This window comes from Uranotaenia lowii, chromosome 1, assembly GCF_029784155.1.
Source record: "Uranotaenia lowii strain MFRU-FL chromosome 1, ASM2978415v1, whole genome shotgun sequence".
NCBI classification, from domain to species: domain Eukaryota; kingdom Metazoa; phylum Arthropoda; class Insecta; order Diptera; family Culicidae; genus Uranotaenia; species Uranotaenia lowii.
In genome coordinates, this window is record NC_073691.1 from 114,392,395 (window position 1) to 114,458,793 (window position 66,399).

At 36.7% G+C, this 66,399-nt stretch overlaps 1 protein-coding gene and 1 pseudogene across 1 annotated transcript; both read left to right on the forward strand.

Moving 5' to 3' along the window:
• Positions 1–44,020: 44,020 nt before the first annotated feature.
• On the forward strand, positions 44,021–60,271 carry LOC129739402 (uncharacterized). Its single transcript, XM_055730839.1, has 5 exons — positions 44,021–44,844; positions 57,095–57,379; positions 57,459–57,650; positions 59,769–59,953; positions 60,184–60,271. Exons 1-5 carry the CDS (start codon positions 44,679–44,681, stop codon positions 60,238–60,240), a joined length of 885 nt encoding a protein of 294 aa, XP_055586814.1. The 5' UTR covers positions 44,021–44,678; the 3' UTR covers positions 60,241–60,271.
• Positions 60,272–63,823: 3,552 nt separating this feature from the next.
• Positions 63,824–64,895, forward strand: LOC129739910 (probable serine hydrolase; annotated as a pseudogene).
• The last annotated feature ends 1,504 nt before the right edge of the window (positions 64,896–66,399 follow it).

Genomic DNA, 66,399 nt, shown 5'->3' on the forward strand with positions numbered 1-66,399 from the left:
ACATCAAAATTTCTAAAAAAAATTGCAAAAGAGTTATTAACATGAAAATGAAACAAATTAAAAAAAAATACATAAGAAATGAAAGGGAAAATATTGGAAGTGAATAGATTAGTAATTAGCATGAAATACAAGAAGATAATGATAGCATGATAGCAAAAATAGTTTATATAAAGATTCCCAACTCTTATGAAAACCGGGAGACAAAAAAAATAAGCGCCACCGTCAAATATTACGGCAGAAATGCAACTAAAACACAGTGAACACTGTTAGCAGAAAAAACTCATGTAAAGCATTTTTTATCACACTGTGGGACACATGTACCCAATTGAGAGTTTTAAAGCACAGCAATCAAAAGTCCCATTAACAATAACTTATTTTATTATTTTAAGAGGAGAAATCACCGTGAATTTGTTTTATGAAATGAATTTGCGGCTTTATCGGTGAGGGTTAAAGAGTTGAAATGAAAGACGGATAGAATATCAGAAGAAAATTCTAAGGTGGTGAAAAGAGCGAAGAGCATTTGAAATAGAAGCTTGACCACATACTAAATTCTTTGTCCCACACCAATTAATAATAATAATTCGGCTATAAAAATCAATTACAAAACATCGTTCCGATAATCGAAAATAGTTAGGCCAAGATTTCTGACCGTTGACCGTATGCGACAACTCAATCCAGTTGGAACATCCGCACAAAACGAAAATAAGAAATCTACCTAGCCATCGATGGAACGATATCGCACAATAGAAGACTTAACAGAGCAACCACATGCTAAATTTTTTGTCCGTTCGGCACATGTGCACACTCACATGGCAATCGAACCATCCATAATTAACTGTATCGAAAAATGTAGTGCCTTCTCTATTGGGTACTACTTCTTCAATACAGTTAATTGGTGTGGGACAAAGAATTTAGTATGTGGTCAAGCTTCTATTTCAAATGCTCTTCGCTCTTTTCACCACCTTAGAATTTTCTTCTGATATTCTATCCGTCTTTCATTTCAACTCTTTAACCCTCACCGATAAAGCCGCAAATTCATTTCATAACTTATTTTTTGCACTCAAAAATCTTTAGTGTCAGAAATGAGGGTGTGGATTATTTTATGCGCAGCGCACAAAATGGGACTTTAGATCTGTGGATTGTGACATTTGTGCCATATTTTAAATCAGTACCTATTTAAATCATTTTTTTTAATTTTTCTACTCGTTAACCACTTTTTGTGACAGCAAAAGATTGCACAATATCCAAATTTTTCAAAAAAAAAAAATGTATCAGCCTGATTGTTTCACTTTTAAGGAGACTCAAAATTTGCAAAACTAATAATAAAATAATATTCTTCAAAATTTAACACGACACTTCAGGTAAAGTAAAAATCCACAGTTTTATAAGTTGATCCAGCTGTTTTTATCATACAGCACTTTGAGTATTGGATTTTTTCTAACTGATTTCCTTGCAGGCCATTTAGCTAAATTTAGTTCTACACGCAGAGAAAACTAGTGACATTGAAACAAAAGAAATACGTTTTTGAATCAAGGTTCTAGTGTTATTTGAATCTAAACCTTATTTTTTTTATTTAAATTTTTTTTCTATCAAAAGGAAAGAAAATTATTTTGAGTTAATGTACAGGAATTTTGACTTGACGTACTGTACTTAAAATCAAAAGACAATAAATTCGTGCTACAGTCAATGAAAAAATTCTTTGATTTTGTTTAAATTTTCTTCGAAACCAACAGCGATGGAAAACATTGTGGCGGAAAGTTCTCAATACCGTGGAAGATTTTTGGTGAGTTTTCTTTAAATTTATCTGAAGTGAATTATTAAATTTTTAAATTAGTTTTAGGTATTCAGCCGACGACGATTAGTTCTAAAGAAAGAGCGAATTGAAAGCTGTGAAATTTCAAGTTGCCCAATTTATAATATGATCCGCTTGTTGGCCAAAAATTCGTCTGCAGATCAATGTAAGCATGTTGAAAAGTGAGTACCTTCAATATTATATACTGTTGAACTACGATCTTTAAATTGCTAGTGCTTAACTACCTTCCCCACATTTCATTCAATGTTTTATTGAACGTATTTTTGTCATTAATTTGTTTTTTATTAATTTGATTTTTTTTTTCTATTTTCCTCTCTTCTTTACAGGTAGACTTCCAGAAATTTGGTCCAAAATGAAAACGAAGTAGCAAAACTTTAAATAAATAAATTATTTGAAAAATAAAATGTATTATTATTTTTCGAAATGAAACATTTGTGGTACCTACTTTTTTGGTAGAAACGAAAGAAAATAATGAGACCAAAGAAAAAATGTTTTCGAATTAAAATCAAAATAACTTGGAAATAAAGAAAAATTTTATGGCATCAAACGAAAATGCTATGGATTCAAGGGATTTGAGATTTTGAATCAAAGTATTTCGGATTTTGAATCAAAAAACATTCTTTGATTCAAAGGAAAACATTTCTTCGAAACAAAGGAAAATGTTTTTGAATCTAAGTAATTTTTATTTGTCCCAAAATCAAAGGAAAAAATCCTTTGTTTTTGCGGCACTTTCCTTTGAAACTAATTTCTATTTTTCTGCGTGTATCTAAAAATTTAACAGAGTAAATGAAGGTAGCGGTACATCTCAGGTGCAAATGAAAAATCTTCTCTAGCCAGTAACTAAAAATAGTTGAAAGATGAATTTTGAACTGGTCTCAGAGTTTAAAACCTCCTAAGATGTTTTAATTTCGATTCCTCTGATTTAACCGTAGGAATGTTATCACATTCAGTGAATCAAAAATTAAAATCTTAAGAAGTTTTAAACACTGGCTTGAAATTCAACATTTCACTATGTTCTTAAATTATAAATTGTTAAATATTCCTCAAATATTATTTTCTTTATTCACTTTTTTTTATTCATTGTTGATTTAAATAATCAAAATAAAAACATTGTGAACGTTAATGTTTTCATTCTTAAGCCTAGTCCACACTAGGCAACATGAACTGCGATTTTTGTTATGAGACGAACTTTGTTGCCTGTTGTTGTTGTTGGAAACCTGAGACGGTCTCAGTGTGTCCCGAAGAAAATGGGAGACGCTGAGACCGTCTCGAGACGAACCGTCTCCTAGTGTGGACTAGGCTTTATTTTAACTGTTTAAGTTTAAGTTTTTCAATTCAATCGATGAATCTGAATGCGGTTATCTCAATTTTACTGAGTCAGTAGCATTTGTTTCTGCAAAATTTAATCAAATTACTTCAGAGTGCATTTTGAATAATTTTAAATTGATTGAAAACATATCAGAGTGCATCATGATCTGCACACTAACTTTTGGCTACCCCTTAAAGGCGTAAAATTGACCCGTTGTTGAGAACCTTCACGATCTGTCAAATAACGGGTCATTTTATCGGATCAATATTACCCTTTATTTCGAAAAGCTCGATTCCCTTCAAAAGGGGTAGTTTTAGATGCGTTACATCTAAAGTGATTGCTTTGGCATAATCAGAGAGGTTGTGGTAAGTGTTTTGTTGATCATTTAGATTTAATTCTTACAGAATTTATATAAATTCATTTTATTTCAGCAGCTCAGCAAAGTTCCGGACAAAAAGGATTAAACTTGAAAACAGGAACCGCGGTGGACTAACATTGGTGGTAAGTTTAGTGGTTTTGTTTTCTATATTTTAAATCTAACCTTTTATTTTGTTTCAGGATTCACCTATTCAAGCGGGGAGACGGAGGAGAAGAGAAAAATAATAATTTTAGAAATGTATCGAAACATTGAAATAATTGTAATTTAAATAAACAAAATAAACCACATCATTGCACAGTGGTCCAAAATGCGAAAAACGTGATCGTTGCTTATATCTTTTTTAGGTCACATTTTAGCATATCGGTGTCTTCGGAGAAGTTTGTCAGTAAAATCAGATCTATAATAAAAAACTATTATTTTTCTGATTAATCTCCCTACAAGTGAGATAAAATTTCTAACTTCTCTGTTATAGGTTTTAACTCTTTGCTGTCTTCGACAAACTTGTTGAAAATCAAATTTTCTACAACTTTGTCTCAGATGTCAAGTTTATAAAATAATTATTATCCGAGATATCGGCCAAATAAGAAACTTAACCTCTAAAAATCAGTTTTTTAACAATAACTTTTTTCAGTAAATTTTAAGATTAATAAAATGTTCCACAAAGTTGTTTGTCTTACTAAAATACACCACTTTGTTGAAGTTGTTTGTCTTACTAAAATACACCACTTTGTTGAACATTTCAAGTTTGTAAAATGTGATACTGCAGAGCTATGTTAAAAAGGTTACCGAAAATAGGGCTTTTTCACGCCTTATTTTACAAACACCGGGCAACATCGGGCAGCCCGCTTTAGCTGCAAAATAAAGTCGAAGATTTCGTCTACAAGATGCAGGTACAACCGTCAGTATCCACTTGTATCCAAGCAAGATACATCAATTTTACTTTTCCATGTTTGCATTAAAAACAACGATTTCTATGAAAGCATACAGCGCATTCTACTAGGTACGTATGTTTTCTTCTAGCTTTTCCCTGCGCGATGTCAGAAGCAAAGGTTTGGAAGCACATTTGTATTATTAGCATCTCCAGCTTGTAGAGGATATCTATATCAATTGAACACACAATAACCTCTACTAATAATACAAATGCGCTTCCAAACCTTTGCTTCTGACATCGCGCAGGGAAAAGCTAGAAGAAAACATACGTACCTAGTAGAATGAGCTGTATGTGCGTTCATAGAAATCGTTGTTTTTAATGCAAACATGGAAAAGTAAAATTGATATATCTCGCTTGGATACAAGTGGATACTGACGGTTGTACCTGCATCTTGTAGACGAAATCTTCGACTTTATTTTGCATCTAAAGCGGGCTGCCCGATGTTGCCCGGTGTTTTTAAAATAAGGCGTGAAAAAGCCCTATTTTCGGTAACCTTTTTAACATAGCTCTGCAGTATCACATTTTACAAACTTGAAATGTTCAACAAAGTGGTGTATTTTAGTAAGACAAACAACTTTGTGGAACATTTTATTAAACTTAAAATTTACTGAAAAAAGTTATTATTAAAAAACTGATTTTTAGAGGTTAAGTTTCTTATTTGGCCGATATCTCGGATAATAATCTATTATATAAAATTCTCTTGTAACGGTGTTTGTAGTACTACTCCTCCGAAACGGCCCAAACGATTCAAATGAAATTATTTTTAGAATATTCTGTGGGCATGCGAATCGGTTTATATCGAATAAAAACAACAAAAAGTCGCATAAATCGTCCGTCATCATTAAATTTGTAATAAATTGAATCAAATTAAAGTCATGGCCTTCAATTTTTCGAGATTTTCTTTCTTTTGGGCGCCGGTCAGTTTGTTTTTCGTCTCTATGGTCGAGACGTCGCGAACCAACGTCGGAAGAGGATAGTAACCATCGCATAGCATACTGATCAGTGGGAATATTTAAGCGCGCATTTCTCAACCAAGCAAATTTTCAATGCACGTGGTGGCGCTATGAAGCCTAGATGTGATATTTTTTCTTCTTGATTTATAGCTCATTTGTACAGCACATGTTAACGAATGATGCCTAGATGTGACCCGGATTGATATTTTGCCCATCGAATCAAAACCATATGAACGATTTTAAGAAATTAAAACATTTTAAATTCGTGTTTATTGAATCAGCAATGGTTGTCTAATAAACATGAATTTAATACTGATGCATATGAAAAAAGGTATGACTTTTTGCGGACGTTTGAAAAAAAAGAAAGTGGGAAGATTTACGTACGATTGTATAATCCAATACCTACGACTAGAAAAAATTTTCGAACATGTATAAATGTGCTTAACTGAAGATAAATCAAGCGCCTTTAAATTTACAGAACAACAAAAAAATCCGTTGAAAATGAACAGACACATGAACTGAACAAGGCCGAATGCAAAGCATTTTTTTATTTTTTGCAACCGTATGTGAAAGTTATCAATAAAATAAGAAGAATTTAAAGCTAATAGGATTGTATCACAGCTCCCGGTAAACCATTTCGCGGTATTCGTTTTGGCGGTATGACATTTCGCGTATGAACCTATTTGGCGGTTTACGATTTGGCGGTTTGTAACACTTGGCGGTTTCTCATTTGGCATATGGCCCTTTTGGCGGTTTGCCTTTCAGCGGTTTGTAACATTACGCGGTCTCCCAATTTGCAAATAAGACTATTTGGCGGTATGGATAGTTGGCAACTGAGTCACTTCGCGGTCTGTTTCAAATGTTCAAAAGTCCGGCCTAGAAACATGGATAATAATTACGAGGATGTCCTAACGAGAATCCCTAGCTTTGGGTAAACCTAGAAACACGGGGTCTTCCTAGGTTTTCAGTAGACCTAGAAAAAATGAGGCCGTCTTAGAAACATAGATTAGAGCTAAGAGGCCGCTTCCTCATGCTGCGCGCTCGAAATACAATGATGTAGGTACCTATGTACGCTTTACGTCTCGAAACCAGAAAAAAGATACCTATGGGTTTGCTCAGTATATTTCTGAGCAAATATCTTGCCGCGAAATGTTGCATATCGCCAAAAAGGCAAACCGCGGAAAGACTCATACCGCAAAATATAATACCGCCAAACAAGACCATTTGCCAAATGGTAAACCGCCAAATCGACCAAACCGCCAATTGCCATGCCGCGTTTTAGGACATTTTGCCAAATGGTAAACCGCCAAAATAGCGTACCGCCAAACACTATACCGCTGATGTGAAAACCGCGGACAGAGGTACAACCCCATTTAAACATATATTTTCCTTCTTTCTAAAACAATCGTTTTCTTGATGAATTGGGTTATTGTTCAAAGGAATTTAATTTGCATTTTTTGCTCTAACAAATATAAAAAACGGCGAACTTTTTATTTTGGACATGATTTTGATAAAAATATGGATATTATTTAATTACCACTGCTTCCACGGATGAGGATAGTGAACAAAAAGCTGCTTTAAAATGGTTAGTAAAAAACCTTCTCTTATGTTTTTTCATTTCTTCAGTTCTAAAAAGTATACCAACCTAAGCTACTCGGGAGTTGAAAGTGCTGCGTTAGACAGAATATTGGGCAAATACTTCAAACATTGTCTCAATATTCTAAATACTTTTTCCATAAAGTTTCATATTCAATAAATTCTAATTGATGAGAATCTTTTGATTTCGATTTCAACCTTAAAGTGAACTCAAGCAAAGCGGAGTAAATCAACTAAATGGTGTTCAATAAATGAAACATATATATTATAGATATTAACGAGTGGATATTTTTAGAATTTTTTGATACATTATGTAAAGACCCGTAGAATTGAGTCAAAATTCTAAGGTTTGATTCCGATAGAATTAAGCGGGACAATTCGAGTAAACGGAAAGGAAGGATATGTAAAAAAACTAAGACATGTTTACGAAAGCGAGACGATTTACAACTCAAGACTTGATGCTTTTTTAAAGTCAAACAGCGAAGAAAAAATGGATAATGGACGCCAAGTTTAACATGGTAAGACGCAGTTTACCGGGTCTGCTAGTTATTTTATAAACTTGACATCTGAGACAAAGTTGTAGAAAATTTGATTTTCAACAAGTTTGTCGAAGACAGCAAAGAGTTAAAACCTTTAACAGAGAAGTTAGAAATTTTGTCTCACTTGTAGGGAGATTAATCAGAAAAATAATAGTTTTTTATTATAGAGCTGATTTTACTGACAAACTTCTCCGAAGACACCAATATGCTAAAATGTGACCTAAAAAAGTTATAAGCAACGATCACGTTTTTCGCATTTTGGACCACTGTGCATTGTGTTGAAATTTATTTTCCAGGAAACAATTTTTCTATAACTAGAATTTTAAATTTCCACCATCTGGAAGGTTTAGTAATAAGGGGTAATTTTGATCCGCTGCGTTTGAAATAAGGGGCAATTTTCATCCGCTCCAAGCGTTATCAAGCTGAGTACCCCTTTAAGGGTAAAGCGGCTTTATCCTTGAAAAGGAGTTCTCCCAGTCTTATTGAATAACGGGTCAAAAGTATTCGTTAAGGGGTAGCCAAAAGTTAGCGTGTGCACACTAACTTTTGGCTACCCCTTAACGAATACTTTTGACCCGTTATTGGATAAGACTGGGAGAACTCCTTTTTTCGGATAAAACCCTTTTACCCTTTAAGGGGTACTCAGCATGATAACGCCTTAGCGGGTCAAAATTACCCCTTATTTGAAACGCTTGCGCTGGATAGAGATGTGAGCAGTGGCTTGTTGAATGGAAAAAATATGCAATGAAATGTCTAATCAAAATCAAACTGAATTACTATTTTTAAAAACATCATGTATTGTTTGGAATAAAATTGTTCATTAATAATTTTAGGAAGTTTTTGAAAATCGGTCCTCCGTTGCGATATTTTTCCGGAATTCCCATCGTTTGCCCTGAACGTATCCCTAGCGGTAGCGGTATCGAGATGACGAAAACTGAAAGGAAATTCAACTTTTTGTAATATGAAATTGCTTAATAAATTTGAAGAAAAAAGCTTACGTTAGAATACGACAACATCGGCTGGGTTGAAGTGCCGATACGGAGCCGCCTTCGTGCTGCAAATTAGGTTCATTTCCTGTTTCAAGATCATCTGTAGCGGGAATTATTCAAATTAATAAATTTTAAGAGCTGGGTATTTTTATATCTACTATCTTTGATGATAGGCTGAAAAAAGGTTTGAAAAAAGTAATAGAAAACAACAAGCCAAAATTTGTAAAGAGGAAGAGAGGTGTATAGAATGAATGGTAAAGAGATAGAAAACACACGAAAATAAACATATTGAAAAAGTTAAGAAATAGAAAAAAAAAAGCTGAACTAAAGGTTAGATACAAATGATCGATTTTTGTGCAAAGGGAGGATGCCCAAGTAACCATAAGCACTAAAAACTAGCACCAATTCTGCTCTAGAGCTTGATTCTGTGCATCATATAAGCCCTGTGAGCCAAGTTTGGCGAAATTAACTTCTGCTTTAGTGCAGAAACTGGTATAACCCTATAAAAGCACTATGCTATGCTAAGTTGATGCTATAGCGTTGGCGGGCAAAATGCTGGGAAAATGCAAATGGCGTTCAAATGAGGTACAACCATGCGGGTAAAAAAAATCGATTTTTTTTTTGGCTCCATTTTTCTGCCATGATAATTAATTTGGCTTATGTTGGATATTCGCTTATTTATGTTATGGGGATCTCACGGGTTGAATTTTCTACATGATTTTTTTTTTCATTTATCGGGTGAAGATGACCTGGAATCGAACTAGTGACATCCATGGATCGGACATTTTTCAGTAACTCTGCTTGTGGACCTTTCAGGTCCGCGTTAAATCTTTAAAAAAAAGCCCTATTTGAATCAAATTATTGGCAACCGGTGCCCTAAATTTACATTATTTCTGCATCAATCAATGTTAATGTGCTTTAGCCTAATGCCACTGTAGTGCTTACATAGTGCTAAAAAGCATTAAAGCAAGCATAAGTGATGCAAATTTAATGCTTAGAAATTATAGCATTTTTTATCCTGACTTAGAGCTATGTTGCATTTCAATAGCATCGTGAAAAGCTGATAAAATGCTGGTTGCATTTTAAAATAGTGGTACAATTCTAATATGATGCAGAATTAGCACTCGAAGGGCTGTTATGATGCAAAATTGCACCCGATGTTCTGATATCGTGTAATTTAGCACTTGCATGCTGGTATATAGCTATAAAAAGGCAAAGCTTTAGTGCTTATGGTTACTTGGGTAGTCTAGTGTGCATCTTATTAAAGTAAATTATTTATTTTTTTTGGAAATTTAACAGTCGTTATCTCTTATTTCCATTTTGAAAAAGAATGTAAAGAAAACTGCATCAAAAATTATCTTCTGCAAATATTTTAATCTTTATATCTTTGATCAACTGAAAAGTTTACCTTTTCGAAAAATGTTTTGAAATTTGCTCAACTCAGACTTTTAAAGTTTGTTTCTCGAATTTTGCTTTATAGGCAGATAATCCTATGTTTTTCATATGTAGAAAATCAGAAATCTTAATCGTTAATATATTTTAAGGCAAAGCTAGCAGAATTTCATTTTGATAATCTAAAATTATACATTCAGACAATACTGAAGGCTGCCCAAACGAGATTGCGAACGCAACCCTTTCAAATAAACAAATTAAAACCCTTAAAAGATCCTTCCTATTATCACGGTTCATCACAGCTATTTCGGAGCATCCGAAAAGTGCGAAGTATGTTGTAATTTAAGAAATAAATTAAAACCCAATTTGATTTTAAATCTTTTGATCTTCGGTCTACGACATGTACAGACATATTTCTTCCAAATTTCTTCGATTTTGTATCTCAAACGCCTGACATCCCTGGACCCCTTTCTTCGTAAACACTTCAGCCAGCTGTCAAAACTTTTTTCAATATGGCTCGTGTGATTTGGCATGTAAGATCTGGTTTGCCAGGTGCCCAGATTTTTCTGTAAAACACAAACTTTTGACCCTTCTTCCAGATATTGGTCAGACACAGATTTTACCCAGATTTTCGCTCAGAGTGCCCAGATTTTACAGACTTTCAAAATAGAGTGACTAGAAATCTCGTTTGTATGCAATGGTATTTCACCCATCATTCATTAAAACTTGATTTTATGATTAGCTCGTCATGGTACGTTATAGGAAACTGCGTTTTTTGTATAGTTCTAAACTCGAAAATAACCCAAATACAAAGCAACGTTCCCCCCCCCCCCTCACACGCATCTTCAAAATGTAAATTTTTGTTTGGTTACAAATTTGTGATCTTTCTTGTGTTCCGACTTTTTTTACAAATTGCCCAGATTTTTTAATCGCAATACCCTGGCATACTAGATTCATCATGCGATTGTCCGTCCCTGCAAACTTATTTTATTTTTTTTACATAGTATTCCGTCTCACGACATAACTTGACGAACACAATTCCTAAAATTCACTCGGTCCATGGCAACCGTTCTCCAATTTCTCGGGCACCCCACGTTCGCCAGATCACGCTCCATTTGGTCTAACCACCTCGCTCGTTGCGCCCCCGCTCGTCTTGTTCCTACCGGATTCGTAGCGAACACCTGTTTTGCAGGACAGTCGTCCGGCATTCTCGCAACATGTCCCGCCCAGCGTATCCGGCCAGCCTTCACCACCTTCTGGATACTGGGTTCGCCGTAGAGTCGCGCGAGCTCGTGATTCATCCTTCGCCTCCACACTCCGTTCTCCTGTACGCCGTCAAAGATGGTTCTTAACACTCGTCGCTCGAATACTCCGAGTGTACGCAGGTTCTCCTCGAGCAATATCCATGTCTCGTGCCCGTAGAGAACAACCGGTCTAATGAGCGTCATATACAGGTTACACTTCGTGCGAGGGCTAAGTCTTCTCGACCGCAGTTGCTTGTGGAGTCCATAGTAGGCACGACTTCCGCTGATAATTCGCCTCCGGATCTCACGGCTGGTGTCATTGTCTGCGGTCACCAGTGAGCCGAGATAGACAATGTCTTCGACTATCTCCAGCTCGTCGCCGTCGATCGTGACCTTGTTATTACTGGACAAGCGGGTACGGTCGGTCTCGGATCCGCAGGCCAGCATGTACTTCGTCTTGGACGTATTAATCATCAATCCAATCCTTCCTGCTTCGCGTTTCAGTTTGCGGTAGGTCTCCTCCACCGCCGCAGATGATCTGCCGACTATATCAATGTCATCGGCAAAGCAGATAAGTTGACTGGATCTGTTGAAAATCGTGCCCCGCATTTCGCCCACCGCTCGTCGAATAACACCTTCTAGCGCCACGTTGAACATCATGCAGGATAGACCATCACCTTTTCGAAGCCGCCTGCGCGATTCAAATGAACTCGACAATTCACCCGAAATCCGCACACAGCACTGGGTTCCATCCATCGTCGCCTTGATCAGTCTGATCAGCTTCCCGGAAAAGCCGTTCTCGTCCATGATTTTCCATAGCTCGTTACGGTCGATCGTGTCATATACGGCTTTGAAGGTGTTACCGGCATTTTTGGAGGATTTGCCGTAATGTGAATATCTGGTCCGTCGTTGACCGTCCCTCCATGAAGCCGACCTGATGACTTCCCACGAATCTGTTTGCTTGTGGCGTTAGGCGGCGGAGTAGGATTCAGGACAACACTTTGTAGGCGGCATTGAGGACAGTGATCGCTCGGTAGTTCTCACAGTCCAATTTGTCGCCCTTCTTGTAGATGGGGCATATTACCCCCTCCTTCCACTCCTCCGGTAGCTGTTCTATGTCCCAGATCCGGACTATCAACCGGTGTAGGCAATCGGCCAACTTGTCCGGGCCCATTTTGATGAGTTCAGCTGCGATGCCATCCTTCCCAGCCGACTTGTTTCTATTCAGCTGGCGAATGGCTTCCTTAACTTCACTCATCGTTGGGAGTGGCTCGTCTTCGTCGTTGGCTACGCCGGCGATGTCTTGATCTCCTGCATGTGCGCCGTTCAGGTGTTCATCGAAGTGCTGCTTCCACCTTTTGATCACCTTGCGATTGTCCGTCAGGATACCCCCGTCCTTATCCCGGCACATTTCGGATTGCGGCACGAAGCCTTTGCGGGATGCGTTGAGTTTCTGATAGAACTTTCGTGTTTCTTGGGAACGATGTAGCTGCTCCAGCTCCTCGAGCTCCTCCTCCTCCAGGCGGCGCTTTTTCTCCTGGAAAAGTCGGACTCGCTGCCTCTTCCACTGTCGGTGATTTTCCACATTTCGACGGGTGCCTCTTTGCACTACTGCCGCCCGTTGCAGTCGTTCCGTCGAGATCGCTCCACATAACCGATGACGTTCTCCGCAGCACTGTTGATGGCTGTCTTGATGGTATCCCAACAGTCCTCGAGAGGGGCTTCGTCAAGCTCGCCCTCTGCCGGCAGCGCTGCTTCGACCGATTGCGCGTAGTCTGCCGCGACCTCAGGTTGCTTCAGTCGTGCGATATTTAACCGAGGCGGGCGCCGGTTTCGTGTGTTGTTCACTACGGAGAGTTTTGGGGGCATCTTCACTATCACCAGATAGTGGTCTGACTCGATGTTGGTGCCTCGACAGGATCTGACGTCAATGATGTCCGAGAAGTGCCGGCTGTCAATCAAAACGTGGTCGATCTGCGATTGCGTTTGGTACGGTGATCTCCAGGTGTACTTGTGTGGGAGGTGGTGCTGAAAAAAGGTACTACGTACGGCCATTCGTTTGAAGGCGGCGAAATCAATAAGTCTGAGGCCGTTTTCGTTGTTCAGCTGGTGCGCACTGAACCTTCCAATTGTCGGTTTGAATTCCTCCTCCTGGCCGACCTGAGCATTGAAATCCCCGATGACGATCTTGATATCATGTCTTGGGCAGCGGTCGTATTTACGCTCCAGCTGCGCGTAAAATTCGTCTTTGTCGTCACCGGTACTTCCGAGGTGAGGGCTGTGCACGTTGATGATGCTGATGTTGAAGAAGTCTTGATTCTCAACCGGCACATTCGTGAGTTGATCGGCCACCACCCGATCACGCGCTTTTGCATCTTTCCCATCACTATAAAAGCTGTTCCAAGCTCGTATGTGTTGCCGCAGCTCTGGTAGATGGCACGACCATCTGGGTACGTTCGTACCGTGGAGCCCTTCCAACATACCTCCTGCAGCGCTACGATGTCGAATTTGCGGCTCTTCAATTCGTTGGAGAGCACGTGGGTACTGCCCACAAAATTTAGAGATCGGCAGTTCCATGTTCCAAGTTTCCAATCGCTAGTCCCTTTTCGTCGCGTGGGTCTTTGCCGATTTCCATCCGAAATTTGTTGTTCGTTGTTCGTTGCTTATGTTTTTTGTAGTCACGGACTCGCAAGGCCCGCAGCTAACCCCACTATCTCGCAGGAGGACCGTCGTGATGTTGCTGTGTTGGGTCCCGAACACCACCAGGACGTTGGTGCACTCCGCCCCTGACATGGAGAACAGACGCGTACGAAGCCCCCTATCTTAGTCTGCATGCGACCATCCACCGGGGTTGGGTACCCGATCTCCGCTAAGGTTGCTCGCACCCCAGCTAGCACCACGGGGAGGTAGAGAATCGGAGTTGCAGACAAGAGGTGATATGACCACTACCCGAAGGTTGGGTGTATGGGGTCTCGAGTTGCACATTGTCTACCGTTCACTAGCCAGTCCCTGAAAACTACCGTGTGCAAATTTTTAGCCCGATCCGATGTATAATAAAATCGATATTGCAAAAATATTGAATAGTTAATTTGGAGTACCCCTGTCGCAACGGCCCTGATAGTGTAGAATTAGGGGGAACATGAAACCCATCCATGACAGTATACAGTTTGACATGTTAGGCGTTGACAGTTTGTGGATTATTGCGGGAATGAGAAAGCGAGGGAAAAAGATTGTTGTGCAGGAAAAAACGTGCAAGTTGGTTCTTCCGCAAAAGTAAATTTAATTGTATCGCCAGAAAAACTATTAGGTATACGTGCCACGATCTTTATAAGATTTGTTCGAAATTGTTGCCTAAATACTGCCAGTTTGATTGGCACTCGAATAATCGTAAGTTACTGAAATATTCCTAAGATAAACATGAAAATAATTCTTTATCGAAACGTGTTCTGCAGGTCGAGCTAAGATTTGTGAAAAAGGCACAAATATCTGGATCATTACATGTGAAAAATATCTTATTATTTTGTGTCAAGCTAGATTACTCGTTTCGCAACCATAAGTAATCATTTGCAATGTAAAAATATCAGAAATCAACTAGATATTAATTTTACAGGAAACATAGCCAAGTTGAGTGTAAGGGCCAGGCAAACTCGTTTCGAACGAAAAAGCAAGACTTATTTGTAAGTATTCTGTTTATATTTTCTAACTGTAACACAAATTATAACAATGAATAAATTTACAGTTGAGTCACGTCAAATACGGACTTTTTTCCGGGAATTCAACAACACGGTCATTCTTCCCAAAAAAAATATGGACTACAAAAAGTCTACAACCCCCTTCGTCGGCCCCTTACACTAAATTCGGCCCCTTACCTGAAATCGATTGCTCGTCCCTCAAAACGCTCGTGTACCAATTTTCATCTGAATCCGATGTATAATATTTAACGACAATATCGTATTAACAGTGAATAGTTAATATGGACGACCCCTTTGGCCGACCCCTGACTTGAATTTGGAAGTGAAATCCATTGTTTGTACCTAATACTTCTATGTGCAAATTTTCATCTCAATCCAATGAATAAAAAGGTCAATATCACTAAGATATTGAAAAGTTAATATGGACAACCCCTTTTGCCGGCCCCTTACACTAAATTTGATACCTCAAATCGATTGCACGTCACTCAATTTTCATCTGAATATAATGTATAATAGCGTCAATTCGCGTCAGTCCAGCTGCACTGCTGCCAACTGTGAAATTTACGAACAAAGTGAGCTCAAGTGTACACAAAGTGAGCATATTTATGAGGTTTTTCAAACAGTTATTTCAATAGTTTAAAAAGGGTTTTTTGGTCCGTTTCTTCTACAAGTTTGTTGTTTAATGTAATTAGATTCCAATTTCGTATAGTTTGTAAAAATTTATGTAACGATCTAGTTACAGATGATTAAAATAAAATGCATGTTTAATTCATCGCTTTATGGAACCCCACAGAAAATATGATTTCAAGGTGAATTTTTGCATTAACCATCCCCGTTTTTTTTTTTCACTAAAAGTTATATGAGTTTGCAAAATGATTTTTGGTAGAATTTCAAAATTTGAAACTACCAAATTTTTTAACATATAAAAATCACTGATTTTATTGGTCAAAACAAGCATATTAGAACAAAGCTAATTCTCTAGCGGAACCGCTTCAATCGTTCTGAAATGTAAATAAAGGTCATAAGACCTAAAGTGTATTCTTATTTATTTACTTTAATAGTTTTACAGCTAAAATTTCAAATAAAGTGATTTTAAACTCAAAGATGCATGCAGTTCGAGTAAGCGAATAAAGACTATATGCGAATGGAAGGCTACAGTTTGTGTTGTCTATTCACAAAGTTCATTCGGTTACAATTTGGTTATTTTAATAATGTAAAAATGATCTTATTACCGAACTCTTAATTAGTTTAGAAAAAGTTAAAATTGTTATCAGGAATGAATGGAAAAAAAGTTCAGCAATTAAACATAAAATTATTTAAGAACGATACTTCTTCACATCTGATAATCAATTTCATAAGGCCTCACAATATGTTGGGCAACAAATTTTTGATTTTTGTATTAATTCACTTACCTTTGTGCATATTTTCAACTGAATCAATCCAAAAATAACAAAGAAACCCAAAATAAAATATGTCAACTTTCATGTCGATTTACCTTGACGGCTAAACAAAACCAAAACTCGCAAAAATGTGATTATTCAACTATTTTTTATGAATATGAAGTTGATAAAAATTGAAAACTTATAATTTTTCATTGATAAATTAACTTTTTGAAAAAGCTTGTTTTCTAATACCATTTGAAAGCACTGACTTCAATCACATAATACTCACCTTGAGAATACATTTGAAAAAAACTAAAAAAAGCAAAAAAAAGAATCTTGAATAGTTTCCCGAACTTTCCTTTTCACCAGTTTTTGTGAAAATTCGGCAGGTGTTTCAAAATTTCACTTTGTTTCCATGCATCATTTGTTTACATTTTCCTTCACTCTGTTCAGCTATCAAAATCCATCCCCATATTGCAAAAACAGCGCACAGTTAATATGGACCACCCATTTGAGTTACCCCTTACATAAAATTTGACACCTAAAATCGATTGCTCGTCTTTTAAAACCCTCATGTACAAATTTTCAACACAATCCGAAGAAAAGTAACGTCAATATCGCGAAAAAAAAATTGTCTTATATGGACAACCCCCTTCAGAAGGGGTCATCCAAAAATCTAAAAACATTTTTCATCATTCCTGGTCCTAATCAGCATCAATGAAAAATTCAAGACTTCTAGCTTTTAAGACGGCTGAGTCGAAAGTTCAAAACACTTTGAAAATTAATTTTAACGGCTTTATCGGTGAATTTTTATGTTCTCTTAGTTAGAACATTTCAAGATTTTGAAAATAAGAGATGGATTTTCAAAATTTTAAGAAAAAGGAAATACCAAAATAGTTGATCCGTTCTGAACAAAACTTAAGTGTGTGATGCAAATGGCTTTCAAAAATTTCTACCCGCTCATTTTCAACATCTGTAGTTTTTGTCTAATCTTCTTCTATCCATCTATAATTTTCAAAATCTTGAAATACCGTCAAACGGGGCATCATGCAAAAGCAGGGTTAGATGCAACATTTGTATACCACAACACTCATTCAATTTTTATTTTAATATACTGTAATAAAGTTATCATTGAATGATAATAAATTGATGATGACATAGTTTTTAACATCGTGAAAGTGTTTTTTAAAGTTTTTGATTCTCATAAAAAAATTAAAAAATCGAGCAATAGTTGTACAAATTTTTGAATTTTTCGATTCCGTAAAAAACTTTATCTCGTATTACAGATTGACTAAATGAAATCACTTACAAACTTTATATTGGTTTCATTATACAATGCCAACACTGTTCGTGTATAAATATTTTTCGAACAATCACCATATTTTTAAAAATAAATATTTTTATAATTCAGTTAGCTATCTGGGGCAAAATGCAAAAAAATGCAAATCAGAACTAAATCTCATAAACCGCGTTTCCATATGCTGGAATATGATTGTTTTGCATCATGCGTTTATTAACATTAAAATTTTATCCATCCTAAGATTTATTTACATGATTCAAGATAATAGAAAATTTTGAAGTATTTTTTACCCCTAAATGTATGCAGCAGATTAACACTTTTTTCTTAAAAACATTTTTGACAGAAAAAATTAAAATTTAATTCGAACAAAACCAAAAACTACTGTAACTGGTACTTTATGCGTTATGACATCACAAATGTATAAAAAACTTTAAATTTTCAAACGTTTTCATTTGATTTTTCATTAATTACAGAGTTTGTTGCAACTTACCCCTTTTTCTTAATAGGGTGAAAATCGCATGTTTTTGAAAATTAAAAAATAACCGGTAAAACCAATAATTTTTCTGACTACGTCAATTTGGTGTCCCGTCAACCTTAAAACTTTTGATGTACAAGACGAATGATTATCTGTAGGCATCAAGATTTTAGAAGCCATTGAAGTTGAAAAATGTTGCATGTTGCCCCAGTTGACGGTATTCTAACTAAGATAAGGTTACCAGAACCAAAACACCAAGAAGAGTACATTGAGATCATTTATCCAAAAAGTCAAGAGAAACGATATAACTCCAATTTTCTGAGCTCCCAGCCATCAGATTGATACTAGAGATCCATTTAATTATCGAGCTTTGTGCCCGGAAGGTATGCAAAACAGAAGGAAAAAGATGTATACATTTCGTATTATCTGAGGTGACCCCTACTACCTTGAATAAGCGATGTTCTACTGTAATTGGAAACCGAGATATTTCAATTCAATCAACAACGGTAATTTTTTTTTGGGGTTATGCAAAAGTCGGATTATTCGAAGAGATAGTAGGGTAGGTGTACCCTCCTCCGTCGTATCCCTCTGATTCGTCGCAATTCAAGAATGCATGTTTTAGAGCCGAAAAATCACTTTCCACTTTAATTGACTACTTCACATGATAAACTTAAGCTTGTGAATTTATTTTCTATCACAAATTTGTCACTTTTGAAACTATTTCTTAATTTATTTGATATTGAAATCGCGAAGTGAATTAAATTATTGATGCACTCCGCCATATTGTAAAACGAACTTAGTGATCCCCCCAACGTGTTTCTTTATTTTATCGCTTCTTTTCAATGCATATAACGATCAAAATCATAAAATTCGACAGAAAAGTGTTGAAATAAAATTTAAAAAATGATTTCAAACTAAGCTGATCTATATAAATTTGTCAATATTCGATTGAAATCGAATCGCTCGGGCCCCATAATTCGTCGTAATTTTGCGACAGGAATAGAAAACCGTATTGCAAGAATTGGAATTAGACCGGTTCATTTTTACTATTTTTTGCTGAACACAGTCGGACTCATAGAGAATTAACATAATAATGGATTTCCAAGTAATGACAACACAATACAGTAATTTTGTTTATTTTTAAGCTAGGAACTTGATGCGCTGGGAGATAAGTGCAAAAAGTCTATTTATATTGATAAATTACTTGAATGTATTCAGCATTGCTTAAAATGCATGGTTTCAAATGAACAAAGAATTGATGGATTTTTTAGCTTAGTGGTTGGTGTTTTACAAATTATTTACTAACAGTATCGTGCATAATTTAATAAACGTTTGAGTACACGCAAGAATATCTCCAACTTTACACATTTCTAACGTTCAACTCCAATGAAATTGTTTCTTCAAAATTATTTCATATTTTAATATTTGATTATTTTTGGTTCTTTTATCTGATGACACTTAACTTTCCTCAAGTGTTTGAAACTTGAGATACATCAATTATTTGAAAATTAGACTTTTTAAGCTTCTTGCATTCAAACTGCAATATCGCACATACGACCAAACGCTTTGCTGTACAGAATGGTCACTAAACGAAAACTAAATCTAAAACTTCTCCAGTTTTCAGAAATTCTCTAAATGGGGATCAACTCGAGGAAAAAATTTCAATTCCTGGACCGAAAACCTCTTTTTTTTTTTAGTGATGGTCCCACAGGCCCAACTGGGTCCTTCCTCCACCCCATACGCATCTTTTGAAGAAGGAGAGACAGTTTATCCTTAGGATAATATGTTTTGTTTACTTATGTTGTCAATTTCTGTACGACTTGTTCGTCTTACTCCCGCGTATGTCCATCACCGTACAAATTTCTATCTGATGTTCCGCCAGATCTTCATCACTATTGTATGATCCTTTTTAGGATTAGTCCTTGTTTCAAACTGTATGTTTTATATAATCTATTGTCAGCTTCTTAAAAATATTCAAGTTTGAACTGTCTTTGATGCTCCGTGGTAGGCTGTTATACATTTTCAGTCCATTGTAGAACACAGATCGTTTGTTCATCTCTTTTTTCGTATTTGGTAATCTGAAATCTTGGGCTCTCCTTGTATTGTATCCGTGTATGTCAATTCCGTATTGCAGACCGTCCAATAAATAAGATGGTAACATTCCTTTTTTAATTTTGTAGATAAAAATCATACTGTTATACGCAATCCTCTGCTTTACTGACAACCATTGCAACATATCAAGCATAAGAGCACTAGGAGTATATCGGTTGCATCGTATTACCACTCGCATTATCTTGTTTTGTATTCTTTGCAGCCGCTTTGTCTGCGTGTCTGATGCATGGAGCAATATTGTAGCGCAATAATCAAAGTGTGGCATAATAACAGATTTCACGTAGATAATTTTTGACCAGAAAGTCATATATCTGCTTATCCGACAAAGTACTCCATATTTTATGGCAATCTTCTTAATAGTGTAGTCTATGTGAGCTATGAAATTTAACTTTTCATCTATTTGTACTCCTAGGTATTTAACCTGATGTACTCTTTCGATTGCACAACCATCAATCAACAAGTTTGAACACTCTCCGATTTTGCGGTTGCCAATGATCATCCAGTTGGTTTTATTGAGATTCAGACACAATTTTCTCTGTTTTAGGAAATCTGCAATATTTTTCAAATCAGCATTTGCTTTTTGAATAACAAGCTCTAAGTCATTTCCACTCCAGTAGGAGACTGAATCATCCGCAAATAGCTTAAGACGACCGTACTGTAAGCATTGTTTCATGTCATTGATGTACAGTATAAATAACAATGGACCCAAGACACTTCCTTGTGGGACACCTAAGTTATTTTCTCTGTATCGCGAGTAAGATGAACCAAATTTTGTTCTTTGCATTCTGTTATCCAAATAATTTTTAAACCAGTTAAGAACCGTATCATTGATACCAACTCTCACAAGTACATCTATCAGCAATAACCGATCGATCGTTTCAAAGGCCCTCTTAAAATCCAGGAACACAGCAATTGTGTAGCTACCATTTTCAATATTGATCTTCCAGTTTCGAAGTATCAAATTCACAGCAGATTCTGTTGAATGTTGTTTCCTAAATCCAGACTGCTCTGCAATAAGTATTTCTTGCGACTCAATAAAGTTCAAAAACTGTTTTTTTACTGCTAATTCTAGCACTTTTTCTTGGATTTCCAACATATTTATAGGACGGAATAACGTTTCCTCTCGTGCATTTTTCTGTTTTTCAATAGGAACAACAGTTGAACACTTCCACGAATCAGGTACTATCCCTGTCTGAAGACTTGTGTTTATAGCATCTCGTAACGGACTCTCTAGTACTGTTAAAGAATCTTTAAAAACTCACTTCCATCTGTACCGTTGAGCCGTCAACACGTACGCCGGAGCATCGTATCGTTGATGTGTACCTGCAGGAACATTTTTCATTATTTATTTTTTCCTTACCTGTTTTTCAATCAGCACTTTTCAGTGCTTAAATTAAATTATTTTCATTTTCTTTTATTCATATTTTCTCTTTTCTTTCCAGCATGGGGAAGTCATCGGCCGGCTCAAGGGCCGGGAGAAAACGGATTGCCGAACCTAATTCAGGTCCATCGCCCAAAAAAGTTGAAATTTCCAATTCATTCGATGTCCTTCATAACATCGGTGATGAGGAAATATTCATATTTAATTCTGATAAGAGTACTAAGAAACCTTCTTCTTCTTATACTCTTAAAAACGAAAAGATTCCACCAATAACGGTCACGATTCCTGACTTCAATGCCTTTCGAAAAGAAATCGTCACTTCCGTCAAGGATGTGAAGATTTCTTTTCAGATCGGTCGAAGGGGAACTGCTCGTATATTGGCGGAATCTTTTAATGATTTTCAAAAGGTCTTAAATTATTTGAATAATAAAAAACACCAATTTTTTACGTACGACACTAGAAGTGATCGTCCATTTAAAGTTGTACTTCGTGGTCTCACTGGCGATCAGACACCGGATGAGATCACAGCTGAATTAAATTCTTTGTTAGGTTTTTCTCCAATTCAAGTAATTCAAATGAGGAAAAGAACCAACACGAATAATACCAGTAGTGTTGGTTTTGCTCCTGAACTTTATTTGATCCATTTTAAAAAGGATCAGGTTAATAATTTGCAAATTCTTGAAAAGGCTCGTCTTATGTTTCATTGTCGAGTCAAATTCGAACCTTTTCGTAAATCTTCTACCAATTTTCTTCAAAATATTACGCAATGTCGTCGTTGTCAAGCTTTTTGTCATGGCACTAAAAATTGTAGAATGAATGCCAGATGCATGTTTTGCGGCTCATTCGATCATGAAAAATCTAAATGCCTTTTTGGTGGTGATAAGCCAAAAACAGAATTTTTTAAGTGTGCGAATTGCGCAGGTAATCATTCCTCGAATTCTCTAGACTGTCCCGTTAGGGCAAAAATTGTTGCTTCTAGGAAAAATCCCAAAGTTTCCAGAAAAGTTTCTTCTCCTCCTTCCTCTTTTTCGTCTTCACACGTCAGACCGGCAAACAACCTGCCTGTTCGCGGTCAGCCTCGGTCGACATTGGAATCACGGCTGGGTAATACCCGAAGTGATTTTAATGTTACCTGGGCTGATTCTGCGCCGCAGCCTCGTTGTTTATCGTTCTCAGAGGTGGTTGAAAATGGGTTGCCTTCTTCAGGTTTAACTAATAAAAATGGGAAAAAACCAAGTCTCAACGTTCATGCGAAGGCTTGGGAAAATCCCCGAAATTCAAATACTTTCTCTTCTCCTTCCTTTTCTGATCCTAACAATTTTGTTGATTTGGGTGAGATTACTGAGGAAAAATTAAAATTTTTGCATCAAAATTTAATGGAAATGATGCAACTTATGTTGAAAGCAAATTCAATGTTTGAAGCTTTCCAAACTTCTTTTAATTATGCTAACAAAATTATTATGACTTTGCGATTCCCTCATGGATCCAAATAGATGTTTAAATATTATGAATTGGAACGCTAGATCTTTGCTGGCTAACCAAGATGAATTCTTTTTATTTTTGAAAACTCAAAACATACATATTGCTGCCATCACTGAAACTTTTTTAAAGCCAGACAATAACTTGAAAAGCAATGCTTTCTTTAAAATTTTACGAAATGATCGACTTGATCGACAAGGTGGGGGTGTAGCTATTGTCATCAATAGTCGTCTCAAATTTAGACTTCTTCCTTCTTTCAATACAAAAGTCTTAGAAACAATTGGAATTGAATTAGAAACTTCTATGGGGAAAATTATAATTGTTGCCGCATATTTGCCTTTCCAATGCAGCGGTGAACAGAAAAATTTTTTGAAGGGAGATTTACAAAAACTCACCAGAAATAAATCTAAATTTTTTATTATTGGTGACTTTAATGCAAAACACCGATCTTGGAATAATATTTCATCAAATTCAAATGGGAATATTTTATTTAACGACTGCTCTGCAGGTTATTATACTGTTGAATATCCTAATGGGCATACTTGTTTTTCTTCAATTAGAAATCCCTCCACAATTGATTTGGTTCTAACGGATTTAGGCGAGCATTGTAGTCAATTAGTTACTCATGCGGACCTCGATTCAGACCACCTTCCAGTAACATTTTCTTTATCCCAAAGTCCCATTGAAAACCCTTTAAAATCAACTTTTAACTTTCAAAAAGCTGACTGGGAGCGATATAGGAATTTTATTGAACGTAATTTGAATGTAAACGTTCCACTTAATTCAATAGAAGATATTGATTTGGCTGTAGAAAATTTGACAACTTCAATAGTCAATGCTAAAGTCGCTTCAATACCCAAAGTTAAACATAAATTTAATCAACCTTTAATTGATGATGATCTTCAGTTTTTGATACGACTGAAAAACATTCGTCGACGCCAATATCAACGTACTAGGGATCCTTATTTGAAATTTATTTATTGCGACCTTCAAAAAGAGATCAAACGTCGTTTAAATTTCATTCGTAATGAAAATTTTGCCAAAGCAGTAGAGGACATAAAACCCTACTCAAAGCCTTTTTGGAAATTAACTAAAATTCTGAAAAAGCCCCAGAAGCCAATTCCTACTTTGAAAGACGGGGATAAACTTCTTTTAACGAATGCAGAAAAAGCTCAAAAATTAGTCCAACAATTTGAGTCTGCTCATGATTTTAATTTAAACGTTGTAAGTCCAATTGATGCTCAAATTTCCTTTGAATTTGATGATATTCTTTCTAAACAAAATGTGTTTGAAAGTTCTCATGAGACAAATATTGATGAACTTAAATTGATTTGCAAAAAATTTAAAAATATGAAAGCCCCAGGGGAAGATGGGATTTTCTATATTCTTATTAAAAAGTTGCCTGAAAGCACTTTTAATTTTTTAGTTAAAATCTTCAATAAATGTTTTTACTTGGCTTATTTTCCAAATAAATGGAAAAATGCCAAAGTAACTCCAATTTTAAAACCTGGAAAAAGTGCTTCAGAGCCTTCAAGTTATCGACCAATTAGTTTGCTCCCTTCTTTAAGTAAACTATTTGAGAGAGTTATTTTGAATAGAATGATGATTCACATTAATCAGAATTCTATTTTCCCTGATGAACAATTTGGTTTTCGTCATGGACATTCTACTACACATCAACTTTTGAGTGTAACTAATATGATTAACGCTAGCAAATCTGAAGGATATTCAACTGGTGTTGCTCTTCTTGATATTGAAAAAGCTTTTGACAGTGTTTGGCACAAAGGTTTAGTAGCTAAATTAGCTCGATTTGATTTTCCTGTATATCTCACCAAAATTATTCAAAATTATTTGACTAGCCGAACCTTACAAGTAAGCTATCAAAATTCATGCTCTGAAAGGACACCCATTAGAGCTGGTGTCCCTCAGGGTAGTATACTTGGGCCAATCTTATACAATATTTTTACTTCTGATCTTCCTGATGTACCAGAAGGAAAAGGTAGAAGATTATTTGCTGATGATACTTTGCTTTCAGCCAAAGGTCGAAATTTACGGGTGGTACGCAGTAGATTGCAACAAAATTTAAATTCCTTTTTGAATTACTTGAAAATGTGGAAAATTTCTCCTAACGCTTCCAAAACTCAACTTATTTTATTTCCCCATAAGCCAAGAGCTAAATTTTTAAAACCTAATGAAAATCATTCCATAACTTTTAATGGGGTTTCATTAGAATGGTCTGATCACGTGAAGTACTTGGGACTTACACTTGATCGGAATCTTACTTTTAAAAATCACATTGACGATATTCAATCTAAATGTAATAAATACACTAAATCTCTTTATTCTCTCATCAACAGGAAATCCCGGTTGTGTCTGCGAAATAAGATGCTCATCTACAAACAAGTTTTCCGACCAGCGATCATGTATGCAGTTCCGATTTGGTCTAGCTGCTGCGCGACGAGGAAGAAAGCCATCCAGAGGATTCAGAACAAAGTTCTGAAAATGATTTTGCGGCTTCCACCTTGGCACAGCACCGAAGATCTTCATCGGATTGCGGGCATTGAATCGATCGAAGAGATGGCCAACAAAATCATCTCCAACTTCAGAGGCAAATCGATGCAGTCTTCCATCGCAGAGATTCGTTCTCTCTATAATTAGTTTTAATTTAGGATAGTTTTAGTTTTTAGTAGTAAGTTTAAAAAAAAAAAAAATCTTTAAAAACTCTTAGGGAAACATTTTCAATACCCGCCGTTGGTTTTATAGTGTTCACTATTTCAAAGAACTCTTGGCTATTTAATGGTTCAAAAGTGCGAAAATCTCCGCCATTGTAAGTTATCTGATTCAAGCAGCCATTAGAGCTAGCTGGAATACTGTCATGAATTTCCATGACGCTATCGATAAAGAAGTCATTAAACTTCTCTGCAATTTCAGACTCATCTGTGATTTCAACACCGCTAAACGAGATTGAGTCAGATTTGGCACCACTTGGATTCATCAATCGTTTTATCGACTTCCACAATAACTTTCCATTAGTTTTGTTCCTCTCTACCTCTTCTTGAATAGATTGGTTTTTCGCTTCTTTGATTTTTCGCGAGTATTCATTTCTTACAACTTTATAATTACGCCAACTTCTTTCGCATTTAGTTCTTAAAAACTGTTTATAAAGCTTATCTCTTCGTTTTTTTATCTCACTTAGACTACTAGAGTACCAATTAGTACCCGAACCAGTACCATTGAGTACCGGTGTTTGACGAACACTTTTCCGCTTTACTAGTGCATTAACACTATTTTTTAATAATAGATCGAAACGTCTTACCAACTCATTAAAGTCTGCGCATCTTAGGGTTGGCAAACCTGCCACAAGAAGTTGACATAATTTGTTGCTTTTATACCGACTCCAGTCATTAACTATTTGATGTGTTTCGGGTATGACAGCTTCAGATCCTAACCCCGCAGAAATATTTATTGACTCATGGTCTGATACGCGATAATCTGGAATGATATTCGCTTCAGCTCTGTCCACATTCGTGAAAACCAAGTCTATTCTAGTACTGCTGGAAACCGTTATACGGGTGTCTGCAGTGACAATTTGTCGAAAACCATATGCCTCCATAGCACGTTTCAAGTCTCGGCATTCTGCTTCTTTATTGAAATTTATATTAAAATCAACACAAAAAATGTTATCGATTTCCTCTTCAACTATTTCCTTAAGCCAATGATTCTCAAGAATATCCAGGAAGCGAAGATTGCTTGCACTCGGTGAATGATAAATTCCTCCAACGACTGTTCGTTTTTTTCCATCATTCATTTTTGCTGCCAGAATCCAATTCATTTCTATGTTAGCGTTAAGCAAGATGTCGATTTTGTAAATGTTCCGAACAAACATTGAGACTCCTCCAGTATGCCTTGAATGAGAGAAACAATGTATCGTAGTGTAACCATTTATGTTTAAAGAATTTGAATTTGAGTCTTCAGTCAAGTGAGTTTCAACTAAAACTGCAACAGCTGGTTTCAGTTCCTGGATCAATATGCAAATTTCTTCAAAATGTCTTGTTAAACCACAAACATTAAGATACACAATATCAGATTTTGATTGCTATTTACCGTAGTCTATGAATTTTTTAGCTTTTGAAACTTTGCGTTTGTAAATCTCGCAATCATAACTCCAAGCTGGATGGCCAATATCTTCTATTTTTTCCGATTCAGGTGTAATTGTGCTATTGAAGTTGACACAGTTTACACATTACTCAAACTGAGAATTGCATTCATTACTTTCGTGGCCTTCGCCACACTTAGCACAACAGATTGATTCTTTACAATTTTCAGCTTTATGGCCATATCTCCAGCATTTATAACATCTTAAAACGCTGATGGCCTCATAGATTTTGCAACGTGTTAGAATCCGAAAGATCCCACTTCCCTGCGCTAGCTCAACAGGGGAATAAACTGGATGGTTCTCGAGGAGGAATCACAACAACAGAAACATTTAGGTTTATGGGCGGACTTCTAACCAAAAACAATACGACATGATATTTACAAAAACGATTAAATTTAATGTTTGATTTACGGAATGCACTCAATTAACGTCACTACAATTTGGATGTTAGGGACCATACAATAATTGGGGGTGGATTGATAATTTAGCACTTTGTGCTTTCAAAAAGTGATTATAATCGTAATTAAATTTAAGTAATTTATTTTTATATGGGGTTTTGTACTTGCGCTTTTTTTTTTACTGTTCTGGATCTCGTTGCGGCCGTTACTGCGATGGTCGACTCGTTGGGGGACACCTTTTGGGAACCACGGAACGGGATTCGGGAACAGGACTGCCGTAGCTGGTATTGGAAAGAATATTCCGGCGACAACTCGGCCTTTTGGGCGTAGGCCTTGTTTCTTAGTAGGTCCGGGGAGTGGTAATGGTGCACTTTAAGTTCCACGCGAGTGACTCACCAATCGAGAGGGCACTAACGAAAGCGGTCGGCGAATGGACTCCCAGGCGTGCCTCCACCAGGCCTCACCACTGCCACCGTGCCTCAAGGGGGTGGTAGCGTAAAGGGCACTTTAACACAGCACGACCTTTTGCACTCGCGGAACACCGGTGACTTTTTCTGGGCAATGGTGATATCGGCACTGGGAAGAACAAATGTCCTGGGAATCACTACACTCGGCCACACTCGACCGACCAGCTAGGAATTAACTGCGTGTAGTCGTCTAGCTGGTCGTTGTTTTTTTTTACAAATTAACGGAAGGGGGTCTGTGCCACCCAATTTCGTCGGAAACGTCGCTGTCGCTATTCTCACTCCACCCGGACCGGAACTATCATTTGATAGAATAAGCCACGAGCTGCGGGCGCAGCGCTTATTTATAATTTTTTTCTGTATGTCTCCCTTTCCTTGTTACTTCCCGTGGATGGTGTTGTTGTCCCCTTCGTTGAACATCAGGCACACGAACGCTTCACAACTATTTACAAAACATGGCTGGTGTCGGACTTACAAACGGTTATAGGTACATCTATATATATCTTGTGCATTCCAAACAAATTTCCTAACAAGTTTTAATGTACAGCAAAATTACAACAACAAAAAACTAAGTAAATGTAATAAAAAATATTTAACGAAAATGTACAAAAAAAAACAAAATAAATAAATAAATAAATAAATAAATAAATAAATAAATTAATAATTGCTAAACAAAACAAACGCGAATTGACACCAGCCTTATGCTGCTAAAAACAGGAAAAGATATCACTCAAACATAAAATCACAGAGTCTGACATCTTGTCCTATTTTTAGACATTTAATAACAATAAAAGAAGTACAATATTTACAGAATAACATCCAAATTGGCCCAAAAACCAAGATGTTATTGTAACCCATCAAATGGATGGTTACAATCTTCCCGGAGGCGAGGTGAAAAAAACCCGAGGACCAATGCGCGACTAAATGCAAGCACTTCGCCTGCCGTGGTTCCCTTAGCCTTAAAATCGCAAAATATTCTAGGGTAATTGAGTCATCCAACCAGAGGAATCTTCCCATGTCGTCGATTCTTATGCCGGGTCACCATACACACCATGTGTAATCGCCTTAGCAAACGCGGCTCCCTTAGCAAAAGAATCGCAACATATTCTAGGGTAATTGGGTCATCATTGAAGAGGAATCTTCCCATCTCGTCGATTTTAAGGCCGGGTCACTGAACACGGCTGCAAAGGTCCTATCTCGAACGAGGGTTTTTTTCCTTGGGTGCTCCGCTGATTCACTTCCCAGAAATGTAACGAAACATCCTGCCAGCCATTGTGAAGTGAAAGTGCAAGCACTTCACTTACCGTGGCTCCCTTAGTCTTAAAATCGCAAAATATTCTAGGGTAATTGAGTCATCCAACCAGAGGAATCTTCCCATGTCGCCGATTCTAATGCCGGGTCACCATACACGGCATGTGTGAGCGTCGCACATATCGTGGCTCCCATAGCATTAGCATCGCTACATATTCTAGGGTAATTGGGTCATCATTGCAGAGGAATCTTCCCATTTCGCCGATTTTAAGACCGGGTCACAAAACACGGTAACAATGACTGAAGGATTTTTCCTAAAGACGCCAATTTCTATTCGTTCCTCAACGGAGACTTCCCGAAGAGTCAAAACCAAAATACAGTTCTCCATCTGCCCAAAACGCAAGTCCATTAAAGAAGTTTCCTAGCATAAATAGCAGTTTTTTTTTCAGAAATTATTTTATCCTTCTTTCAATCCTCTTATCCATCGAGTTCTCCCGCTCCAAAAATGTTCACTTTTCATTCACTGTTTTATTTGCACCCCAAGACTCTTAGAAAATGATGAGACCAAAATTAACTATACACCTCTTGCTGCATTTTATTTTATTATTATTATATATATATATATTTTTTTTTTATTTTATCTTTCTAACATTTTCACTAATTCCTTAGATTTTCACACATTTCCTAACCTAAAACATAAGCCCCTTGATTTCGTTTCAATTGAAACTAAAAGGGTAATTTATTCAAGAATAAGCATCTCGTACGGAGTTTCTTCTATCGCTCAATTTGAGAGTAAAACTGTGAAACTACGCAGAATTGGCGGATCTTGATAACAAAACACTAACAAAATACCTCACAATATCCAAGAGTGGATAACTTTATTGTCGATATCCCAGAATAAAGGTGATTGAAAACAACTGATGTTTCTGTAGCTATCTCTCCACATATTAGAAACGTCCCCTATAAGAAATCAGGCTGGTTTGATGTGTTTTGCTGGCCACACTCCTAGATTTTTACCTTGGAAGTCTTCTAATTCGTAGGATGAAGAGCCCAATACCGCTTTTATACGACAGGGAAGGAATTGAGAACCGTATTTTGCGTTGTAATTTTCTACGGCGTTCGAAAGTTTCATGTTTTTCCGGTAAACTAACTCTCCGATTTTAAAAGGCTTAGTCGGGCGATGACGCAGATTATAAGTTTGCTGAGATTTTGAATACGCTTTGGCTAGATTCTTCTTAACCAAATCATAAATTTTCAAGTACATCTGTTTCCGTAATTCTTCACGTTGGTCCGGAGTAATATTATCTCCGGCTCTTGCCAAACGATAATCAGTCCCTTTTTCAGAATATTCATGACCGTGAACAACGAAATATGGGGTGAAACCGGTCGGTGAGTGTACACTAATATTGAGGATCATCTCTATTTCTGAAATTTTCGTATCCCATTGTTTTTGGTCCTCCTTAACGTACGTTCGGATCGCTGCATTAATCGTACGATTAACCCTCTCGACTGGATTCGCCTGTGAATGGTATCTTGAGTTCAACCAGTGTGAAATCTTGAAATAGTCCAGAAGTGTTTTGAATTCCTTGGAGAGAAAACTAGCTCCGTTATCGGTAATAATAATCTCTGGAACAGAGTGTTTCAAAAACCACTGATCCTTCAAGATAGCACACATGGATGAACTCGAGATTTTCTTCACAGGCTGAATCATAACCCATTTTGAAAAATAATCCGAAACAACTAGCAAATATTGATTTCCTTTACGGCTACGAGGGAGAGGGCCCACAAAATCCACAGAAATCATTTGCCAGGGTCTATCAGCCAACTTTTGTTTGCCCATTTCTGGTACCGTTGCAACGTGCGAAGGTTTAACTTCTTTGCAGGTGGTACATCGTCGAACGAATGATCGTATTTCAGTAGCCATACGAGGCCAATAGTACCGTTGTCGAATTCGCGCAAGAGTCCTTTCGTATCCTGGATGGAAGGCAGTATCATGTGATTCCTGGATTATTCTTGGTATGTCTGATGCTCTAGGAACTAGTTTCCATTCAAAATTTACATCATGCGGAAAGTCAGGAATCGAGATGAACTTAAAGAGCTGATCATTCTCCACTCTGAAATCAACATACTTGTCAGGTTCACTCTCTACTTTGTGCAGCATGGAATCGTACCACGTTGCAGGTTGAGTTCCAATTGCAGCAACGCTACGAGAAAGTGCATCCGGAACGACGTTTTCTTTGCCTTTCCGGTGCACTATTTTCATGTCATATTGTTGCAAATTGAGTGCCCAACGACTGCAACGTGATCCGACCTTCCATTTTGCATTAAGTATATGAGTTAATGCTGACGAGTCTGTGACCAAAGTGAAGTGATAGCCTTCAATATATCCCCTGAAAGCATCTATTGCCAAAATGGCAGCTAGAGCTTCCTTTTCGGCTGCGTGATAGTTTTTTTGAGGGGTCGTTAGTTTATGCGAATAATACGCAATAACCCGCTCACCATCGTCTAGATGCTGAGTTAGGACCCCTGCTACTGCGACATCACTGGCATCAGTTTGAATCGTAAAGGGGCGGTCGAAATCTGGACTCGCTAGAATGGGTGAAGATACCAGAAGCTCCTTCAAACGCACAAAAGCTGCTTCGGCATCATCATTCCAGCGGATCAGTTTCGATTTTGTCTGAAGAAGGTCCGTGAGAGCGGCGGTTGTTCCGCTAAAGTCCGATATGAAGCGCCGGTAGTAGTTGGCCATCCCTAGGAAACGGCGGAGTTTGGTGACCGTAGTCGGACGCTCGTACTCAAGGATTGGTCTGACTTTTTCCGGATTCGTGCGTAGTCCATCCGTTCCTAGTAGATAGCCCAAAAATGGTACTTCCGACACCCCAAATTGAGACTTCTCACGATTGATGCTAAGATTGGCTTCGCGCAAACGACGGGCGATTTCCGAAAGAAGCTTCACGTGATGCTCGAATGTTTCTGTTACCACAACTATATCGTCTAAGTAAACAAAAACATTCGGTTCCAGTATACCGTGACCAAGAACGGTATCCATTAGTTTGGCCAAAGAAGCGGGGCTGTTTACTAATCCGAAGCACATACGAGTATACTGGAACAATCCTTTACCCTGCACACTGAAAGCAGTAAATCGTCGGGACCCAACGTCTAACGGAACTTGCAAAAAAGCTTCCGAAAGATCGATGGTTGACAAATACTTTGCTTTGGGCAACTGGCCCAAAATTCTCCCAGGGTGAGGTAGAGGATAAGCATCACGCACAGTTCTTTCATTAATCTTCCGAGCATCTAGACAAAGCCGAACCTTATTCGGTTTGATAACCGGAACACAGTTGAGGGACCAATCTGAATTACTTCGTTCAATGATGCCAGCCTCCAGTAAACGATTCAATTCCACTGCGACCAATGCCTGCGTTTTAGGCGACATCACATATGGAAATTGGCGCACTGGAGGTTTGTGTTTCCATTCTTCACTCAGCACTATTCGATGGCAGGCAAGGGGGGTTGTGGTAAGCTTACCCGGTTCTGCTGCGAGAAATTCGAATTTTATTTTCTCCAGAGTGGCTTCTTCAGCCGAAGATAAAGCTAATTGTGAACTGGGAACATCGATAACAGATGCACTAACATTCGGCTCGACGAACATAGTCGGCTTAATTTTAAACTTTTCCCAAAAATCCATCCCGCAGATAAAATCAATTGAAAGATTGACTACTACTAGAGTGGTAATGATCATTTCATGCCCGTCAAAGCAAACAGGAAGATCAGCTTTACCCCGTATCTCTAGTGTATTGCCGCTAGCTGAGCGAAGCTCCAAACGTCTGTTTAATGGATTCACCCGGTCATGTCGCAATTGCCGAAATAATTTTTCACTTATTAGTGAATAATTGCTACCACTATCCAGTAAAGCTCGTATAGAAAAGTCGTGTATATGAATGTTCGCAAATGGGCGGTTGTCGTTGGGAAAAGGGTAAGAAATATGGCAAATTTCGGTTTCATAATCGCGATCAAGTGCTGTTTCCCAAAACCAACAATCATTATTTGGTTTGGACGAATCTGTTAAATATTGACTTACGCCTGGCGTCCCTGCGAATCGCGGTTTTGATTCGCAGTAGCGTAGTTTTTTATGCAGTAGGGGCAGTATTCTGTAGGGAACCCTCGAAGTCCACATTTGAAACATACTACCGTTCGTGGTTGCCTGCACATGGCCGCATGATGCCCATCACGATCACAATTGTAGCATCGACTTGCTGGTGGAGGTTTGTGATTACTCACCACCATATCCAGCGTCAAGTGTGGATTAGAAGAAGCGCCCGATGGGCCTGCAACCGGCAGAGATTTTGTTGATGGTGATGTATTTTGTGAGAGGCTTGCTTGTGACTTTGGGTAATTCCCTTTTTCGACAGATGAACTATTGCGGTTGGAGGAATTTTGTTGGTTACGCTGATTTATCGCTGCTGATAATTCAGTGAGTGGTGACAACTGCTGTTGTTTGGGTTTTTTTTTACTTTGCTCCTGAGATTGTTCTTCGATCGCATGAACTGTTTTTTCTGGCCCAAACACTTTATTATAGGCCGAGAAGTTCAACGCGTCAAGTTTTTGAGCGGCTGTTACTAGTGACTCCAAGTTGAGGATTGGAACAAAAGCCATCTGCTTTTTGTAGTCCATCCGCATATTCTGCTGGAGGATTTGTATTTTTTCATATTCGGGGATAGAAACACTCATGGTACGAATCAGTTTTTCAACTTCGGTATAAAATTCAAAAAAAGATTCATGTTGTTTTTGGCGCCTCTGATAAATTTTCATTTTTATCAGGGCATCCAGATCTGGGTGCATGTAAGTTCTTTTGAGTTCAAAAACCAAGTGAGCCCAATTGAGTAGCCGGCCCATAGATCGCTGGGTCATGTACCATTTCAAGGCTGACCCCGTGAACAGATGCACAGCTGATTCGAAAAGTTCTTGCTCCGATACACGTTCAGAAAACGATAAAGCATGAATCAATTCGAGAAATTCATTCAACTGTAGCCCTTGATCTTCACCATCATACTTTCTAATGTTCCATTTGGAAACAGGCAAAGAGTGTCGAGGTTGTATTTGTTGAAATGGATACATAAGGGGATAACCGGGGTATGGATTCGAGTTGTATTGCAACGGTTGTGAGGATCTATTATAATTGAGATGTGGTTTTGAACTGGAATTAGGGTTACCAAACGGTTGTTGTAGGTTTACTTCTGGAAAGGGATAATTGTGTTGCGAATGTAAAGAGGGTTGCTGAAAGGAAAGTTGATGAATGGAATTATGAGGTTGAGAATGAATTGAAAAATTTTGTGCTTTATTTTGAAATTCAAATTGGTTCGGGAGGGTTTGAACTACTCGATTTTGATTATTGCCTGTGAAGCTATTCGCTTCCGTATTAAAAGGGGGAACTAGGGGCTGTGGAGGTAAGAACGAATTGTTAGCATTGATAATTGGAAAGTTTGGGTGTGCATAATTATGAATGACTCTTTCAGTATTTGAAAAATTACTTGTAAGATTTTGAGAGCTTGATTGTGTGGGCAGTGGATTAGAATGATGAGAAACCATTTCCTCCAGATTTGACACATTCAACTCATCTAAACCTGTCTGTGTTCCCGCATCTTTCCCCTCCCTACGTCTAGTCAACTCTGCTTCTAGGCCAAGAATCCTCGTCTGAAGACTGTGAATCCATTCCAAATCATCTTGATTTAAGTTTGACGAACTTCGGTTCGGAACAGAATTCGATGTATCATTTGGAATGTAATTTGACATACGGTTGGTGTTGGTGGGGTTTGCCGAGTCTACAGTTTCTGGGGTATCGTTATTTTCTGCTGGCTGGATCGACAACGTTTGTTGTTCTTGATCCGTTGGCTCTGAGAAGAGTTCCAACAAATGAACAATTTCTACCAATCTATTTTGCAGGTTTGTATGGAGATTGGGAGAACCACGGGATGAACATAACAGGGCCGCAATCCTTGTACCAATGTGGGTAAGACGGGTTAGGTAGATTTTTTTTTCGGTTGCTTCCAGAGTGTGAGATAAACGGTTTTTTATTTCAACAAACTTACTATCACAAATTCCGCGTTCAATTTCCGGATCACTCTTCCCATTTAAACTAGAAAATTGTATTCCTGATTCTTTTTCTATTTTTATTGCATCGCGTAAGCATTTTCGTTTGCGGTTTAGATCTAAGCCGAACAAGATTACGTCCCTGGATTTCAGTTCGTGATCCAGTTCATCATCCAAAAGGAGATCAACTCTCATTGCCTGGTATCGTTTTATTAAACAAGCTACTGCTTGGTTGAAACTAAGTTCCGTCATGATTGATCTAAACTGCCAATATTCTGGATATATCGTGGACAAAATTTGAGATTTGACGAAATAAATAACGAGAGTGCACAATTAAACAAGCAACAATTTTTTTCCAGCAAAAGAGATGTATTGAGCCAATAAGTTCTTAAAATTTTGCTTTGGTTCAGTGAGTGAAAAGTGGCAAATTTAGTTCGGTGAACTGCTTGGGAAGACAGTAAAGCATTGGTTGTAGTTGATCATCATTTACCTCAATCTATACTATTTCACTTCTATAATTTTCTTTTGAATTGGACATCCGTTGAACTTTCTTTTAGTGACAACGCGATTTTAATTTGTTAAAATAACGAATTCCTCCACGAGACCAATAAAAAAAGGGATTTGCTTTTGGTCTGGAAAGCAGATCACTTTTTTTCTATTAACAAGATATTTTACATTGGGCGCCAATTGTTAGAATCCGAAAGATCCCACTTCCCTGCGCTAGCTCAACAGGGGAATAAACTGGATGGTTCTCGAGGAGGAATCACAACAACAGAAACATTTAGGTTTATGGGCGGACTTCTAACCAAAAACAATACGACATGATATTTACAAAAACGATTAAATTTAATGTTTGATTTACGGAATGCACTCAATTAACGTCACTACAATTTGGATGTTAGGGACCATACAATAATTGGGGGTGGATTGATAATTTAGCACTTTGTGCTTTCAAAAAGTGATTATAATCGTAATTAAATTTAAGTAATTTATTTTTATATGGGGTTTTGTACTTGCGCTTTTTTTTTACTGTTCTGGATCTCGTTGCGGCCGTTACTGCGATGGTCGACTCGTTGGGGGACACCTTTTGGGAACCACGGAACGGGATTCGGGAACAGGACTAAACCCATAAACCTAAATGTTTCTGTTGTTGTGATTCCTCCTCGAGAACCATCCAGTTTATTCCCCTGTTGAGCTAGCGCAGGGAAGTGGGATCTTTCGGATTCTAACAATTTTTAATGTACAGCAAAATTACAACAACAAAAAACTAAGTAAATGTAATAAAAAATATTTAACGAAAATGTACAAAAAAAAACAAAATAAATAAATAAATAAATAAATAAATAAATAAATAAATAAATTAATAATTGCTAAACAAAACAAACGCGAATTGACACCAGCCTTATGCTGCTAAAAACAGGAAAAGATATCACTCAAACATAAAATCACAGAGTCTGACATCTTGTCCTATTTTTAGACATTTAATAACAATAAAAGAAGTACAATATTTACAGAATAACATCCAAATTGGCCCAAAAACCAAGATGTTATTGTAACCCATCAAATGGATGGTTACAAACGCTCCCATCCTACATTAACTTTGCCACGTTTTATCAATGTAGTGAATGTTTGCGAGTCAACCTCTAAGGTAGCAATCATTGGATTGTACGTCCATTTCTTATTTTTTTCTATCTTGACCACCGTAATAACAGAGTCAAACAAATTATTCTGCTTTTTCAATAACTTTACAAAATCATTTTCATCAAAATCATCTGATTCTTCAAATCCCACAATTTTAACCTTGGGTTTGGTTGGTTGCTTAATTTCTACAAAATATTTTTTACCTAAAACTTTAGTAGAATGAGCCATAAAACTTTGTGCTTTTTCTTTCGTGCTACATCGCACCAACACTTCACCTGATGATTCAATATAACGAACTGATGTTACTCCCATTGATATCGGATCGAAATTTGATTTCAAATCTTTACGTGTGATACTCATATCCTGCTCAATATTTGGTTTGAAACGAACTGTTTCCTCCAATTTAGCTAAAGACAAATTTCTGGGTTTGCTTTTAATTTGCTCGTCAATTTTAACCGGAGTATCACTTTTTACCGTTAAATTTCTAACGTTTGATAACACGGCATTCTGTGCAGCGGCAGTCTTCACTACTTTAGAATATGTCATAGTTGGCGTTTTTTCGTTGTCATTTAACTTACGTTTTTTCGAATTCGAACGCAAATGATACCTAACAGCTTCATTACTATGATTTAAATCGGACTGCTTTGACGTCAAACATAACTCTTCTCTAACAATATTCTGAATTTGTTTTTTCAAATCGGATAGAACGAAATTTTCATTTTTTATTTTATCGACTTTATCGCTTAAACTTTTAATCATCTTCATTAAATTATCCAAATTTTTATCCTTACCAGGATTTTCTACACAATCATCGCAAACGAAAACAGCATTTTTATTTTTTCGAAAAAAATCAATATTTTGACACACCGCGTGCGGTAAACAGCTGATGTGAAAAGCTCTGTTGCAATTACCAAAACAGAGAACAAGATCATCTGGCGAAGTAGCTCTCCCACAACATCGAGAGCATAACGCGGAACTCATTCTCACACTCTCGCATTCATCCATGTCCACACACACCACACGAAACGGCTTAGCCGCTTCTTCACACAACCCGTCAGCAGTCAGCAGCGTTCGTTTTTTTCAGACTCATACAGGACAACACAAAAAGCAACAACAACACAGAAATGATACTTATCAACGGTCCAAAATGGAACAATATGATATTGTTATCCTCCTGGAAATGATTCTCCGCGATGATAACACGATGTCATCCGATAGCAGCAGGTAGCATTGAGGTTTATCACTGCACAGAAAACTAATTTGTTCACAAAATATCACTATTTCACATGAAAAAACTATATTAATAGCACACAAAAAAAACGATCAAAACATCACTTGGTTCTCATCGAGAGAGCCTCGATTTTTGTTGAATCTTTACGATGCATGGAAAAACGATGAAAAAAATTCCCGTTGAAGGTCAAAATGACAAGAGAATTTGGATGAATGAATCATTTAAACTTTAAAATAAGAGTTCATGAGCCTCTGGTTTGGATAAAAAATCGGTAGATATGATTTTTTGTACATATAGTCGATCAAAATTCAACTAAATCAAACCCGCTTATATTCTGATTTCTACCATATAAATTTTAATACTTGACTCATGTTTGCTGCATTTTTATAAATTCTCAGTGAATTTTCAACAAAAGATGTTTTGTCGTTTTTGACATATTACAATTTGAATGAAAAAAGTCGAAAAGTTTAATTTCAGTTGGATTACTCTACGTCATTTCCCAAAAATTTGAACCCAAACAACGAAATGTTAGAATAACGAAACGTCAATTTCCGGAAAAAAACATTTTTGCAAAAACTTTTATCGCTCGCAAAAAAACTTGAATAGATGAGCTGAACCAGTCTAATGCGCATTACACGCATCAACGTGGCGTTTCTTTGTGTCGATATCCTTCGCCAGGGTTCCCACATGCATAAGAATACACATGTTGACAAAACGCAAATGTGATTCTGCCTCTCCTCAAATGTCTTACTATTCAGTCTCATTGCGTAGAAAAACATATTGTACTATTAAGAATGTTGATATTCTTTAAATATATGCAATTACTTTGTAAATTTGTGCCATGTAATTCATGAAAAATGTCTGTTTGAATGTTATAAAATCTTATTTTACGGACAATTCCTGGTTCATGGCAGCCCAGTCCGTTGGAGAGTGTGTTGGTACCAGAGGTGCCAGGTGTCCTGATTTATCAGGATTTGTCCTGATTTTCGATAGCTCGTCCTGATTTTTCAAAAACACTTGAGTTGTCCTGATTTCTGAAAATTTGCCCCTAAAATGTCCTGATTTGTCCTGATTTTCATAAAAAGTTCTTTAATTTGATCGAATTTGTAGTTAAACTATGAAAAAATCGAATAAATAGGTTATAAAATACTTAAAACCATTTAACAGATGGTAATCTTCGGTTCAGATGATATTAATATGGTATTTTTCGATATGAACTATAGGCCAGCCAACAAACTGCGTACTGTTGTTGCCTAAATCGAGGTTTTTACAGCACCTGTATTGCGCCTTTAATTATGCAATCTATGCAGAAATCCTTATTATTTTAATGAATCAAGAGGTGTCCTGAAAAATCCTGATTTTTAACTTCGCGTTGTCCTGATTTTTGACGAAACCACCTGGCACCCCTGGTTGGTACAAAATACATTTGCAGGGTGGATTCAATTTTTAAGGTCTAATATTGTGCTGTCTGCAATTGCCTTAGCCAAGCAATGGTACCCAGCTACAAAAACGCTACCTTGGGATTTCTTGGCAAGTCCATTTTATTGCGACTCAGATCTCATTCGAACTTTGCAGTTATCCTGCGCGGTTGATCCGTGCGAAGTAAATAATCGCATTTGTATGAACCGCAACCGCAAAATTTCAAATCTATTCCTCATGAGGGAGGAATAGTTCGAGACAATTTCGGTAGAATTGAATAGAAGGTATAATACTTTGCTGCCTGCAGATGCATTAGCCAAACAATGGTAGACCTGTTTACAATAAAGCTATCCTAGTTTCATAGCTTATTGCGACTGGTTACTCGAGAGAACTTCTGCTGTTATCCTGCGCGGTTGATCCGTTCGATGTAAGCTGATGCTAATTGCATGAACCGCAACCGCGAAATTTTAAATGTATTTCAGAAGAGGGTGGAATAAATTTAGACAATTCCGGTCTCCTTGTACGACGGAATTAGGAACCTGGTACGACAATGGAGGAACTTGAATGAGAAAAATAAATCATAAATTGACTCAAAAGTACGTAATGGATTGATCTATTTCCTACATAGTTTCATAAAACAGTATTCAAAATAAAGTTTAATGAATTAATATCAGTTTCAAATCAACATGCAAGGCAATTCTATTGAATTAATGAAAAAAGCTTCCTTAAGCCATTGTCTTAGGTACACTTACCCTAGTATTTAGATGTTGCTGATGCTGATAAACCACAAAAAATACGTTATAAAACAATAGATTTCTATTTTTTCTTTTTTTACAATCATTATTTGACATTTGTGCGCATTTCAGGATATTACCTACATTGTCTAATTATACATGTTAATGAAAACAAGATATAGAAGTAATTTGTTGTAAGCTTTATTCCTTTCGTCGTTTTTGCATAAAATGTTAAACGACCTCATAAAATGGAATATATACATAGGTTTTTCTGTTGAAATGTCTTTCAACAAAAAAAGAGAACATTTGGTAAAATTTCACAAAAAGAAGAGTACGCCCACTTATCGATCGAAAAAGAGTACATGTTCTCTTAAAAGAGTAGGGGAGAGAGGGGTAACGTGGGCCATGGGGAAACGTGGGCCATTCTGAATATCTCAGATGTGTGTGGAGATAAAAATTTTAATCCAACTGTCATCGTCGTCGCTTTGCTCAAGCATATTTTTCTATATGTTGTTGACTTAAATACGCATTAGATGCTTCTTTTATTTATTATACTTAAAAAAAGTTCAAAAAAATACTTACATAACTAAAAAAGCGCACGCTTATTGCATAGATGGGGAACCTAAAGTTCATAAGAAAAATATGCTCATACGCTTATGATCTTAGTTTTGTCATGTTCTTTCGCGTGGAAAATGATTTTTTTATGAAACATCAATAAATCACTCCAACGCAACCAATTTGCAAACCATAACTTATGGGGAATCCTGGGCCACACATCTTGAACCATCTATATTTTTATGTTTTTAAACACATTCAAGACTTAAAATACATTTTCCCTATCTGTAAAGTTCTCATATGCCAAATGAAGAAAAAAGAAAAATATTTTGTCCATCCCATATAGATAAGAAATTTTGAAAAACGTTCGTGAGCCAGGCTTTTGAATCTATTCGGTCATACACATGATGCTTTATTATTTCATCATCTGAAATTGCTTTAAAATAACGAAATGAATTATGAAATTACAGTTTTGGGTCAACTCATGAACTTTGCATGCTATTTGGTCAATTGGGATTTGGTGGCCCACTATTCCCCACCATTTTTCAAAATCCAAAAAATATTGCTTTTTTAAAACAGTCAGAACTTGGAGAAAATAACTTATTAAAAAAAAATGCCAAATGATACCGTAAAAATTTAGAAAACCATACCATTTTTTATTTTCATTTTATCTTTTATAATAAAGAAGTTATGGAACAAACAAAAAAAGTGGCTCATGATTCCCCACTCTCCCATACGGATGGTATCCCTACACTAAGAGAGCATAATAATTCACCGATAAAGCCGTAAAAATTAATCATCAAACATAAATCACGGTGATAATTAAATTTATTAGGTTAATTTATCATTCATTTATTAGGTTAATCATTAATTTATTAGGTTAATAAAACAAAAATAATAAAGTTCAAAAAACTTTTCCTCCATAAGAATGGAATTGATCCGATACATTGAACCTAAAATTGAAATTAACTGAGTTATATAACTTTTCATGAAATATATAGGGGAGAATGAGGATACTTGATCCCTGGGGATACTTGATTCCTTAGCTATATCTCGAAACTGGAATGTCTTACAAAGATCAAATGTTCTAGAAAAATGTGCCAAAATGAGCAAAATAACAATGCTTGTAGTTTAAAATTTTTTAAGAAAATAATTGTTTGAGTAATTGAACTTTGTTTGAAAAATTTAACAAAATGTAACTTGAAGATCTTTTTTCATCACTTCAAAATGTTCCTTACATGGGAAAATTATGAAAAAAATATTTGTTCCAATGTATCAATCGTTCGAGCGTAAAATGAACTTCATAATGCCATATTTTCAAAGCAATGGAAAACTCCCAACTTTTTTCAGAAAAAGTTTTCTAAAATGTTGATTATGGGTACAATTGATCCCCTAGAGTTGGGTACAATTGATCCCCCTTCCAAACGACATATTCTTCTTCTGAATTGATCGTTATGATTGCTGATTACAAAACTAGTAATATTTATCCAAAAACTAATATTTATCAAACAATTGTCTGAAGAAAAGAGCAAAAATAATTAATATTTCTTAATTATAAAATATAGCGCCTTTAAGTATGCATTGTTATTAGCGTTGAGACAAAGTTATAGAATTTTTTTCTTATGTCTGCTATAAATTGTGAAATGAGAACAAACATGACCAAAATAGTCAATTAACATTCTATCTTAGGTTTTTTTTTTTTATTTTTATACAAGGATTAGGGTTTCCTGAATGAAAGATCAAGTCTCCTTCAATAGGGGATCAAGTCTCCCATAACTTCAGAAACATCGCATTTTTTTTACACCCACGAAAATGCTTCTAGTACATCAACGGGTTTAAGTATCGTTCTAATTTTTGGAGCATAGAAACTTGAAGTTACAAGCTGTCAGAAAATGTCAAAGACGGCGAGTTGCTAAATTTTTCCAAAAAGATATGGTGAAAATAAGAAAAGGGGATCAAGTATCCCCACTCTCCCCTATATACGAATTATCAGTTATTGGTACTATAATCCGGGGTAATATTGATCACTTTTTTCAAAAAATTTTCGATTATTTTTTCGGTAAAGGGGAATATGGCATGTTTCATATTTTTAAAACCAGTACTGGACTCCTATGAACGTAAAACATGGTTGCAGAATTTTATTAGACTATTTTAAATTTTATTTAAAAATCGATTTCGATTCTGTTTTGAGTTTGATGCTTGATTTATAAAAATGTTTTCTTGATAAAGCTGTTTCGTAATACCCAAAACCTCTACCCTAGGATAAGCGAAACCTCGAATAACAAGAAATAAACTGAAATTGATATCATTCACTTAAAGCGTGGTTCTATTGAATTTTGGATTTTTGGAAACCCTCTCTACCCCCCTTGTAAGAGATCGTAAGCGAATGCGAAGATTATGTGATGTGGATGCACGATAATGATCATTTTTATTTCGCTAATCGAATGAGACTGATAATGACACTGTAGCTTCGAAATGCTTAGGACTCTGTCATCTTGTTTTGCTCAATTTTCCTTCAAACTCAGAGTATCGTTGGATGGATTATACTTATAATAGATTCTATCCAAAACCCGAAATTGCATTTTATAGACCTCCAAAAAAAAACAACTTTCGCGTGTCTGAAGGATAGTGAGTTTTCAGAGTCAGGGTTCCTATTTCCAAAGTTAGACAATGTTCCGAAAAAGATGCAAAAAAAAACAATGATGAATCCGTATGAAAATCAGCGCAACAGCCGGTCTCCGTCAAGTTCGAACTTAGTATAGGTAGGTTTATGAGGCATCGTGCTTTTTTCTACCTTCCGAAGGTTGAGAAATTTCGCTGCGTGAAAAAATTAAATAGCTATTTCACGCGCGCCAGCTACCGATTTCTAGATTTACTCATTCTCTGAGGTCCTCTGTTAGGTTGGTTCGAAAAAGCTTTGTTGGAGATTTTCGGCGATTAGAAACGCCAAATATTGGTTGAAGTATCAGAAAGCACTCACTCTTGCAAAATTTCCAATGAATCAATTGATTGTATGTATGGTTTTTCATCTATGAACGACCCTAATGTGGGAAATTTAGAATGTGCTTGCATGTGGCTATGGCCGTTGGTTCGATCAGTTGAGGCTAAGACCTCAAACGCGCTTGGTCTGGGCTAATAGTACAACACTACGAAATTAGCATTTCAATCTAGCTCTGCTACTCACCATGTCAAGACATCTACTAAACAGTTGACCGGCAACTGAAACTTTAAGTAAACAGTAGTAAAAGTTCAATTCTCTTCGACGATCTCCACGTTTGCTGAGCTAAAACATCTGCTTACAAGATGAAAGGGAACTTGTGAGTTGCCACAGTCTATGTGCAAACTCCGTTCAGCTAAACGGAGAGTTTTGATTGAATCAAGATTTTCTGAGCACACCGCGTTGGCTGGCTGTTCGAGATGTAGAAACTTTGGTTCTCAAATCACATGCTTTTCAGATACATTCTGTGCATGATCGTTGTTAAGTGTCTAAAGTGAGAGGAACCCTAATAAAAAAAGTTAACCCGACCGCGTAGCAGATGCCGCTGTGCCTTGAGCTTAGTAACAACTGAGGCTGAAACAGATCAAGGATTTTGTGTCTCCAGTGAAGCAGTAATCAATAGTGTTCTCGTAACAATTAAAAGGCTTTTTGATATCAACAATCTAAAGATTTGTTTCGAATATGTGAAAAATTATAGTACAACATGTTTTAGAAAGAGTATTGATATCCCAAAAAAAAAAATCGCATTCATTCCACCAGTAAAGTGAGAAACATAATGAAAACCGATATATTAGCCATACTGGTGTTTATAACGCTTGCGGCTCAGCAAGTGAAGTGTCGTAATGATTTGGTCGAGAGCATAAGCGAGAAACGTGTTCCCAATAATTCAATCAAGCCAAGAACATCCAAATCCACTACGAGGATCATCGAAAAAACTATAAGTGAGTATGCCCGGTACCTTTGTGAATGAGATTAGATAATTCTCAATGTTTTGATTTTCACATCTTAAAACAACTTGAACCACAACATTCGATCGAGCAAGACTGTCTGCTCATATTTACCTTCCTACCAATAATTGTTTCATGTGATAGGTGGTTATTGCAGCAACTAATATAGGAAAGTAGACCGTCTCGTCGTCGCGAAGGCAAGCAGATACAGATATTTCATTATTTTAGGTTGTTGGCAATGGGGTTATTCAGAACTTGTTTCGACGATATGTTGTTGTTAAACAGTGTGTCCGGTCTGATTTGTGTGAAAAATATAGCACGATACGGCTACCGGTGATCGATAAATGTGGTTATACCAAAAAGTAAACATAATTTAGAAATTTGTTAGTAGTTAATTTTGAGTTAGGTTAACTGCAGCGATCGATTTTCAAAATTGTAATATGCATAAGGGTGGTCCGTGCCTTTCTTAAATGATCTGGACTTAGAATCTTAATAAAAATTCTAGCTGAAGCATCAAAATCTAGAGTGCTGTGACTTAAAATTCAGTATAATTTAATAACAACTCAGTACTGAAACTTATCATAGAAATTGAAATTTAATATAAGATTTATAATATCCGGAAAAATAAGAGCACGAAAACACAAAAAATGAATGTCATAAGAATATGTGTTTGGAATAAAACTATCATGAGTTTTTATTTATTTCACATTTGCTGACCCGGTGTGCTGTACTACACTATTACATTTTTAGTGTAAATTTATGTCAAATTGGGTTCACAAAACTGAAGCATCACATTTGACGTAAAATTACACACCATGAATACACAAACGCCCGAAGCCATAAATTTATAAAGACATAAATTGTTAGTGAATAAGACATACATTTAGATCATTGATGTATGTTTATGTCAAACTAAAGCTTAGTTCTATTAAAAATGGGACACTTTGCTTTTTTCTGAGCAGGGAAATGCTCCCGTAGGCATAAAACCTCCTCTTCATTCTTTATTTTTTGTTTGGCGGAAATGAGAAAATAAGATGTTTCAGCGTAGTAGAATGTAGGTTTGGCTCTTTGAAGGGAGTACAAGTCAGCTGTCATATCTTGGAATCGTTGATCGGATCAATGCTGACCGTTACGATGCTTCAATTCAAGAATGTTTCCAGTTTCGCTCTCAAATGTTTTTTCAAAAAATTTTTGAACTTTTCGTTCGTTTTCACCTATTTTGGGGGAAGTACGTTGTAACGAGTTATACCGCTTTGGGCTCGTTGTAGTTTTTTTAGATTGATCTCCGATGTCGATGGTACCGTTTAAAAAACCTTTTTTTAATTTGTATTAAAAATAGTTTGTTTGATAATTTGTTTAATAATGTGAAAATTCAAGAAAACTTCCATCTTTCAACACTTCGGACGATTTGTCGAAAAAGGAGATGTATAATATAAGGTAGAGATGTACCGAACAGGTGCCAAGCTATTTGAAATGGCTTATTTTATATTGAATCAGATGATTCGATTGATTGAATATCGAATTTTAGCTAGATGTCTTCAAAATATTAGCCAAAAAACGATGATCTTCAACTTAAAGAAAACCATATTTTCTACCAAACAAATCCACACGGCCAGATCTAGATAATTTTTTGAAAAAAATGTATAAAAGAGCATATCTCAGAAGAATCTAGGCATTATTCTCAAACATACAAGAGGAAAAAGAAAGTAAATTACTTGAAATATAATGTTTTCATCGAATCACAGCAGTTGTGTTAAAATCGTATCTAAGGCCTAGGGTTAATGAAAAATTGATGTTTATATTTAAATTTACTCTAACAAGTCGTTTTGAACGCAAAATCAAATAATTTCCTAGAAAATTTTGAGTATTTATTCTATGTAGCAAATAATCTGAATAAGCCCGGGTAAAATCTGGAAAATTTCAAATAATATCTAGCCATCCCGGTCAGATTTGACTTTTCTTGAATTCTTTATTGGATTTATGGACAAGCTTGGATGTATAAAAAAAATCTGGAATAAACGATAATCAAAGTGTAAAACTATCTACAGTGAAATATACACGGATACACCTAAGATCTTTACTGAAACCGTAAGTTTTTGATGATTTTGAAGCATTTTCAACATTACTTTTGGATATTTTAGAAATTATCCAAAATCAGTTGAAAAATTTGACAAGTATGTTAGTGTATAATATTTGAAAAATAAGTATTCGGCCTATTCGGCCAATTCGGCCGAATACTTGGCTCAACTATTCGGTGAGCCGAATATTCGGCTTAACGGTTTTTCGGCGGTGTTCGGCGCCGAATATTCGGCCGACCGAATATTCGGTACATCTCTAATATAAGACAATCTAACTAAGATTTCGGCAAAAAAATTATTTCTATAATTCTATAATATATGATTATTTGGAAGCAACTAAAACAATATTTTCTTCATACATTGGTTGAACCTGCTCCAAGAATACTTAACTGAATCAGTAATTCAGTATTGTCCTACATAAACTTTGAGAAATGCTGCTTATTTTGAGAAAAAGACGTGTTTGAAAGATTTTCTGTTCATTTAGAATTCAAATTGAGACTAAAGTGTAATTTTTCTAGTGTAATTCAATGAACTTTTTTAAAGTTTTCCAAGAAAAAAAGCGGGACAATTTGAGGAAAAAGCGGGACAGCGGGACATGTCCCGCTTTTGCGGGACGGATGGCAACCCTAGGATAAAGGCATGATACATAAACAAAAGTTGTCTCGAAGGGACAAAACTCTTCATCTCCCACAACAGTCCACACGCAGAATTGATATCCTTCAATAACGTTTCTACATGGTTGGTCCATTTTAATGTGGAATCAATGGTAAGGCCGAGATATCGGAAGTGAGAAACTTTCTCAATTTGTGTATTATCAATCATAAGGTCATCATGTGGCGGATTATTCGTTCGAGCATAATGTAAAATCATATATTTTGATTTTGAAACGTTGAGTAACAGCAAGTTTTCATCAAAGTATTTTTTGAGAATAAACATGTCATTGGACATCTTACGAACGATCGTGTTAGCATCAACATCTTCATAGCATAGAGATGTATCATCCGCGAACAATCTTGGTTTCCCGAGAAGTGGTAATTCAGGTAGATCGTTTATGTACACAAGAAATAGCAAGGGATCCACATTGCTGCCTTGGGGTACACCTACTTTCAGAGGGCGATGACTACTGTTAACTCCATTTACCATGACGTACTGATCCCTTTTATCTAGAAAGCTTTTGATGAGCTGGTGTACTCGTCCACGTATTCGTAATAAAACAATTTTTCGAGAAGAATGGCATGGTCTATCTTATCAAAAGCTTTCTTCATTTCCAAAAATAGTAGACTTGTTTTTTTTTAGTTGATCGCATCATATACGCTTGTGAACAAATCTCCAGTAGCGGTTGCCGTACTTGATCCTGAACGAAAGCCAAATTGGCTCTCGTACAAGATTTTTTTGATCAGAAGAATCTGGTTATTCGTCATACTAACATTTGCACCAATATTTTACTGATAACAGATAATATGGAAATGGGTCTGTAGTTGTTGACATCCGTTTTTCAGCCTCCTTTGTGAATTGGTATAACTCTTGCAATTTTCAAGCATGAAGGATATCTTCCATTTTCCAAACTTTCATTAAAGACGTCTCGAATAAGTCCAGAGAAGATTTGATGGTGGTGCTTGATGAAGTTTGCTTGTAGGCCGTCTGGTCCAGCGCTTTCATTTTGGTCAAGGTTTTTTATTTTTAGAATAACTTCTTACTTAGTGGCCGGTAGGCGCAATGCGGGGCACGATTTTCAACAGATCTAGTCAACTTATCTGCTTTTCCGACGACATTGACATAAATAGTCAGCAGATCACAATAATATTTCACTTCGATATAGACATTTATGAATTTTTATAGTTACAGATGCCTTGTTTAATCGTTTGGAGTTAAACTCCTATTTTTTTTATTTTAGTGTTTCAGTCGTCGGTCTTGTTTGAAACAAACTATAAAAGGTGATTCAAAAGACCTAGAAAATGTCTAATTACATCACAAAGTTTCTTGAATATTGGAGATTCGAATCCTTAATTAAAAAATTTAATAGTCGCTGACTTGATAATTGGATTTTGTTCAGCTGTTTGGAGATTTGAACCACTGTGCGTTTGTGGGATGCTCCAGACACTGGATAACGGTTTTCATGGACCGAGTGATTTGAAAGAATATTGTTATGTCGTGAGACGAAAAACCATGCAAATCAAGTAAATAAAATAAAATGATAAAATTCTTGAAGTGATCAACTTTACGACGTCACTGCAGCATGTTGTGGTCGCGAAGTTCCCCACGAAAAAGGTAAAATCGACATAAGATAAATAAAGACTTTAAAAAATATGTCAGGCATAAACAATTGATTACAGCTTTTAACGAGCCAGTCTTATTCCTTATGATATTTTTTACAAGAAAGAGTTAGTTTCTCGTATTTGTCTACGGTAATTAGAAGTTTGATGTCTCTCAAGCGTGTGCCTGAAAAACGAGCTTGTAGGTATTTACCTACTGCCCCTTTTTTGTGTAAGGTATCTCCCAAGTGCCAGAGGTCGGAAGACTTGCAAAGAAACCATAAACTTTCTATGTGCACCATTTAACGAGTTTTTTTCTGGCTAGTATCCTACAACTGATCAGCTTACTTCCTTGTTTTTTTTTCGATGAAGAACTAAAAATGGGGTGTTTGTACCTTTTATTGAGGTATGCCAGTGGTTTGTCTTTGATTTTATCAAGATTACAATATGTTTTTTAAATATGTAAATAATTTGTTTGTAATTATTGCAGAAAAAGTTGGATCATGTTAAATTTGTCGCACTATGCTGTAAACCTACTTAAATCGCACATACCATAACCAGGAAGTTTAACTAGTTAAATCGCACATACCTTCAGGAAGTTTAACTAGTTATCCATATGAAGAACTTACCACAGTGGCATTGAAAGTCTTCTGAACACTCACAGCATCTCAATGACGGAAAGATAAATCATATTTCACATTCATGTCCCATAAAAAGAGGTTGGAATGAACTGATTCTGAAATTGTAAAGAGGTTGTATGATTTAAAGTTTAACCTGACTCCATATTATTTGATTTTTTTTCCTTGATTAAGGTTTGAGACTTAAATGTTTCTAACTACAGTTAATTTGCTTTGACTATAATGTCGTATTATTTATTACCTCAACAAGACTTTACAATGTAAATCAAAATAAGTCGTTTGACTTTTCGAAATTTTGGAAGCTTTTAATGCCAAAACGCATATTTTTCAGAAATTTAAAATCTCTGGAGAAACTTGTAATTTTTCTGACTACGTTAATGTGATGTCCCATCAACCTTCAAACTTTTAATGCATAAGCCGTTTGATTTTCTGAACACACAAAAACAGCTCTCAGTCACATCGTGAATATTCTCAGGTAAGGATTTTTATTATTCACACGTCAAACACCGTTTTGTCTCCATTGTGTATGAAACTAGTCTGGTGCTGAATTAGTACGAGACGCTATTTAACCGAGCATTATTTAGCCGAAAGATATTTTGGAACAATGTTTTCGGTTCCGATTTCGATAAATCATGACACATTCGGCGAGCTGTCTGAAAATTCACCGGGAAATTGACCAACTAAAACTAAACAGATTCGAAGTGTCTCAACAAAGAACCTCAAATTTCCAACACTTTGTTTCAATTTTCTAAAAATGGTGTTTTTCAGTCGGCTATATAATTGAAAAAACTCATTGGAAACCTGCCTGTTAATCATCTGTAGCCTTTGTGAACTTCTTGAAATACTTCTCTACGTTTAATTGCTGATAAATACTAGAAAACTTTCCGAGCGTGGCGATAGAAACATTCAAAAATCAAGTGTACCGATGGTAAATAGCGCACAACAAGATTGTAATTTTTTCCGCAAAAGGTCCTTAGAACTGTACACTTTTCTTCACAAATGATTTATTATAAAGCTACGAATAACTCACGTTCGAAATTTTTTGCCGATTTAATGGTTACAATAAAAATTGTGATTTTTATGCCCGTTTGGATAAAACTTTGAAATATTTGAAATAGAAGTTATTGTTAGTATATGTCTTAAATAAGGATAAGATATCTACATTAGGGTGACCCAAAATTGCATAACTTCTGGGAATCTGGGGGCTCACCCTCCAAATGGTAGATTGTGCAGAACAAACTTTTGTATGAGGCCGACTAAAAAAAATAATGTTTAGAGGTTCCGCAAGCGCGATCTTTGAAAAAAGTCCACTTTCAAAATATTTGATTTTAAATAAATTCTGGGTCCAAAAATGTACATAAAATTTATATATTTTATATTTTTTTAATTTTGTTCGTTTAAAATACTACACATAAAAAATTAAAAGTGAACCAAATTTGTATCAAACTAAAAAAAAGCAAGCTATTTCCAAGAAATAAAACTTTTTTGGTCCAAATATTTTTTATTCAACTTCAAATTTGGCATATGGCTTTCTGATAAATCCTTTAAACCATCAAAGTTTTCTTTTGCAAGTATTTGATTTTAAAGTAGGTGTTTGTCAAGACAAATTTAATAAATTAAATAATAAATATCCTAAATTGTGGATTGAACCGTGAATAGCTCTTCACACGATGATACAAATAACATGGTTTTTTCAGCAAAGTTTAAGTGCACAAAAAACCACATCTTTTGATGGCATTGGTATCAAAAATATTCTACGCTTGGTACACATTTTGGTCAGTTGAACACAAAATATTTGAACCAAAAATTTTTTTTTTCTTGGAAATAGCTTGCTTGTTTTTCATTTTGATACAAATTTGGTTCACTTTTAATTTTTTACGTGTAGTATTTATCTCACACAAAATTTAAAAAAATATAAAATATATAAATTTTATGTAAATTTTTGGACCCAGAATTTATTTAAAATCAAATCCTTTGGAAGTGGACTTTTTCAAAGATCGCGCTTGCGGAACCTCTAAACATGATTTTTTTAGTCGGCCCCATACAAAAGTTTGTTCTGCACATCCTAATCTACCATTTGGAGGGTGAGCCCCCAGATTCCCAGAAGTTATGCAATTTTGGGACACCCTAATCAACATGTTTGTGTGGTGCCTTGTCCTGATTTTTATAGTTATCCGCTAGTGCCAATAAGGAATTTAGTTTTTTGTATTTATTCATTCGTTAATTTATTATTCTTTTTAGTTTATTTATTCAAATATTTATTTTCCCGTTTATTATTCATTCATTTAGTTTAAAGTTATTTGTTAGGTATTTGTTTGTTTCTTTAATATATTATGTTAGGAAATGCACGCCATAATAAGAGATGTGTGAAAATAAAAAGCAGCCCTCTACATATAAAGTTCCCGATTCGTTCCTGTCATGTTGCTGTCATCGAAGGGGACGATACATGGCTCTTCTCTCATGCCTCAGGTCTCATGTCTTATGTCTCATGTCTCAGGTCTCAGATCTCAGGTCTCAGGTCTAAAGTCTCATGTCTCAGGTCTCAGTTGAAATCGGAGCTATACTTATTTCTCGCGGTACTAACACTAGTATCTTGTACTAGCGAACTCGCGATACTATTTTGCGTCACCTACAAGTCAAACCCTTTCACTAGAAAATCGGAGCTAAACTACTTTCTACCGGTACTAACACTAGTAGCTTGTACTAGCAAACTCGCGTTATTATTTTTCGTCACCTACAACTCAAACCCTTTCACTAGAGGAGTCGCAAGTTGAAATCGGTACTAAACTAATTTCTCGCGGTACTAACACTAGTAGCCTGTACTAGCGAACTCGCGACCCTATTCTTCGTCACCTCCAAGTCAAACCCTTTCACTTGACCTGTCGAAAGTTGAAATCGGAGCTAAACTAATTTCTACCGGTACTAACACTAGTAGCTTGTACTAGCGAACTCGCGATACTATTATTCGTCACCTGCAAGTCAAACCCTTTCACTAGATGGGTGGTCAAAATGAAATCGGTGCTAAACTAATTTCTCGCGGTACTAACACTAGTAAATAGCTACTAGCGAACTTGCAACACTACTGTTCATCACCTACAAGTCAAACCCATTCACTAAAGGGGTCGAAAGTTGAAATAAGAGCTAAACTTATTTCTCGCGGTACTAACAATAGTAGCTTGTTTCAGGTCTTAGGTCTAAAGTCCCATATCTCATGTCTCAGGTCTATCGTTTTATGCCTCAGGTAGAGTAAAGACCAGGTCTCAGGTCTAATGTCCTATGTCTTAGGTCTCATGTCTCAGGTCTCTGGACTCAGGTCTCAGGTGCTATGTCTAAAGTCGCAACTCTCAGGTCTTAGATCGCAGGTCTCAGGTCTCAAGTGTCATGTCGAACGTCTAAGGTTTCAGGTCTTATGTCTCAAGTCACATATCTGAGATCTAGATATCAGTTGTTTCAATTGTCAGGTCTCAATTCTCAGGTACCAGTCCGCAGTCTCAGATCTCATATCTCTTGTACCAAGTCTCAGGTCTCAAGTCTCAAGTCTCCGATCTCAGGTATTAGGTCTCAGGTCTTAAGTGTCAAGTTACATGTCTTATTGTTTCAAATTTCAGAGCTGCAGATTTTTAATGGCCTTTATTTACACGATTTTCCGCAATTAGCACGGTTTTTTTGTGTAGCATTTAAGTTAGTTTTACGTATTTGTTGCTAAAATTTTCTCTGCGTGTACCCGTTATCATCGCTCAGCTCTGTTTACAACTGGAATTTAGCGTAAACAAAACAGATGAAGAGAAAAGCAAACAAGAAAATCGAAAGCTCATCTTTTTCGTACCGTGCTTTACTAGTCGCCATCGCGTTTTTCTCGCTTTTCCCGCGACTGTGCTGCTGTTGCCTGCCGGAGAATATCACCGAGGAAGTTACTCAAAGCTGGCCCAAAACTTGCCGCATCGTTAGCCGTTCTGTTGGAAGTTCCGCCACGATTGATCGGGAACTCCCGGTGGACGCAAAAGCAGAATAAGATTTAAAATAGATAATAAGCAACAAATTTGTTTTGGTTTTGTTATGTGGCGTAGTTTTACGTATTTTTAGTCATTTGTGTTTCTTCCCCCACTGCTAGCCGGGAGTGGAGCAAAGAACTTCAACATTTGCGACCAACTAAAAAACCCATTTTAAGCTACATATTTTTATTTAAGTATCAATCTTGTTTAGGTTTGGTTTCAACTTTTCAAAATGGATTTTATTCACCTCACCACTGAGGAAATCCGATACGAGCTAGCATTAAGACATGTCAAAAATTTGGGTAAAATGACACACAGACAAATGGCTATCAAATTGAGGACTCTGTCACTGGAAGGTGTCAACCACACAAACTCTATGCATGTGATGAGCCCTATACTTCCAACAAAGAGACTTGTCAACGTCGAATCGATGAGCTTAGCATTTCCACGGTGGAGGCTGAACAGTGTAATGATTTAAATAGTTTGTTAGATACCTTTATCAGAGAGGAGACATCGTTCTGTGAAGTTGCAACCTTCCCGAACGCCAGTTCACCTTGAAAGCCAGCTTAAGAGAGAGAGTCTTAGAGCCTCAAATTGGGTAAGAACGGATGAAGCGATTTTAAGTAATCATTGGATTGATTTATTTAGGGCTTTTTTATTGGGAGCTGAAAGCCGACGGAATCGCGCTTGCTGGAGCTGGAATTATCTTTCTTCGGAAGCTGGAGTCGTGCTTCTTCCGGATGTTGGTCGATCGACTGCTGTCAGTGGTGCTCAAGCCTGCATCGGTCATCTGATGACAACATTGGTCGCTGTAAAGAAAAGGTGATGAATAAAAAGAACAAAATTAAAAAGAAGAAAAAGAAGCAGGAAGAGGTGGAAGCAGTAAAAAAAGAAGAATAACAGAAGCGGAAGAAGAAGAAGAGCGAGTTAGCGGAAGAAGAAAAGTGAATTAGAGGCAGAATGGAAGAAGAAGAAGAAGAAGAAGAAGAAGAGAATGAGATGAGCGGGAGGAAAAGAAGAAGGAGAAAGGAGGAATATGTGGTCTGAAAAAAATAATAACGATTAAGCAATGATAAAAAGCTAAATAGATAATAAACAGGTTTTGGTTTTGTTTTGTGGCGTTATTTTATGAATGTTTAGTGATTTTCCCCCACTGCTAGCCGGGAGTGAAGCAAAGAACTTCAACACGGTTTTCGGGAATTATCACGGTTTTTTTACGCGGTACGTATATCAGTGTAAAAAAACCTTACTGTAATTCCATTATGGGATCATTCAAATATTACAGGGGGGGAGGTTTACCAGCTTGTTACGCTTTCTGAATTTCGCAAAGAAATTTCAAGACAAATGTGTTACGTCGGGGGGACGGGGGGGGGGGGGGGGAGGGGATTGAAAATTCTCGAAAATATCGTTACGTTATGTTTAAACGGCCCTATCCCCATTTCTGTTTGAATAATCATAACCAATTAGCTTATGAACAACTGCTTTGAAATACTGCTTCAAATTTGGTTTTACATTTCATATCAAATTTGCATAATATTTTTCGACATCATGTGTCATATTTCGATAACAGTTTAACGAATTCCAAAAAACAAGAAATTATGTTTTATATTCAAATTCGAAGTTCATGAACTTCATTGTTATACAAAATTCAAAAATTTGAAGCATCGAAATGGCAATTCAAAATTGAAAAGTAAGATTCAGATCTTTGTAACTTTATACTTTACTTCTGATTCACAATGTAGATCAAAAATAAATAATTTAAATAGGAAATTTATATTAAACCTGAACTACAGAATTTAAATAATAAATCCATGAGTTAGGGCTCTAAAACTTGGTTCATAAAATTCTGATCTGGAATAAGACTCAGAAATCGTATTTTTTTACATTTTAGAAATCTTCTGGAAATTCGGACACAAATTCGAAGCGCACGTTTATTATTGAAATTCAGAATGAAGATTTAAAATTCAGACAAAGGTTTAGCTTGTAAATAAATTTTACAATCTACATAAACTGTTGAGGAATTGTAGCAAACAACAACTAGGGTAACGGACTTATTTTGGACCAGAGGACCTATTCTAGACCACCTTGTCTAGCTCTCTTCAAAAGCAACTTATCATGATTTTTTTTAACAAATATTGTTGAAGCCCGAGCACTTAATGCAATGCACTAATATTTTTTCATAATTAGTTGCTTTATAAGAGATCTAGACAAGGTGGTCCAAAATTGGTCCCCTGGTCCAAAATAAGTCCGTTACCTTACCTATCCTCCATACAATCCCATGACGTGAATTTACCTTTGCCTCATCGAGCAGGAAGTATACGAGCAATTGTCCGCAGCCGATCCATCCAAAGGTCCCGGTCCAGACAACATACCTCCGACGGTTTGAAACATCGCGCTGCTTCACACGCTTACACGAAGCTAAAAAATACGTGCTCGAAAACATTTGCCACCCCGTCAGGAGTTCCTCAGGGAAGTCACCTGGGACCGCTGCTTTTCATAATTTTCGTGAATGACGATCTGAAGCTTTTCAGGAAGGTCGTTAGTGAAGTTGATTGCCTTGCCTTGGAAGCCGATATTGCTAGACTTGATAACTGGTTTCATCTTAACGGAATGCTGGCTAACGCTAAAAAATGTAAGGTTGTACATTTTTCCCGTGCACGTCGTGTTATCAATTTTGAATACCAACTTTGCGGAGAGAGCCTGGAGAATGTGTCGTCTATTCTGGACTTAGGTGTGAAAATTGATAACAGGCTTACATTTGCCGAGCACATTGCGCTTACCGCAGCTAAAAGATTTGCAATTCTCGGATTTCTGCGTCGAAACACATGTGATTTTGATGACATTTTCGCTTTGAAAGCCGTTTATTGCTCTTCGGTACGTAGCATCTTGAAGTTTAGCTCACCTTGTAGCTTTACGGACAATTTTCTTAAGTTACAATTCAATACGAAAACTTTTAATGTCAAAGAACTTGAAAATTAATAATAATATAGTAACAAACATAATTTGTTTTAATTTTTTATATTCGTGCATTGTTGGGCAAAAAGTCATTGGTAAAAATCAGCGACCAAACCCCCAACCCCCCTCCACCCCCCAAGAGTCGGTTCTTTCTACGGCCCTGGACTTGAGTATGTTGTTCTTATGTTAATATGTTATTTTAAATTACTTGAGATTCTGTAGTACATACTGGATTATGACATTTTGAGAATTCTGTTGGACTGAAGTGACCACAATGTCTTGGAGCCCCATAAAAATACATTTTGATCGTTTTATCTCTATTATTTCAGGTGCTTATAACGTAACCGATGCCAATAACACGCTGAGTGTTGTTAACAGTATTGCTCAGATTGATATAGTAAAAACTAAGCAATTAAGAAAGAAGAACAAAAAGGCTAAGCAACTGTTCGTGTGTCCCATAGAGAAGCAAGCGCCATTTCAACTCATCCCCACGTTATGTAGGCGAAATCGAGATTGCAGAAAACAAGGATCCAACGTGAAATGCTGCTATTTGTTTGGAAGTAAACGATGTGTTCCAGGAGTACCGGCGCCCATACCAGAGCCATCCCATGATCGTATGCGATAAATCGTTTCCCAATTCATCACATTTGAACTGCTGTACTTAAATTTGTTTTTTATTGGAATTTTCCTAAGCAATTTTCGGAATACCGCGACGGTGCCCCAAACAACCATTAACGGAGACATTCTGGGATATCCAAACTTGTGAAACGGATAATGACTGTTGGCCACGGGTCTGCTGTCCAGATGGTGGTCAAAAATATTGCCGAACATCCCAGCCAGTATTCGAAGAGTCCGAAAATGCGGCAGCTAGGCAATTAGCATACCGTAAGTATATTTAGAGGTTCGACACCATTTGTTTCGACCACGGATTTATACCAAAGGGCTTCTCAATTCAGTTTTCGCTAAAACACGTCATTCGCTCATCATTTATGTGGCAGAGAATTGAATGTTTTGTTTTTTAAACATATATGTACACTGTATCAAAAAATTGTCCGTACAGCACGTACCTTGAAATCCAAACAATCCAAGAGTGCACTTTTTCAGTCAATAACAATACTACAATTACATCATTCGTTGCAGAAACTAGTCCTTTTTGTAGATGGGTATTAAAAATGTTTATGAATTAAACCTTAAAAATAATCCAGTTCATTTTGTATAGAAAGTCCCAAAAACGACGTCAAAAATTGTCCGTACACAGAGGCCTTTGTCAAATATTAGTCAAGTAAACAGTTATATGTCAGTCTGTCAAACGCAGAAATGTGAATTGAATCTCAGCAAAGACAATTTCCAGTGGTCTGAGCGATAAATACGGTAAAATGAACTTTATTTAGCATAAATCAGTAGATTTTAACAATTTGTGGATTAAATTAACAGGAAAATGTCTGCTCCTCACAGAAAAAATTCCCGTTGACATTCGGAAACTGATTGTTGACCTGAAGAAAGACTGTAAAAGCTTGTCCAAAATTTGTTTATTTACTTGTCTTCGCATCGAATAGTAAAACGGCCATGATCGTCGGTTCAGTATGTCCTTCAGAACTTTAGGAAGACTAACTCCCTGGAGACTAATCTTATAAGCTGATGGTTGGTTTGATCGTATTTTCGGGTCAGATCCAAAAAGTCATATTTATATTCCTGTAGACGCGTAATATGACTGATAAATCTATTTATTTTTCTCCGTGAATGAATGTCAAGTTTCCGGTGCCATTTGCGCTGAAAGCATACCACACCATTACATGGCCACCACCGTGCTTAACGTCACAAATTTTTCGGATCCAATTCAGTATTTGGATTACGGAAAATATTAAAATAGCTTTCGTCAGTGAATATGACGTTCTGCCAGAACTCTTCCGGTTCCAGGACATACTTTTGAGCGTATTCCAGCCGCTTTTTCTTATTTTTAGCAGATATAAACGGCTTCTTCAGAGCAACACGACCTCGCTATTTATTCTCATGAAGTATGTTTCGTACCGTTTGAGGATTAACCTGTATGTTTTCAAAATTCTTCAGGCTGTCTGCTAGTTTCGGGGCACTGATTTTAGGATTCTGACTGATTTCCCTGACAATCATGCGATGGTGACGATTCGTAAGCTTCAGTTTGCGGCCTCTTCCTGGAGTGGTCTCCAGGAAGTTAGTCTTCTTAAAGTTCTGAAGGACATACTGAACCGACGATCGTGGCCGTTTTACTATACCTGCAATTTCGGACAAGCTTTTACCGTCATTCTTCAGGTCAGCAATCAGTTTCCGGATGTCAACGGATATTTCTTGTGAGAAGCAGACATTTTCTTGTTAATTTTTGTGGATTTGATTAACAGGAAAATGTCTGATTTTCACAAAAAAAAAATTCCCATTGACATCCGGAAACACGAAAATCTACTGATTTATGCTAGAAAATGTTCATTTTACCGTATTTATCGCTCAGACCACTAGAAATTGTCTTTGCTGAGATTCAACTCACATTTCTGCGTTTGACAGACTGACATATAACTGTTTACTTGACTAATATTTGACAAAGGCCTCAGTGTACGGACAATTTTGGACGTCGTTTTTGGGACTTTCTATACAAAATGAATTGTATTATTTTTAAGCTTTAATTCATAAACATTTTTAATACTGATTTACAAAAAGGACTAATTTCTGCAACGAATGTATAATTGTAGTATTATTATTACCTGAAAAAGTGCACTTATTAATTGTTGGGATTTCAAGGTACGTGCTGTACGGATAATTTTTTGGTTCAGAGTAAATGTTATGTGTCATGACTTTTAGCTGGCCAGACCAAACTACATTTCATTGAAATATTTTAATTTTTTCAGCTTCGCCCAATGTTAACAAGAGTTTTAGAAATCTGTTTTAATTTTTTTTAATGGCGTTCAGTTCGGTCTGATGGAAGCCAGGCAAACAAGAACCTTTCTAGATATAAAATTTAATCTTTTTTCTTTGCAGCTATTGAAGCAGTTTCTCAGTACTTGCAATGCACTCCGCCGCCGCCCGTTATATTTGATGTTCACCCGAAAGTGTGCAACACCACGTTAGACTGCTTCCCAAATTTATGCTGCCAGGAAGCGGGAAAACGACATTGTAGACCGCCCAAACGATCATTATTGGCTCTTGTAACAGGATTGACATCGGTAGGTTCAATTTGTCAAAAAAAAAAAATTCCATTTATGACACAAAATTATTCACTCATTCATCATGTTTCACCGCAGATCTGAAGTGAAGCATTAGACACAATTGTGAGACTTTATTTTGGGCTTCATTAAGCAAAGATCAATTCTAAAGTTCTTAAGGCTTAGAGATCTTATAAATGTCCTGTCATATTTTTTAATATTCGATGGCTTTCTTTTTTTTTTCATTACAGAGAATCAATATTGGATTTATTCGAGATCTAACGGATAATTTAGTCATTAGAAGGTAAACAGAATTCATGACACTTGTTGAATAAAGGATGTTTTATGAAAACAATAGTTGTAAGTTGATTATGCCGTGCTTTCATAGAGAAAGGTTTTACACACTTCGTTCTAAGCCTAAATATGTCCATATAGAAAACGGAAAAAAAATCGATTAATGTTCTGATTTAATGTCGATTTTCACAATTGAAAAAAAATCTTCTTAGACCGATAAATTATTATGAAGTTTCATTGTGGCTACATTTTGCAGAATCGTTTAAATTTAAGAAGAAAGCGGAGAGCGAAATTTAACATTCAGGGTCTGGCACATCTAATCGGATAATTAGTCCGCAAACTTTTGGTAAGCGAAACAAACATTTCTCGCTGAATTTTAGTGAGCTATAGCCATTAAATATTAGCCACACTATAGTTTTACTGACTTGATTTGAAAACATTATTAATAACAAACTTATTACAACAGAATTTCACATTGAAAATTTATAATATAAGATCTCATCTTATAGCGGAATCTTATGGATGGTCAAAGCCCAAAGCATTCGTTCCACGCCACGTTCTGCTAAAATTCTATTTTGCCTTCATACATTCTCATTTATATTATTTGATCGCCATATGGGGAAGTGCATCTTTGTCCCTTTTATCACGTCTACAATCCCTACAAAACCGATGCCTAAAGACTATCTTTAATCTTCCTCTACTTTATCCAACTAATCTAATCTATTCTAACAGGTCACACAACATATTACCTCTTACCCAATTTTGCGATTTACAAACAATTATAACAGTAGTCAAGGCCTGAGAATTACAACAGGAGTTAGAATCCATATCACCCGCTATTCTCATCACTTAGTACACAGTAAACGAAAATTACCGAGTTCGGTAATTGTTTTACCGAAATCCTAACATGTGTAAATCGTTAAACTGTTCGGTAATTTTTTCGGTAAAAAATAAACGAACATCGGTAAATCGATTCTTCATTTACCGATGTTCGTTTGTTTTTTACCGAAAAAATTACCGAACAGTTTAACGATTTACACATGTTAGGATTTCGGTAAAACAATCACCGAACTCGGTAATTTTCGTTTACTGTGTACGCAGCATCTTCAACTTCTCGTGGCCAACTTCGAATTTCTTTTATTGGTCCAACCAAATTCAACGTTCATTCTGAAGATATAAAAAAAAATCAACAAATAGAAACTGTTTCAAGACCAAACTAATACATTATTTCAAAGGAAATTTAAGTCGTTGATCAACCAACCACTATTCAGAAGCTATTTATTATTAGTCTTGTATTCTTCTTAGCTGTAAATTTAGTAATAATTGAATGTAGTTTATTAAATTTTTTGTAGTATTTCAAATTAAATTTTAGTAATCAATATCAAATATGTACATGGATCTCTTAAAAGGAAATATTATTTCCACTGAGATTCATGTTGCAATTAAGTTTTGTAACGTAACATCTCCTAGCACTAAGTACCGTAATCCGGGGTAATCTTTATCACTTTTTTCAACATTTTCCGATAATTTTATCTGTTAAGGGGAATGTGTCATGTTTTCTATTTTCAAAACCAGTACTGGACTCATAAAGTCTGCTTCATTTAATATTGGAACAAATTCTTTTGCTCATTGTGGCGCTCCTAGTGGACGGATTTGGAAACTTTTTTCACCCACGCGTCGGGAAATTCATTACCTTTCACCATGTATTTATGTCATAACACCAAACGATAGCATTTTGTAAACAACCGCCATGGAAACCGAACGGAGAGATCAAATTGTGCACAGTTTTCTTGAAAATCCATTGTTGTCGGCATCGAAGCTAGCTAAACAGCTTAAAATGCCCAGAAATACCGTATGGCGTGTTATCAAGCAGTACAAGGAAACATTGACGTCGGCTCGGAAGCCGCATTCGAAGCGTCGGAGTGGAACTGTCGACCGGAAACTGCGTGGGAAAGTCATCAAGGCCGTCAAGAGGAATCCTAATCTTTCAGACCGCGATTTGGCCAATAAGTTCCAGGCCGCTCATAGTACGGTGCGACGAATTCGTCTCCGGGAAAGAATAAGGTCATTCCGAGCCAGCAAACAGCCAAATCGGACGCTGAAGCAGAACAATGTGGCCAGAATCCGTGCTCGAAAGCTGTACGACCAAGTGCTGATCAAGTTCGACGGATGTAAAGTCTGCTTCATTTAATATTGGAACACAAACAATTGCGTGTAGTTCAGTCATTTATTAACGAATTCATAATTTGTTTTTCATACAAATGTAGCATTTTCTTTACTCTTTCATAAAAAAAAATTTAAAAAAATATTCATTGCTGTTTCGAAGAAATTCTCGTACTCGTACTCGTAAGAAAACTGTGCACAATTTGATCTCTCCGTTCGGCTTCCATGGCGGTTGTTTACAAAATGCTATCGTTTGGTTTTATGACATAAATACATGGTGAAAGGTAATGAATTTCTCGACACGTGGGTGAAAAAAGTTTCTAAATCCGTCCACTAGGAGCGCCACAATGAGCAAAAGAATTTGTTCCAATATTAAATGAAGCAGACTTTATAAACGTAAAACATGGATGCAGAAATTTATTAGACTACACACTTAATCTTTTCTCCTGTGGTCGGGACGATTTCGTTCTGTATTTTCAACAGCTGAAATTACAGGACGATTTCAGGACAGAAAAACAGCTCAGGAAAACAACTGTCAAATGCACCTGTAGGCTCAAAACGGTATTTTCCTGTAATTTGCAGGGAGTTTTGCAAAATTCCTGCTAGCTCGAAACGAATTTCTCCTGTGATTTGTAGTGAATCCTGTCATCCTTTCCCCTTATTATTTTTATTTTTTAATTTATTTTCAATTACTGTTAAAAAAAGAAACACAATTGAACAACTATTTAATTTTATTATCATTTATTTATTACAAACAATGTTGAAAAAAATCACTTTCTTACCAAATAGAAAACACATTTTCATAATTCGATTAATTCACAGCACACACACAAAGCAGTTCCTCTGTAAATGAAACAAAAAAAAAACATTTTTTTGTCATTTTTAATAAAACATTAGATGCCATGCCAGTAATAATTACCGATGCCTCTGCGGAATTGGTTTTCGAATCTTTGCGCTTCGGGGCCATGTCAACTGAGGCGAGCTGAATCCTCCGTCCACGAGCCACATCGGGGTAAAGGTATCTTGTGCCCGAATCAGCCTCCAGTCATGCACATTCTCCACTACTCTGCGCAAATACCGAACACCGAATAAAATCAACCGACAACCGGCAACCGCAAAAAAGGATAGAACGTTAAACATTTTTGGCGGTTAAATTTACTGCACTGGTGAAAAAGAGAAAGGAGATTTGACAAAGAAATGCGTCTAACGTGATTCAGGAAAACACTGTCCTGAATCAATGACGTTTTTTGAAGTTCCTGTGGACTCGTAGGAATGTCATTCAAAGTCGCAGGGAAAATGAAATATCGCGAGATTTGGGTGGGTTTTCATATGAATTTCGTGAAAATGAAGCCAGTCCCCTGTGATTCGAAGAATCAATATCCCGAGCGGAATAATTGCAAACTTATAGAGAATTCGTTTTCGTGTGGTGGTGCACCGGGGCACTACCGGTAGTGCACTTTTTGCTGTTTTCATGCTCGTTTTCAGGATGAGTAGTCCACTGGTAGTGCACCATAAAGTGGACGGTGGAACACTCTGAAAATATTCGGTGTTGCTTGCGCTCTCACCAATACTATCATGAATTTTGACAGCACGTGCTTCCCGATGTAAACAAATATCAGATGGTTGGTTTATTTCTATACCGCGAAAATTGCGTTCGAGCTGTTTTTTTCTCTTTATTATCCCGAAGAACGGAAACTTGTTCCGGATTCAATACCAGTGCCGTTTCCGCCTCTGTGGCACGTAATGAACGAATATCGGTGGGATAAGATGGCAATGATGGGGCATTCTATGGGAGCAATCATAGCTTTCATGTTCACGTCAATGTTTCCAGATAAGGTGGAGTTTCTGATTGGAATTGATGCCCTTAAACCGCAGTCATATTACCCGAAAAGATTTATTTCTTGGGCTACTGTGATGGCCAATAAGTTGCTTGAAGCCGATAAAAGGAATCGCGAAAGATCGGAACCACCAGCCTACACGTATGAGGACATGCTGGATCGTTTGTTTGAAGGAACCATGGAATCTGTCTGTAACGAGAGAAACTGGTCCATATTTACTGCAAAGAAACATCAAACCGTCCAAGAAATTTCCCGGCAAATATTATTTTGATCGTGATAACCGAATAAAGTACAACAACATTCCCGGATGGTCGGATAAAGTGAACTACGCTCTGACAAAGCAAATCAAGGTGCCACAGCTGGTGATCAAGGCCATCGATTCACCCTATCCTGGTTCCAAAGAAGGCTTCGATGAAATGGTCGCCATACTTAAGAAGCAAAATTCCATGTTCCGCGTGAAGTATCTGAAAGGTTCCCATCACATTCATTTGACCGATCCGGAATTGGTGGCACCCGTTGTGACAGATTTTCTACGGAAACATTGGGTCAGACAGGTCGATGAGGTTGTTAGCAAATTGTGATTTATCAGAGTATAAGGAATGCATGTTGTAAATTATTATATTTCTAAATTGGATTAGGTGTACTTTGGATTAAATTATAAAAATATACCAAATGACGAAACTTTTATTCAATATTTTTTCCTGTACTCTTGTTCTATATGCTTTTTTGAGACATTTATTATTAATGTTTATTATAATTTTTTGTTTTTAAAAAATTTCACCTGGATGGCACGTTCCAAAGCAAACAACGCTCCCAAGAAGAAATGTGCCCAGAAGGTTTGCTGCAATCGGTTCCAGGAGATGAGGAAAAAGAGCAGCAAATCCGAGTGCAAAAAGGCCAGCCCAAAGATCTGGTGGAATCCCCCAAACCGAAAAGTTTTCTTGTTCGGGAGGGTCCTATAAGTTGGTCTCCACAGCAAGAAGCGTTCAGCTGCATCGAAGCTACTCTGCTTCGAGCTGTGCTTTAGGGTGACGATGCTCGGTTGCGCCAAGTCCTGGATTCCCACCCGTTGCCCTTCAAAAACGGTAGTTCGAGACTACACCCGCATTGGGAGCTTGAATTTCGTTCGTTTCGGTCTGTTAGCAAAATTTCCTCCCCCGACTTCCGCGATCTGAGTTCGCCAATTTGACTTCCAAGAATTTTTCTTTTGTCATCTGAAAACGGAAATAGGTACTCGAGGTATTTGCGAGGAATAAACGTTCAAAATACCGGAACCTTCAAGATGGGGTCTGCAGTCTAGCAGCAGCAAACATAGACCACCCAGAATCAGCCGGTATTGCAGTTATCATCAGAGCCAGAGGCGAATAAAAATAAGCAAAATAAATCTGAAATCTTTACAATTCAACATAATATATAAATTCATGCTAAAATTTTCATATTATTTAAAAGATAATGATCAACTAAAGTAAATTTCATTTCAATTTTCGAAGTCAAACGAAAACAAATACCAGCTGTAATGGATTTTTGACAGCTTGATGTTTTCTGTTGACACTGCCGATTTCACGCACACCAACAAAGATTAGTGCAAAACTCGATTCATGCTCGTTTTCAGATTGGAAGGTGCAACACTTTCGGGTGGTGAAAACAAATACGGTATTAGTGGGTACACGGCAAGCATTTCACTAATGCTAAAACCGCCAACCTTCATCATACTATCTGTGTCCGGTTATGTCACGACCGGGAAACGATCTCATGAACGTTGGCTTAGAAGACAAGAATGGTATCCTCTAGGCCACGATCTGCTGGCTACAGCAAAGTTGCTTAAAATGTACGTTGTAAGGGACTTAAGTCACATAAAGGGCAAAAAAGTGCTCAAAACGGGATTTACTGAGTCACAAAAAGTGCATTGAGATGCTTTCTTCCTGGCTGGCTGGCTTTCTGATACGGCTGGTGCGCCTGCAGGTATGCTACAAAATCATAAAACCACTTCGAGTTTTAGTTTCAGTTAGAACAACATCTAAGCGTGGTCCTGTGGTAGCGTGTTCGATTCTTACCACAAAGGTTGGGGTTCGATCCCCAAGCCGGGCAAGATTTTTTTCAATAAGTGATTCTGATGCGATGTATGTAGGAAATGTTGGAAAGAAGCAATTGAGCAGCAAATTGAACAAATCT

Bases quoted from the DNA above. Each gene is read 5' to 3' on its own strand.
- LOC129739402 (XM_055730839.1), top strand. From the start codon at position 44,679: ATGAAAACCGATATATTAGCCATACTGGTGTTTATAACGCTTGCGGCT. The intron at 44,845-57,094 runs GTGAGTATGCCC...CTATTATTTCAG, and splicing joins GATCATCGAAAAAACTATAA to GTGCTTATAACGTAACCGAT. The intron at 57,380-57,458 runs GTATGCGATAAA...AATTTTCCTAAG, and splicing joins ACCAGAGCCATCCCATGATC to CAATTTTCGGAATACCGCGA.